At 37.1% G+C, this 72,089-nt stretch overlaps 1 protein-coding gene across 2 annotated transcripts; it reads right to left on the bottom strand.

Annotated features, from left to right (window-relative positions):
- Positions 1-33,286: 33,286 nt before the first annotated feature.
- Positions 33,287-39,398, bottom strand: LOC126589427 (COP9 signalosome complex subunit 2-like). 2 transcript variants are annotated; one of them, XM_050254717.1, is made up of 12 exons: positions 39,240-39,398; positions 39,017-39,109; positions 38,837-38,915; positions 36,870-37,110; positions 36,713-36,787; positions 36,485-36,619; positions 35,330-35,517; positions 34,642-34,710; positions 34,470-34,560; positions 34,213-34,347; positions 33,909-34,021; positions 33,287-33,793 (listed from the first exon to the last, which is right to left on the bottom strand). In XM_050254717.1, the coding sequence occupies exons 1-12, from the start codon at positions 39,247-39,249 to the stop codon at positions 33,703-33,705; spliced, it is 1,320 nt and encodes a 439-aa protein (XP_050110674.1). In that variant the 5' UTR covers positions 39,250-39,398; the 3' UTR covers positions 33,287-33,702. The 2 variants fall into 2 exon arrangements, with proteins under 2 accessions (XP_050110674.1, XP_050110675.1); XM_050254718.1 differs by lacking the exons at positions 38,837-38,915; positions 39,017-39,109; positions 39,240-39,398 and adding an exon at positions 37,672-37,871.
- Positions 39,399-72,089: the final 32,691 nt, after the last annotated feature.

Here is a 72,089-nt window from a genome sequence, read left to right as displayed (position 1 = left end):
GAAAGATTGAAGAAAGCAACAGACCAACACCTTTACCTCGTGCCTGCCCACCGTGCAGAAGAAACAAGCAGAGAAGAATGCAGACTGCACAATCAAATCATCCCAGCAGAAGGAGTCTGATTTGAAACCAAGGAACTCTCATATTTCTCGCTCAGAATTCCAAACCAGTTCGAGATCAAAGCTATGGAAAGTCAACAAGATCATCTATCTCCAAAACCAGATTTGCGTTCTTAAACTCTACTCTGTCTGGTTTTTACTTTGCCATATTTGTCATGTTTATTCGTTAATTGTTTGTTTGCTTGTTTTTGTGTGAGTTTATGCTTAAAACATTGAGGACAATGTTTGATTTAAGTGTGGGGGGGGTAACCAAGTTGTTTTGCATGAAATTCGTAGGAGTTTATCACCCATTACTTCTAGTGTTGTTCCTTGTTGTTTTAAGTGTTTTTAAGCTATTTTGGAGTATTTTATGTGTTTTGACATAAAAATCCGAAAATCTCATAAAAATTTGAAAAATTGTTTTGAAAAAAACCAAAAAGAGTTGTTTTTGTATGTGTCTTAGGGTACCTTCCAACACAATGATGAGGATTTGGTTTTTAATTACATGACTGTTAAAGAGAGTTATAAACATGGATGAACATTTGATTTACTCTTTGGTGTATGCTTGGTTGTGGTTATAATTTATGAATTCACATGCAGTCATACAGGAAAAATCAGTTTTGTAACATGCTTGAAAGAAGGAACTCAAATGTACGCTACAACCTTGTGAGACTTGAGCCTAAACGTTTATTTGGAGAGTTAATAAACTGTGCATCATTGTTTTCTAAAGTCGTTGCATGATCTCATTATTTTTTGCTTGGTTGCTACTTAGAAGGCGTTTCATCATTTAGTTCCAAATGCTAGAACTCATGCCTATTTCATTCAAAGCATGTTATTGATTTGCATAACACATATTCAAGATGAAGTTGTTTAGTGAGCCGAGAGCCAAAAAGCCTATCCCATTCATTATATGTTTAAGTTTAACCCCGTTGAGCCTTGTTTAGCCTACGTTCTTTGTTAACCCACACTATCCTCACCTAGCCTAGATTAGGACCATCCATACCCTTGTTCTTGAAGCATAGTAAAGCATGACTCAAATTGAATTCCTTTTGATTAATGTATTGCAGAAAACAAGTGTGGGGGAAGTGATTCTTGTGTGTGTGTGTGTGTGCCAAAGTCCTTAATAAGACACGAGTCGAAAAAAAAAGTTGTGAAAATGTATGAAAAAGAGTTCTAAAGTGTTGTTTGTTGAAGAAAGGGTCCAAAACATTGAATTCGGCCCTAAGTATTGCTCAAATCTTCCCTTTGTGTTAAAAGTTGATTTCTGCATTCGAAAGTGAATTCTAAGTTTCGATTTCATTACTTTGCTTGCTATTGCCTTAGGAACGTTTGTTATCCCTATCTTTCGTTTGTTAACCATTACCCCAAGCCTCGTTACAACCCTTGACTTCTATCTTGAGTGTTATGTGTTTCAATTTGTGGAGTTTGAATTTGGTAGAAGCATATGGTGTCACTGGTTCTCGCATCTAATTAGTAGCATTCCATTCATGAGATCATATCTAAACATGCTTAATAACTCCAGAAATTGCTTTCTTTGTAACACATATATGTGAGTGTTCGTTTTCATGTTTACATCAATCTTCTCACATATAACTAGTGTAGGGTGTGTAGTCAGAAAGTGTGTGAAAATAGAGAGTATCTTGTAAGGAATTGAGCAAATTCTCTAAGGCATGTTACTACATTCAAAACATCATTTTAATTGGTTAAATGAGAACTAGTAAGTGGTGACTGATAGGAGCATATTTATGCGACTTAGTTGGCTTGTTCTTGTGCATTTATGTCGTGTTTCCTTAGTTATTTTAATGTTTAAAGTCATTTTCGTGTGTTTTCAGATTTTAAGGACAAAGTAGGCAAGAAGATGCATTTTGGAGCATTTTGGAGCAAAACGGAGCTTGGAATGCATGTCACATATTTGGAACCAAGGTTTGGACGAAATTGAAGACTTAAAGAGGCTAAGAATGTGAAGAATTAGTGTACAAAGGATCATGAACTCAGCCACAAAAGGACACACATCCTTGCCATGCAATCCACATAGCATTCCCTTTGGATTCCCATGCATGCTTAATCATCCTTGTCCCCTAAAATATTTCTGATTTCATGCCTCAATACATTCAATTATCACACTCAATTGCTGCATACCTCTTGTTCCCTTCACCCATCAGATTTCACAACCATTCCATGCACCAATTGATGCTCCATCATCCACATTTGGGATCCAATGCCTTGTGCAACACATGTTGCTGCACCTTTAACTAATTTATGAAACATTTCACGTCCCCTTTTCATTTCCATGCAATGAACACAATCATTCATGCTCCCTAGCTGAAATACCACTCCATTTTACCCTCCATACTTTGCATCATTGCTCCATTTTCATCCTTGGACCATTGCACACCACAAATTCACCCTCCTTGCTGTGCATTTCCCCACTGCCTAATCTGATTATCTAGGGTTTTTGGGGCCTATATATACATGTTTACAACCCTTGGCAAAGGGTTGAACTTCCCATATTCATCATTCATGCAGAAAATTCGTCCATACTCACCCTAGGCAGCAAAACACCCCAAAAACACCATTCTAGTGCCCAGAAAACATAACAGCCACTCCACCTTATTCCACCATCTTTGCCGAGTTCTCTACCACCCTTCAACCATCAAACACTCCTCCACACTCACCCTAAACCTTTCCATACTCTTCCCCATCCATTCTACACCATAAAACTACCCAAAACCTGTCCATAACCCAATCTGCCGCAAGCAAGGGAAAGGAGGAATCTTGGATGCACTTGCTGCCAAGTTGGAGCATTCTAGGTGTTTTCTTTCTTTGAATTTTAATGTCTAATTCATGTAATCTTTGTTTTGCTTTAAGTATGATTGGCTAATTTCGTTTTTGGCTAAGGGTGTATTCAAAACCATGATTATATATGTGAAATGAGTTGATTACTTCCAGTTATTGTTACATAAGTCGTGAATACAATTTGCTAAACCATTTGATTTAGAACTTATTCTTGTATGTTGATTGAGAGTGCACGCTTAATTTGCATGCTTGAATTTGATGCTAGGATATAAATTTGTTTCACCTAATCGTTATGAATTTATATTCGTAAGTAGTGAAGGTCGCTAGTCACGATCGTGTTAAGTAGATTCCTGGCGAGTATCATGCTTTTCATAGTTACGAATGCCTTGTCGATGCTTATGATTTCCAAAGAACGTAATGATTCTAACTTGTGTCTTTATCATGCTGTTCATATAAAGAACTTGTTAGGAATAATTTGTTTGTGATGCATATTCATCCAATTCAATGATCCTAGGGAAATCTGAAGGTTAATTTAAGCGGACCTAATTAACTTGGAGTGTTGAGGTTCATAACTTATTGAATTGATAACTGGAAATTGATTTACGTTGCATATATTTCATGTGTGGAGAAGAACCCCTTAGCCATTCCATCATCCATTGATTCTTCATAACTTTGTATTACAATCTGCCATTTAAGTTTATTTTCGTCCAAATCAAATCCCCAATTATTTTGAATTCCTAGATTAATTGGAAAGTGTGTTGGTTTATGTTTTTAAGTGTTTTGGTACAAGTTAAAACCCAAATTCGTCCAATTTGATGCTTTGTGTTCAAAACTGCCCAGAAAGTGGTTTTTAGGCAGTTTTGAGTGTTTGGTTGCTGTTTTGATTCTTTTGGTTCGTTTTAGTGTTTTAGAGTTTAGTTTTGCATTTTTTGAGTCTAATCTAGTGCTTTAAACTTTGTTTTTACATTTCTAAGTCAGTTTTCAAGTGTTTAGCAATCCCTCCTAATCCCCGGTCTAGAACGATCCCTATTTACATACTTTGCTACAATTGATAAAAAGAGGGTTCAATTTTGTGTGTTAACTTATTTTTCACATCAGTGACTGTGATTAAGTATGTGCTCAAGTGTGAAGATAACTAAAATATGTGGGAATAATGATTTTTAACATGTCATGTGCATTGGAAATCCCTGAGGCAAATGTTGGAAGGATTAGAATGTGTTTTGTTTACTTTGTTTTGTTTGTTTGTTTCGTTTTGTGGGGGAATTTGATAGGAGCATATTTATGCGACTTAGTTAACATGTTTTCTTGCATTTACTTACTTAGTTATTGCTTATAAGAGTGTTTTAAGCTATTTTCGTGTGTTTGTAGGTCCTAATAACAAAGTTGGAAAGAAAGTGCATTTTGGTGCAATTTGGAGCAATTTTGGGCCAAAATGGATTGCATGCATATGGAGCAAGTGGGATGGACGTTTTTGGTGTTTTAAAAAGGGTTTCTACACATGCAAAAATCTGAATAATGAAGTTGAAGTGTGGAAGTGTGCAGATACATACACTTAAGGAACTAAACACGTGTAGTACGCTCATAAGACGTTAAGAATGAGTTCTCAAAAGATCATAGGCTTATTTGGTGTCAAAAGTACATTATTTGGAGTGTATTTGCGCTATTTTAAGCATTCGTGGTATAAAACAAGCATTCGTTGGATACGCTGTGGAACTTAAGCAAATAAACACATATAATATGTTAATAAGTCTTTTAGAATGAGTTATCAAAAGGTGAAATGCTTATTTGGTATCAAAAGTACACTATTTGGAGTGTATTTGCGCTGTTTTAAACATCCGTGGGATAAAACGAGCGTGCGTTGGATACGCTTTGGAACTTAAGCAAATAAACACATATAATACGTTAATAAGACATTAAGAATGAGATCTCAAAAGGTCAAATGCTTATTTGGTATGAAAAGTACACTATTTGGAGTGTATTTGCACTGTTTTCAGCATTCGTGGTATATAACGAACGTGCGTTGGATACGCTTTGGAACTTATGAAAATAAACACATATAATACGCTAATGAGACGTTATGAATGAGTTCTCATAGGATGAAATGCTTAGTTGGTGTCAAAAGTACACTGTTTGGAGTGTACTTACACTGTTTTCAACATTCATTGGATTAAACGATCGTGCGTTGGATACGCCTTGGAACTTAAGCAAATAAACACATATAGTACATTAATAAGATGTTAAGAATGAGTTATCAAAAGGTCAAATGCTTATTTGGTCTCAAATGTACACAATTTTGAGTGTATTTGCACTGTTTTAAACATTCGACGGATAAAAGGAGCGTGCGTTGGATACGCTTTGGAACTTAACCAAATAAACACATATCATACGTTAATAAGACGTTAAGAGTGAGATCTAAAAAGGTGAAATGCTTATTTGATATCAAAAGTACACTATTTGGAGTGTATTTGCACTGTTTTAAGCATTCGTGGGATAAAACGAGCGTGCGTTGGATACGCTTCGTAACTTAAGCAAATAAACACATATAATACGTCAATGAGACGTTGAGAATGAGATCTTAAAAGGTTAAATGCTTATTTGGTGTCTAAAGTACGCTATTTGGAGTGTGTTTGCACTGTTTTAAGCATTCGTGGGATACGCTGTGGAACTTAAGCAAATAAACACATATAATACGTTAACAAGGCGTTAAGAATGAGTTATCAAAACGTCAAATTCTTATTTGGTGTTGAAAGTACACTATTTGAAGTGTATTTGCACTGTTTTAAGCATTCGTGGTATAAAACGAGTGTACGTTTTACAGGCTTTGGAACTTAAGCAACTAAACACGTATAGTACGCTCATAAGACGTTAAGAATGAGTTCTCAAGACATCAAATGCTTATTTGGTGTCAAAAGTACATTATTTGGAGTATATTTGCGCTGTTTTAAGCATTCGAGGTATAAAACAAGCGTGCGTTGGATACACTTTGGAACTTAAGCAAATAAACACATATAATACGTTAGTAAGACGTTAAGAATGAGTTATCAAAAGGTCAAATGCTTATTTGGTATCAAAAGTACACTATTTGGATTGTATTTGCACTGTTTTAAACATTCGTGGGATAAAACGAGCGTGCGTTGGATACGCTTTGGAACTTAAGCAAATAAACACATATAATACGTTAATAAGACATTAAGAATGAGATCTGAAAAGGTCAAATGCTTATTTGTTATCAAAAGTACACTATTTGGAGTGTATTTGCACTATTTTAAGCATTCGTGGGATAAAACGGGTGTGCGTTGGATACGCTTTAGAACATAAGGAAATAAACACATATAATACACTAATAAGACGTTATGAATGAGTTCTCATAAGATGAAATGCTTAGTTGGTGTCAAAAGTACACTGTTTGGAGTGTACTTACACTGTTTTCAGCATTCATTGGATAAAACGAGCGTGCGTTGGATACACTTTGGAAAATAAACCCGTATAATACATTAATAAGATGTGAAGAATGAGTTATCAAAAGGTCAACTGCTTATTTGGTATCAAAAGTACACTATTCGGAGTGTATTTGCACTGTTTTAAACATTCGTGGGATAAAACGAGCGTGCGTTGGATACGTTTTGGAACTTACGCAAATAAACACATATAATACGTTAATAAGACATTAAGAGTGATATCTCAAAAGGTCAAATGCTTATTTGATATCAAAAGTTTTGGAAATATGCTCTGAAAGTCAATCTTTAGAAGAAATCTTTCAGGACAAATGAATGGATGTATGGATGAATCTTATACATCAAAGGCAAAAACACGAATTAAGACTATCTCAATGAACGATATATGTCCTAAATAGTGTATCCATGGACAATAGATTGATTGAAGAAGTAATCTAATGATGTTAGATTACAGAGACCTTCTTCACATAACCAAATGTCCAAAAGGTTCCTAGTCATTGGATTGTCGGAGGGATACTGACAATGCGTAGACCGGTACATACTGTGTCTGCTTCAAATGGAAGGATGGAAAGTCTCATCCCATTCGTGTTGTGACACTAAGACAAGTATGTAGGTGCTCATTAGGGGAATGAGTTCACTGAACACAATCGAACGAGAGTACTTGCATGGAGGTCTACTCATATGTCAAGCAAGTAACTCTAATGGTTGGAATAATGTAAGTAGTCCTTAGACCTGAGGCATCGTCGTTGTCTTGTGGCTAAGTATTTAATCTTTGATTATGTCAAAGTCTCCCCATTCGAGGGTGTCCACGGCATGATTGGGGTTAAGCCACTTAGTCATGAAGGCAAGTATATGCGCAACAAGGAATCTCTAATCCTCAATAAGAGAGGAAGAATGCTCTAAGATATGATTCGGGAATCTTCGGCCGAAGTATCGAGCGTATTAAAAGGAATGCGTTCCTATACGACTCAAATGAATCATATAAGAAGGAATAATCACATTAGGGGTTTGACATAATACATCCATACCCTAATGATGTGATTGAGAGTATTGTATTAGAGAATGATCGAATTACATTGTAATTCTAACTGAATAGGTTCTCTGAATAAACTTCTACATTAGCTTGGGTAGCTATGACATATGGTTAGATGTCAATCATAGCTTGTGAGTTCTTCTAGATGATTAAATGTAGTCATCAAAGAAGAATGGTGAATTGAAATGAAGTTTCAATTCACTAAGTGATTGAATTAATTGGATTAGTGCCAATCACCTCACTGCCTTGCTAATTAGAACCTAAAAGATTGTTCACCAATACACTATTGTAGTGAGTAATTAATGGATGATGGAAACAATTAATTGGATTAATTATGTGTTGTGATTAATTTAGAAAAGTCTAAAGAAATCATAAAAGCGATAAAGATCGTTTTGGGCTTAAAGAAACGTTCGGGTTTAATTGGGTCCATTGGGCCCAAACCCATTGGGCTTTTATTCAAGCATTGGATGACTTGAAATAAATGAAAGCCCAAAGCCCAAACAACACAAAGAGGGCCGGCCATATTAGGTGTTTAGGAGAGAAGAATAGTCAAGTTGTTGACTAGGTTTCTTTTGTCTATAAAAGGAACTTTATAGCAAATGTTTCATAGGGGTTTTTTGTGTGTTTAGAACCAAAAAGAGGCTAAAGAAAACTCTCTCAAATACTCACAAGGGCCGGCCACCTTAAGGGAAAAAGAGCTAACAATCTTTCACCCTTTTGGTTATTCCTTCATCCTTCTCATTACACTAGTGGGTGAGGATCTTTAGAGGTTTCCTACTTTGGAAACTTGAAGAGAACCTAGGAGCACTCATTCTTTCAAAGTGGAGGAGGCAAGGAGGGAAGCTAGGCTCAAGGATTTCAAGGAGCAAAGAGCTTGGAGGTGGTCCATCCTTGGTCTAAAATCAAGATCAAGAGGTATAGATCTATTCCTTGACTTTGTTCTTGATTCTTTAAAATGTTTTGATGCATTATATATAAACCTATGAACCTTGAAGGGGATTTGCATGACTATAGCTTTGATTTTATTTGATAACATGCTTCCGTTGCTCATGTATATAAATTGTTGAATTGTATATGCATGCTAGTCATCTAGAAATCCCACATGAAACTCATAAATTTCCCTTCAATTGGTATCAGAGCCAAAGGTTTATGTATAATGTGTCCTTTTGGATTTTATGCATATGGGTATTAATGTTATGTATGACATATTACTTTTCCATTCAAATTATGTTTATCTTTTGTTTTTTCAATAGTTGAAAAATGTTAGTCAAAAGTTGAGAAAGATATGTATGCAAAATGTTTTGTATGCATGAATGAAAAATGAGTTTAGAACTAGTATGACATATTATTTCTTCATCTAAAAGTATGTTTATCTTTTGTTTTTCCAATGGTTGAAAAATATAAATCAAGAGTTGAAAAAGATATGCATGTAAAAGTTGTTTTGTATGCATGAATGAAGAATAAGTCATGAACAAAATTTGGGGTTTTGTTACTTGGGGTTGGCATGGTTTTGGCTTAGTGTTTGTGTTTTTATTTTGAATCACACACACACTTTAAAGCTAGAAAGTAGAAATCTTGTCACTTTTGTTTTTGGGTTTGAAAAATCACCAAGAACATATAAATCTTGAAAATGTGTTCATGGTTTTGTTCTTGGTGTTCATGGTTTGGATTTGATGAAAATGGTTTTCATGCATTGTTTTGTGGTTTTGGATGATGTACATACCATCCATAGCCATCTCAAAAATTTATTAAATCCTAATCTTTATTAGGTGAAATTCCATCATTTTGTTTCATTAAAGTCCTTAAAGCATAGACAAGTGACAAATAAAATTTGTTTTTCTACTTTGAAATGATTTAAAGCAAAATGAGTGGGATTTTTCTATTTCCCCTCACTTATGGCCGGCCTACCTATTGGAATACCCACTTGTGGGGTATTTTGTAATTTAGAAAAAGACATTTTATACTTTTGAGTATTTATGGTTTGACCCCTAACTTTTTCTTATTTGCATTTAGGCCCCTACTAACTAGAAAGTAAAAATATTTGATTTTAATTTTGTTAGTTGTTTAAACTCATAATTATATTATGCCCATATGCACTAAATCTAAATGTTTATGTTGCATTCCATTTAATTATTTAAATGTGTTTAAATAGTTGTGAAATGGATGACTTTGGACTTATGCCTTAAACGATAATTGAGCTATGAGATAAGGCGCTAAAATCAAATTGTTTGAACCTTGGGAATGTGTTTTAATTACTGTTTAATTGGACCTTGTCACGTTTGAAGTTAATCTATCTCTCTCCTTTTAGTATATGTAATTTATAGGAATTTGTACAAATCGGTTTGTAATTCTTATTACTTCTTAATCTCTATTCATTAGTTGATTCCCTCTAGTGCTAGACTAGAGTTTCTTTAACTATTGGTAAGGAGACATAACTAAAAGAAGGGTTTTTTGACATGAGATTAAAGTTTAAATGGGTCCAACGCCCTAATTGGCAATGAATGATTGTCTTTCATTTCTAATGGCTCAATGAAAATAGTTTTAATTGGATTAATAAGCACGTAATTAAATTGACACAACCTCCCCGAGTTTTTATTCAACAATGTTGGCTCGTTGTTGCAATAACCTAATAAGTCCATAGTCATCCAAGAGCCTAAGATAAACTATAAAGTCCAATTACAAAGGAATGCAAAAACCATAGTAGTAGTAGTTACTTCCAATATTTGAAAAATTCGTTTTTGATATTGATTTGTTTTTCTCAAAACAAATAGTGGGAGTATCATACGCTACTAAACTATAATGAATACAATTAGTAGTTATATATATCTCCAATATTTTGAAAAATGTTTTGATATTGATTTGTTTTATGAAAACGAATAGTGGGGATATTATATGCTACTAATTTCATTAACTTTGGACTAGTAGTTGTAATAGGACATTATTTATTTGATTGTGATTAAATAAATGAAATTGATGAGACCTTAAAATCCCTCAAACCACTCAATATTAAGTTGAAAACGTAAGAGTGCTTTGAACACTTTTTCGTGGCCTTCCACCATGGTAGGCTCCAAGCGTTTATGACTTGTACACCGCCTTCACCCTATAATGGGGAAGTGACAAAGTGCATGCTTATATTCAGGAGGAGTTTATTTAAAACATTTGATGAGGTGAAGATAGGCAACGAGTGTGGCCAATATCGTATAATCGTGAGGTCATGCTTGAACCCCTATCTAAACCAGCATGGTGGGAAATAACTTAACTACGAGAAATGGTGCCAATATCGTATAATCGTGAGGCATTGTTCTCTAGAGGCCAAAAAGATGGGTAATCACAAGAGGTTGTTGTGAATGGGTAAGTATACCCTCTCATTATTATTTTTGCTAGCCAACATCGTATAATCGTGAGGTGGGCTTGGTAATAGTGAGCCTCCCATAACCCGCTAGGAGCTTTCTTTGAAATCTCCCGGATTCCATCATGGGGGATATGGAATTTGCCAAAAATGGTGGGTGGTGTCATTCGGTTTAAAGACCCGAATCGTTTGACTTAATCAACAATCAATCTAATTATTTTATTGTTTATGTATATAGATATGGTTGGAAGCGCACTCGCGAAAATACTCGACAAACATTGCCTAGAGGGGCACAATTTCCCATCATGGTATCGTAATATCAAGATTCTCCTAACATTGGAGAAGATTGTTTACGTGCTAGACAAAGTCCCATCTCACATACCTCTTGGCCCTGAGGCTACTGAGGATGAACGTGCTAAGTATGACAAGTATGTTGAGGATGACACACAAGCCAAATGCTATCTGTTGGCTTCCATGAATGAGGAGCTACAGAGACAGCATGAGGGCATGGACAGTGCATATTCCATAATACTCCATCTTACGGAATTATATGGTGAAGGGACGCGCAACCGTCGCTTTAGCACTGTCAGTGAACTTGTGAAGACCAAGATGGTCAAAGGGGCTCCAGTGCATCAACATGTACTGAAGATGATAGGACTCATTGAACAATTGGAGAACCTAGGTACTCCACTTGACGGGGAATTGGCCCAGGACTTTATATTGGCTTCTCTTTCTGATTCATTTGCGCAGTTCGTAATGAACTACAATATGAATAAGATGGATAGTTCTCTCTCTGAGTTGCTAAATATGTTAGTAACTGCCGAGAAGACTATGAAGAAAGAGAACGTTGTAGGGACTGCTGCAGTAGCCTACAACAAGCCATCCTCTTCCAAGGCTATGCCGCAAGGCAAAGGCAAAGGGAAGGAGAAGAAGTCACCCACTCATAAGCCGAAAGGAGGAGTGAAGAAAAAGAAGGCAATGGAGCCCAAGGGGACTTGCCACCACTGTGGAAAGGAGGGGCATTGGAAGAGGAATTGCAGGTTATACCTTGCAACTCTTAAGGACAAACCACAAGGTATGGTTTATGTTCTTATCTTCAATTCTAACTGTTAGATCTTCTAAATATTTATATTTGATATAAAGAGCTAATCACTTGTATAATTGTATATAGGTGGAGGAGCCAAGTAGAAGAGGAACAAGCAAGGAATAATGTGGAGAAGGGTTCGGCCACTATGTTTTTGCTTACTACTTAGGAAGTTTGTTAGGCATTTAAAGATTGTCTTTAAACTTTCTTATTTTGTTAAGAACTTAATGTGGCTTCATATGATGGAAGACCACTATTTGTGCCTAAATGTATGAAGGTATTTATATTAGACTCTAAATGTATAGAGCTAATATTTTTGTGTTAAACATTATGAATGTTTGAATTATCATATTAATGTAATGTGAAGAATGCCTTTTTAATATACTATTTCCTTAAAGTAGTGTTATGAATTGAAAATTGTCTTGTTGTATCCTAGATGAGATACAAGAGTTATATCACAAGTAATAAGAAAAACGTTTCTTATATGGTTATCACTTAAATCACAATGATCAAGATCACTCTTGATTCAATTAGTAGTTTTGAACAACATATTGGGCATTCTTTAAAATTGTTTTAAAATGTCAATTGTGTTAGTGATGAAACCAAGAAAGAAGTGTCTAAATCTATAAAATGTTTAAAGACTTTAGTCACTTAATAACAAGACATTAACTTAGTGAAGATTGAAACAAATAAGCTTGAAATGTTTTAAAGCTATTACCCAATGTCTTCCTCCAATAAACTCCACGTTTATACATTTTGAATGTATGAAGTGATTTCTCATTAAAGTCATGAGAAATAGTGGGAGGTGTGAAAATGGATATAAACTTGAATGTGATTGGTTTATAGTTGTCTAAATGAATAATAGTACTTGACTATTATTAAGAGTTTGTAATTTTAATTGTTAAAAGAACTCAAGCTCTTCAAACATTAAAATGCTATGTTGTGAGACATTTAAAGAATAGTCTTTGAATGTTGGTTTCGTCAACCTAACGTAAAATGGTTATATGTTGGGTGTTATCCATCATTCTCTTTTATGAGAACAAGCTAATAACAAAGCATATGGACAAGTTGATGAAACAAAAAGGGAATAAGTTTCAAAATGAGTCACAACATATGGTTTAACAACAAGACAATCCAAATTCAACATCTCATGTAACGATATTGCTCAATGTAGTTTTGATAAAGAATTATATCAACCACCTAGAAGGAATGGTTGAGTTTCTATATTCTTGGTAGGAGCTATGTTTCCACTAAAGACTTGGATAATTCTTATATGACTACATTAAAGGTCTTAGTATGACTAAAATTTGAAGTATGGTGTATGACACCATATAATTTAAATGAATAGACTTAATGAAACAAGTCACACATTTTGGAATTACTTGAGAAGGAATTCTTTTGTGTATGATTCATTTAAGTTAATGGGAGCAATATGCATTCAAATCAAGAAATTATAATTGTTAATTTTGAAGGAATGCTAAGTTACAAACAAGGCCAGTGGGAGTGATGTCATAATTTGAGCAACAAAGATATGAATAAAGTCTATTTGATAGACTTACTTAAACATAGATGTTACTCGAAAAATGACAAAATATGACACGGTCAATTTTGAAGTATAGACTTGAAATTGGACTTATTGATATAGCAAGGCTATTTCAATAATGTTATATGGAATTAAATCTCAGATGTTGGAGATTTAAGAAAGCATTTTACTATATGATAGAAAATCACTTTCATAACCCTTATAATGAATGTGTCATAAAATCACAAAAGGGACACATGTATTGACTTGTGAAGTAGATATCCAAAGATGAAGAAACCACACGGGTTGTCACTTTAAGATATTACTATATCCCAGGATCAGAACCAAAGCAACTGATAGAGTATTATTGCCTTTAAGAAAGAAACATCAGAGTGGGACTCTGGAAGCGTGCATTCACTTAGGTTGATTAACCAAAGTGAAAGATAAGCCATTTTAACAAATGGAACTTCATAATGGATGAAGTACTAATCATATGAATGAATTGTTAGTATTGTACTACAATGGTCTCAAGATTGGAGCAAAGTTTGTATAAAGTATACAAACGAAATATATGTCGATATATAGTTTTAGAAACTGCTTCAAAAGGTGTTTTGAATGAAGAGGTTCTTATAGAACCAATGATTGAATCCAAACCATAAGGTCGTTAGTAGGATACTACGACGTAATGGGGCGATAGCTCAAGCCGTGGAATCAAGGTCTCATCAAAATATTCGAACACGATGAAGAGACATCATCAAATGTTTTTGGAAACATTTGATAAGTAAATCCCTTTTAAATAATAAAAGGAATTAATACATAACCAAGTTAACCTACGACCATAAGCTCTCTCAGCTAAGATGTATAAGATACACTAGTGATTGACTTTAGTGCAAGTGGGAGATTGTTGGAAATATGCCCTGAAAGTCAATCTTTAGAAGAAATCTTTCAGGACAAATGAATGGATGTATGGATGAATCTTATACATCAAAGGCAAAAACACGAATTAAGACTATCTCAATGAACGATATATGTCCTAAATAGTGTATCCATGGACAATAGATTGATTGAAGAAGTAATCTAATGATGTTAGATTACAGAGACCTTCTTCACATAACCAAATGTCCAAAAGGTTCCTAGTCATTGGATTGTCGGAGGGATACTGACAATGCGTAGACCGGTACATACTGTGTCTGCTTCAAATGGAAGGATGGAAAGTCTCATCCCATTCGTGTTGTGACACTAAGACAAGTATGTAGGTGCTCATTAGGGGAATGAGTTCACTGAACACAATCGAACGAGAGTACTTGCATGGAGGTCTACTCATATGTCAAGCAAGTAACTCTAATGGTTGGAATAATGTAAGTAGTCCTTAGACCTGAGGCATCGTCGTTGTCTTGTGGCTAAGTATTTAATCTTTGATTATGTCAAAGTCTCCCCATTCGAGGGTGTCCACGGCATGATTGGGGTTAAGCCACTTAGTCATGAAGGCAAGTATATGCGCAACAAGGAATCTCTAATCCTCAATAGGAGAGGAAGAATGCTCTAAGATATGATTCGGGAATCTTCGGCCGAAGTATCGAGCGTATTAAAAGGAATGCGTTCCTATACGACTCAAATGAATCATATAAGAAGGAATAATCACATTAGGGGTTTGACATAATACATCCATACCCTAATGATGTGATTGAGAGTATTGTATTAGAGAAGGATCGAATTACATTGTAATTCTAACTGAATAGGTTCTCTGAATAAACTTCTACATTAGCTTGGGTAGCTATGACATATGGTTAGATGTCAATCATAGCTTGTGAGTTCTTCTAGATGATTAAATGTAGTCATCAAAGAAGAATGGTGAATTGAAATGAAGTTTCAATTCACTAAGTGATTGAATTAATTGGATTAGTGCCAATCACCTCACTGCCTTGCTAATTAGAACCTAAAAGATTGTTCACCAATACACTATTGTAGTGAGTAATTAATGGATGATGGAAACAATTAATTGGATTAATTATGTGTTGTGATTAATTTAGAAAAGTCTAAAGAAATCATAAAAGCGATAAAGATCGTTTTGGGCTTAAAGAAACGTTCGGGTTTAATTGGGTCCATTGGGCCCAAACCCATTGGGCTTTTATTCAAGCATTGGATGACTTGAAATAAATGAAAGCCCAAAGCCCAAACAACACAAAGAGGGCCGGCCATATTAGGTGTTTAGGAGAGAAGAATAGTCAAGTTGTTGACTAGGTTTCTTTTGTCTATAAAAGGAACTTTATAGCAAATGTTTCATAGGGGTTTTTTGTGTGTTTAGAACCAAAAAGAGGCTAAAGAAAACTCTCTCAAATACTCACAAGGGCCGGCCACCTTAAGGGAAAAAGAGCTAACAATCTTTCACCCTTTTGGTTATTCCTTCATCCTTCTCATTACACTAGTGGGTGAGGATCTTTAGAGGTTTCCTACTTTGGAAACTTGAAGAGAACCTAGGAGCACTCATTCTTTCAAAGTGGAGGAGGCAAGGAGGGAAGCTAGGCTCAAGGATTTCAAGGAGCAAAGAGCTTGGAGGTGGTCCATCCTTGGTCTAAAATCAAGATCAAGAGGTATAGATCTATTCCTTGACTTTGTTCTTGATTCTTTAAAATGTTTTGATGCATTATATATAAACCTATGAACCTTGAAGGGGATTTGCATGACTATAGCTTTGATTTTATTTGATAACATGCTTCCGTTGCTCATGTATATAAATTGTTGAATTGTATATGCATGCTAGTCATCTAGAAATCCCACATGAAACTCATAAATTTCCCTTCAATTGGTATCAGAGCCAAAGGTTTATGTATAATGTGTCCTTTTGGATTTTATGCATATGGGTATTAATGTTATGTATGACATATTACTTTTCCATTCAAATTATGTTTATCTTTTGTTTTTTCAATAGTTGAAAAATGTTAGTCAAAAGTTGAGAAAGATATGTATGCAAAATGTTTTGTATGCATGAATGAAAAATGAGTTTAGAACTAGTATGACATATTATTTCTTCATCTAAAAGTATGTTTATCTTTTGTTTTTCCAATGGTTGAAAAATATAAATCAAGAGTTGAAAAAGATATGCATGTAAAAGTTGTTTTGTATGCATGAATGAAGAATAAGTCATGAACAAAATTTGGGGTTTTGTTACTTGGGGTTGGCATGGTTTTGGCTTAGTGTTTGTGTTTTTATTTTGAATCACACACACACTTTAAAGCTAGAAAGTAGAAATCTTGTCACTTTTGTTTTTGGGTTTGAAAAATCACCAAGAACATATAAATCTTGAAAATGTGTTCATGGTTTTGTTCTTGGTGTTCATGGTTTGGATTTGATGAAAATGGTTTTCATGCATTGTTTTGTGGTTTTGGATGATGTACATACCATCCATAGCCATCTCAAAAATTTATTAAATCCTAATCTTTATTAGGTGAAATTCCATCATTTTGTTTCATTAAAGTCCTTAAAGCATAGACAAGTGACAAATAAAATTTGTTTTTCTACTTTGAAATGATTTAAAGCAAAATGAGTGGGATTTTTCTATTTCCCCTCACTTATGGCCGGCCTACCTATTGGAATACCCACTTGTGGGGTATTTTGTAATTTAGAAAAAGACATTTTATACTTTTGAGTATTTATGGTTTGACCCCTAACTTTTTCTTATTTGCATTTAGGCCCCTACTAACTAGAAAGTAAAAATATTTGATTTTAATTTTGTTAGTTGTTTAAACTCATAATTATATTATGCCCATATGCACTAAATCTAAATGTTTATGTTGCATTCCATTTAATTATTTAAATGTGTTTAAATAGTTGTGAAATGGATGACTTTGGACTTATGCCTTAAACGATAATTGAGCTATGAGATAAGGCGCTAAAATCAAATTGTTTGAACCTTGGGAATGTGTTTTAATTACTGTTTAATTGGACCTTGTCACGTTTGAAGTTAATCTATCTCTCTCCTTTTAGTATATGTAATTTATAGGAATTTGTACAAATCGGTTTGTAATTCTTATTACTTCTTAATCTCTATTCATTAGTTGATTCCCTCTAGTGCTAGACTAGAGTTTCTTTAACTATTGGTAAGGAGACATAACTAAAAGAAGGGTTTTTTGACATGAGATTAAAGTTTAAATGGGTCCAACGCCCTAATTGGCAATGAATGATTGTCTTTCATTTCTAATGGCTCAATGAAAATAGTTTTAATTGGATTAATAAGCACGTAATTAAATTGACACAACCTCCCCGAGTTTTTATTCAACAATGTTGGCTCGTTGTTGCAATAACCTAATAAGTCCATAGTCATCCAAGAGCCTAAGATAAACTATAAAGTCCAATTACAAAGGAATGCAAAAACCATAGTAGTAGTAGTTACTTCCAATATTTGAAAAATTCGTTTTTGATATTGATTTGTTTTTCTCAAAACAAATAGTGGGAGTATCATACGCTACTAAACTATAATGAATACAATTAGTAGTTATATATATCTCCAATATTTTGAAAAATGTTTTGATATTGATTTGTTTTATGAAAACGAATAGTGGGGATATTATATGCTACTAATTTCATTAACTTTGGACTAGTAGTTGTAATAGGACATTATTTATTTGATTGTGATTAAATAAATGAAATTGATGAGACCTTAAAATCCCTCAAACCACTCAATATTAAGTTGAAAACGTAAGAGTGCTTTGAACACTTTTTCGTGGCCTTCCACCATGGTAGGCTCCAAGCGTTTATGACTTGTACACCGCCTTCACCCTATAATGGGGAAGTGACAAAGTGCATGCTTATATTCAGGAGGAGTTTATTTAAAACATTTGATGAGGTGAAGATAGGCAACGAGTGTGGCCAATATCGTATAATCGTGAGGTCATGCTTGAACCCCTATCTAAACCAGCATGGTGGGAAATAACTTAACTACGAGAAATGGTGCCAATATCGTATAATCGTGAGGCATTGTTCTCTAGAGGCCAAAAAGATGGGTAATCACAAGAGGTTGTTGTGAATGGGTAAGTATACCCTCTCATTATTATTTTTGCTAGCCAACATCGTATAATCGTGAGGTGGGCTTGGTAATAGTGAGCCTCCCATAACCCGCTAGGAGCTTTCTTTGAAATCTCCCGGATTCCATCATGGGGGATATGGAATTTGCCAAAAATGGTGGGTGGTGTCATTCGGTTTAAAGACCCGAATCGTTTGACTTAATCAACAATCAATCTAATTATTTTATTGTTTATGTATATAGATATGGTTGGAAGCGCACTCGCGAAAATACTCGACAAACATTGCCTAGAGGGGCACAATTTCCCATCATGGTATCGTAATATCAAGATTCTCCTAACATTGGAGAAGATTGTTTACGTGCTAGACAAAGTCCCATCTCACATACCTCTTGGCCCTGAGGCTACTGAGGATGAACGTGCTAAGTATGACAAGTATGTTGAGGATGACACACAAGCCAAATGCTATCTGTTGGCTTCCATGAATGAGGAGCTACAGAGACAGCATGAGGGCATGGACAGTGCATATTCCATAATACTCCATCTTACGGAATTATATGGTGAAGGGACGCGCAACCGTCGCTTTAGCACTGTCAGTGAACTTGTGAAGACCAAGATGGTCAAAGGGGCTCCAGTGCATCAACATGTACTAAAGATGATAGGACTCATTGAACAATTGGAGAACCTAGGTACTCCACTTGACGGGGAATTGGCCCAGGACTTTATATTGGCTTCTCTTTCTGATTCATTTGCGCAGTTCGTAATGAACTACAATATGAATAAGATGGATAGTTCTCTCTCTGAGTTGCTAAATATGTTAGTAACTGCCGAGAAGACTATGAAGAAAGAGAACGTTGTAGGGACTGCTGCAGTAGCCTACAACAAGCCATCCTCTTCCAAGGCTATGCCGCAAGGCAAAGGCAAAGGGAAGGAGAAGAAGTCACCCACTCATAAGCCGAAAGGAGGAGTGAAGAAAAAGAAGGCAATGGAGCCCAAGGGGACTTGCCACCACTGTGGAAAGGAGGGGCATTGGAAGAGGAATTGCAGGTTATACCTTGCAACTCTTAAGGACAAACCACAAGGTATGGTTTATGTTCTTATCTTCAATTCTAACTGTTAGATCTTCTAAATATTTATATTTGATATAAAGAGCTAATCACTTGTATAATTGTATATAGGTGGAGGAGCCAAGTAGAAGAGGAACAAGCAAGGAATAATGTGGAGAAGGGTTCGGCCACTATGTTTTTGCTTACTACTTAGGAAGTTTGTTAGGCATTTAAAGATTGTCTTTAAACTTTCTTATTTTGTTAAGAACTTAATGTGGCTTCATATGATGGAAGACCACTATTTGTGCCTAAATGTATGAAGGTATTTATATTAGACTCTAAATGTATAGAGCTAATATTTTTGTGTTAAACATTATGAATGTTTGAATTATCATATTAATGTAATGTGAAGAATGCCTTTTTAATATACTATTTCCTTAAAGTAGTGTTATGAATTGAAAATTGTCTTGTTGTATCCTAGATGAGATACAAGAGTTATATCACAAGTAATAAGAAAAACGTTTCTTATATGGTTATCACTTAAATCACAATGATCAAGATCACTCTTGATTCAATTAGTAGTTTTGAACAACATATTGGGCATTCTTTAAAATTGTTTTAAAATGTCAATTGTGTTAGTGATGAAACCAAGAAAGAAGTGTCTAAATCTATAAAATGTTTAAAGACTTTAGTCACTTAATAACAAGACATTAACTTAGTGAAGATTGAAACAAATAAGCTTGAAATGTTTTAAAGCTATTACCCAATGTCTTCCTCCAATAAACTCCACGTTTATACATTTTGAATGTATGAAGTGATTTCTCATTAAAGTCATGAGAAATAGTGGGAGGTGTGAAAATGGATATAAACTTGAATGTGATTGGTTTATAGTTGTCTAAATGAATAATAGTACTTGACTATTATTAAGAGTTTGTAATTTTAATTGTTAAAAGAACTCAAGCTCTTCAAACATTAAAATGCTATGTTGTGAGACATTTAAAGAATAGTCTTTGAATGTTGGTTTCGTCAACCTAACGTAAAATGGTTATATGTTGGGTGTTATCCATCATTCTCTTTTATGAGAACAAGCTAATAACAAAGCATATGGACAAGTTGATGAAACAAAAAGGGAATAAGTTTCAAAATGAGTCACAACATATGGTTTAACAACAAGACAATCCAAATTCAACATCTCATGTAACGATATTGCTCAATGTAGTTTTGATAAAGAATTATATCAACCACCTAGAAGGAATGGTTGAGTTTCTATATTCTTGGTAGGAGCTATGTTTCCACTAAAGACTTGGATAATTCTTATATGACTACATTAAAGGTCTTAGTATGACTAAAATTTGAAGTATGGTGTATGACACCATATAATTTAAATGAATAGACTTAATGAAACAAGTCACACATTTTGGAATTACTTGAGAAGGAATTCTTTTGTGTATGATTCATTTAAGTTAATGGGAGCAATATGCATTCAAATCAAGAAATTATAATTGTTAATTTTGAAGGAATGCTAAGTTACAAACAAGGCCAGTGGGAGTGATGTCATAATTTGAGCAACAAAGATATGAATAAAGTCTATTTGATAGACTTACTTAAACATAGATGTTACTCGAAAAATGACAAAATATGACACGGTCAATTTTGAAGTATAGACTTGAAATTGGACTTATTGATATAGCAAGGCTATTTCAATAATGTTATATGGAATTAAATCTCAGATGTTGGAGATTTAAGAAAGCATTTTACTATATGATAGAAAATCACTTTCATAACCCTTATAATGAATGTGTCATAAAATCACAAAAGGGACACATGTATTGACTTGTGAAGTAGATATCCAAAGATGAAGAAACCACACGGGTTGTCACTTTAAGATATTACTATATCCCAGGATCAGAACCAAAGCAACTGATAGAGTATTATTGCCTTTAAGAAAGAAACATCAGAGTGGGACTCTGGAAGCGTGCATTCACTTAGGTTGATTAACCAAAGTGAAAGATAAGCCATTTTAACAAATGGAACTTCATAATGGATGAAGTACTAATCATATGAATGAATTGTTAGTATTGTACTACAATGGTCTCAAGATTGGAGCAAAGTTTGTATAAAGTATACAAACGAAATATATGTCGATATATAGTTTTAGAAACTGCTTCAAAAGGTGTTTTGAATGAAGAGGTTCTTATAGAACCAATGATTGAATCCAAACCATAAGGTCGTTAGTAGGATACTACGACGTAATGGGGCGATAGCTCAAGCCGTGGAATCAAGGTCTCATCAAAATATTCGAACACGATGAAGAGACATCATCAAATGTTTTTGGAAACATTTGATAAGTAAATCCCTTTTAAATAATAAAAGGAATTAATACATAACCAAGTTAACCTACGACCATAAGCTCTCTCAGCTAAGATGTATAAGATACACTAGTGATTGACTTTAGTGCAAGTGGGAGATTGTTGGAAATATGCCCTGAAAGTCAATCTTTAGAAGAAATCTTTCAGGACAAATGAATGGATGTATGGATGAATCTTATACATCAAAGGCAAAAACACGAATTAAGACTATCTCAATGAACGATATATGTCCTAAATAGTGTATCCATGGACAATAGATTGATTGAAGAAGTAATCTAATGATGTTAGATTACAGAGACCTTCTTCACATAACCAAATGTCCAAAAGGTTCCTAGTCATTGGATTGTCGGAGGGATACTGACAATGCGTAGACCGGTACATACTGTGTCTGCTTCAAATGGAAGGATGGAAAGTCTCATCCCATTCGTGTTGTGACACTAAGACAAGTATGTAGGTGCTCATTAGGGGAATGAGTTCACTGAACACAATCGAACGAGAGTACTTGCATGGAGGTCTACTCATATGTCAAGCAAGTAACTCTAATGGTTGGAATAATGTAAGTAGTCCTTAGACCTGAGGCATCGTCGTTGTCTTGTGGCTAAGTATTTAATCTTTGATTATGTCAAAGTCTCCCCATTCGAGGGTGTCCACGGCATGATTGGGGTTAAGCCACTTAGTCATGAAGGCAAGTATATGCGCAACAAGGAATCTCTAATCCTCAATAGGAGAGGAAGAATGCTCTAAGATATGATTCGGGAATCTTCGGCCGAAGTATCGAGCGTATTAAAAGGAATGCGTTCCTATACGACTCAAATGAATCATATAAGAAGGAATAATCACATTAGGGGTTTGACATAATACATCCATACCCTAATGATGTGATTGAGAGTATTGTATTAGAGAAGGATCGAATTACATTGTAATTCTAACTGAATAGGTTCTCTGAATAAACTTCTACATTAGCTTGGGTAGCTATGACATATGGTTAGATGTCAATCATAGCTTGTGAGTTCTTCTAGATGATTAAATGTAGTCATCAAAGAAGAATGGTGAATTGAAATGAAGTTTCAATTCACTAAGTGATTGAATTAATTGGATTAGTGCCAATCACCTCACTGCCTTGCTAATTAGAACCTAAAAGATTGTTCACCAATACACTATTGTAGTGAGTAATTAATGGATGATGGAAACAATTAATTGGATTAATTATGTGTTGTGATTAATTTAGAAAAGTCTAAAGAAATCATAAAAGCGATAAAGATCGTTTTGGGCTTAAAGAAACGTTCGGGTTTAATTGGGTCCATTGGGCCCAAACCCATTGGGCTTTTATTCAAGCATTGGATGACTTGAAATAAATGAAAGCCCAAAGCCCAAACAACACAAAGAGGGCCGGCCATATTAGGTGTTTAGGAGAGAAGAATAGTCAAGTTGTTGACTAGGTTTCTTTTGTCTATAAAAGGAACTTTATAGCAAATGTTTCATAGGGGTTTTTTGTGTGTTTAGAACCAAAAAGAGGCTAAAGAAAACTCTCTCAAATACTCACAAGGGCCGGCCACCTTAAGGGAAAAAGAGCTAACAATCTTTCACCCTTTTGGTTATTCCTTCATCCTTCTCATTACACTAGTGGGTGAGGATCTTTAGAGGTTTCCTACTTTGGAAACTTGAAGAGAACCTAGGAGCACTCATTCTTTCAAAGTGGAGGAGGCAAGGAGGGAAGCTAGGCTCAAGGATTTCAAGGAGCAAAGAGATTGGAGGTGGTCCATCCTTGGTCTAAAATCAAGATCAAGAGGTATAGATCTATTCCTTGACTTTGTTCTTGATTCTTTAAAATGTTTTGATGCATTATATATAAACCTATGAACCTTGAAGGGGATTTGCATGACTATAGCTTTGATTTTATTTGATAACATGCTTCCGTTGCTCATGTATATAAATTGTTGAATTGTATATGCATGCTAGTCATCTAGAAATCCCACATGAAACTCATAAATTTCCCTTCAAAAAGTACACTATTTGGAGTGTATTTGCACTGTTTTAAGCATTCGTGGGATAAAACGAGCGTGCGTTGGATACGCTTTGTAACTTAAGCAAATAAACACATATAATACGTTAATAAGACATTAAGAGTAAGCATGAAGAGGGCATTTTTAGAGAAGTTTTTCCCCACCTCGAGAGTCATTCTCTTGAGGAAAAAGATTAATGGCATTCAACAAAGCCAAGGAGAGTCCTTTCCAGCATACTATGAGCGTTTTAAGGCTCTTGTCGCCTCATGTCCTCAACATCAATTGAAAGAAGAACTTCTACTTCATTACTTTTACGAAGGACTTCTTCCAATTGAGCGACAAATGCTAGATGTTTCAGCGGGATGAGCATTGGTTGACAAAACGCCAATGGCTGCAAAGACCCTAATTGCCAACCGAGCGTTAAATACACAACAATACGAAGGACTTGGACAAAGAGACCCCCCACGGTAGCAAGTCAATGAGGTAAGTTCTATGTCCGACATTCAATCACAATTAACTAACCTCACTTCTATTATATCTCAGATGGCCGAAGGGATGAAGATACAAGGACCAAGTGTTTGTGGCCTGTGTTCTATGCAAGGACATCTTAATGACCAATGCCCTCAATTGATTGAGAATGGAGGTTGGGAAACCCTCAATGTCGTGGGTTTTCAAGGCCACAATCAGCAACATAATGACCCCTACTCCAACACTTACAATCCGGGGTGGAGAGATCACCCAAATTTCAAGTGGAGAGAACCACAACAACCTGCCCAACAAGAGGGATTTCGACCACAACCCTCTGGGATGTATCAAAGGCCATATGCACCCACTCAAGTCCAACTGCAATCTGCCCAAACCAATTCAAGTACATCCATGGATAATGATCAAATTGTTCAATTACTAACTTCTTTGGTGCAGGGGCAGCAAAATCAAAACAAAACAATGCTCAATCAAGCTAAGGAAGTGGATGAGTTGAAGAAACAAATGGGCCAAATGGCGGAGTTCATGGGGCAATTCAAAGAGCAAGGCAAACTGCCTAGCACAACCGTTGTGAATCCAAGGGGGGGATTTGAATCCGTAAAGGCCATTACGTTGAGAAGTGGAAAAGAAGTTGGAACGGACCCCCAACCATCAAGATCTGCCCAAACGGAGGACGAAAAGCTGCAACAAGAGGAGGATGTCCAACACACACCCACGGCAAGGAAGGAAACAACCTTGTCGTGCACTCCTACACTTCCCAAACCATCCAATTCGACCAAGGTAAGTCCTAATTCGAATTTGTCTAGTTCTATTCCACTAAATGGGCCCTTTCCTAGCAGGTTTATGCAAACCAAGAAAGAAGAGGATGAAAAAGACATTCTGGAGACGTTTAGGAAGATGCACGTCAATATTCCGCTCCTTGATGCTATAAAGCAAATCCCGAAGTATGCTAAGTTTTTAAAGAAACTTTGTACAACAAGGAAACAGATTCGGGAGAAAGAGGTGGTACATGTGAGTGAGAATGTCTTTGCCATGTTGCAAAGAAAGCTACCACCTAAATGCAAAGATCCCGGTAGTTTCACTATCCCTTGTATTATTGGAAATACGAGGTTTGAACATGCTATGCTAGATTTAGGTGCATCAATTAATGCCATGCCATATTCTGTTTATGCATCTATGAATCTAGGAGAGCTTAAAAATGATGGAGTTATTATCCAATTAGCTGATCGTTCTAATGCATATCTGAAAGGAGTTTTGGAGGATGTTTTGGTGCAAGTAGACCATTTGATTTTTCCTGCAGATTTTTATGTGCTTGAAATGGAGGATTTAGCCCACTCTCCATCCTTGCCACTTTTACTTGGACGACCTTTCATGAAAACAGCTCAAACCAAGATTGATGTGGCCAAAGGAGCAGTCACTATGGCGTTTGGTGGTGATAAGATTAATTTTAATGTTTCTGACTATGTGGAGAAGCCTAATCGTGTGTTAAGTTAAAAAGAGGGTTTAATTTGTGTGTTAAGTTAATTTTCGCACCAACAATATGGTAATAAGATGTTATGAATGAGTTCTCATAAGATGAAATGCTTATTTGGTGTCAAAAGTACACTATTTGGAGTGTATTTGCATTGTTTTAAGCATTCATTGGATAAAACGAGCATGCGTTGGATACGCTTTGGAACTTAAGCATAACACATATAATACGCTAATAAGACGTTAAGAATGAGTTCTCAAAAAATCAAATGCTTATTTGGTGTCAAAAGTACACTATTTGGAGTGTGTTTGCACTGTTTGAAACATTCGTGAGATAAAACGAGTATGCGTTGGATACGGAACTTAAGCAAATAAACACATCTAATACGTTAATAAGACATTAAGAATGAGATCTCAAAAGGTCAAATGCTTATTTGGTGTTAAAAGTACACTATTTGGAGTGTATTTGCACTGTTTTAATCATTCGTGGTATAAAATGAACGTGCGTTGGTTACGCTTTGGAACTGATGTGAAAATTAACTTGACACACAAATTAAACCCTATTGTTGACAATTGTAGTAAAGATGTAAGTATGGATCGTTCTAGACCGGGGATTAACTAGGGATGCTAATCAACACAAATAAGACTCAAAAACACTAAACTAGACTCTATAAACTTAAAACAGACTTAAATGACTTAAAACAGCACAAAACAAGCAAACTGACTCCAAACTAACACTAAGGATGACTTTGGACGAATTCTAAACTAACAAGACTCAAAACACTAAATTGGATAGATTTAAACACTTTTCTAACTAATCTAAGACACTTAATTAAAAGGGGGATTGATTTTGACGAAATTTAACTAAACTAAACAGATTGCAAACTAAAGCAAACTAGGTACGAAATCAGGTGAATTGAATGGTGAAATAGGCTAGTTAGAGGATCCTTCTCCACACATGACATATGCAAACAAACCAATTTCCAGTTATTATTCCTTTAAACCATGAATGACAACACCCCAAGTTAACCGTGATAGCACAAATTAACCATCAGATTTTCCTTATTTCATTGAATTGGACGGAATACGCATAACATCCAAATTATCCTTCTCAAGTCCCCTAACTATGAAAAGCATGATAGAAAACATATCAAAGGTCATTAAGTTCTTTGAAAACCATAAGCATTGACAAGGCATTCGTAACTATGAAAAGCATGATACTCCTGCCAAGGATTTACTTAACACAATCATGACTAGTGACTTCCACTACTTGTGGATATAAGTTCATAACGATTAGGTGAAGCTCCCTTATACTCTACCATCAAGTTCATGCATGCAAACTAAGTATGCATCCTCAATCAACATACATAAACAAATTTTAATAAATCAGATAAGCAAATCACATTCAAGACTCAAGAAACAATAACTGGATGTAATCAATTCATATAAAGCATATAATCATGGCTTCGAATTCACCTCTAACTAAAAAGAAATTAGTTCCACACGTCTTTAGAAACTGAAATAAACATCAAAACCAACATTGAAACAAATTTAAAGATAGAAAGAACCAGGAACGTCCCAGTAACTCCAATGGCAGATTCGAACCCTCCTTGGATTGCAAGCCACGGCACAAAGCTCCTTCTTCCTTCCTTGCTGCGTTAATTGATGAATTTCTGAGAAATTGGCGTGAATTGTGGTGTAGAATGAATATGGGGGTGGTCGTTTGAATTGTGGCAGAAAATATGTATTTATAGGCTAGGGTTTTGCGCAAAGTAGTGGAGGAAAAGGATTACACAATCTTAGGGAAAAATGACTAGGAAATTCGGCCAAAGCTTCTAGAATGGATTATCTGGCAGATTTCTAGAAGAAAAGCAATAAAAGGTGCTGCACCAATCTAGGGCAGGTGATAAGGCTTCTAGAAAAGGGTATTTAGGTGATTTAATGTGTAATTGATCCCACCTTGCAGCTGGAATTAAGGTATGATAAGATTAGGATAGGATAAGATAAGATAAGGTTTGTTTTGATAAGATAAGGTTGGATAATGTTCCTTCTTTTGAGCTGATTCCTTATCTTCTTTGTCTTGGATTTATTTCTTCAACTCTTTAGCACATTCCTTGACATCTTTGGTCTTCAAATTCGTCCATCCAACTTGCTCCATATCAAGGAAGAAAATATCGATAATATCGGCGAAATATCGCCGATATTATCGTTTTTTTGGAAGCCCGAAATTTTTTTAACTATCCAAATGATTTTCGTCAAAATATCGCGATATTATCGATAATATCGATAATATCGCGATATTTTCGATATTATCGCGACATAATATTAAAATATACTTAAATATGTTGAGATAACTCAACACATACTTCACTTGATCATAGCCCAAAGGCCGAACAAGCTTGGATCTTCTCAGCAGGGGGGATGTGGGACTCGCCCAATGGGAGAGAAAATCAGAATTTTCGGTCGAAAATTTACACCCACTTTAAACAGCCATAACTTTGTCAAAACTCAACGAAATCAAGCAAGACAAAAACGAAAGTTGTAGCCCTCGAAGAGACGAAGAGAATGGTACCTCACACGACGTCTGAATCGTTGTGGTTTGGCCGGAAAATTCCTCGAAAGTCACTGAGGTCGCCGGAAACTGGGTAAGATTCAAATGAGTATAACGTTTTCAATACTCAACGAAATTGAGTGAAACAAAAAGGAAAGTTGTACTACTCGACGAGACGAAGAGATTGATACCTTGAACGCCTGCCAACTCACCGTGTTTTGGCCGGAAATTGTCTCGAAAGCCACTGAGGTCGCCGGAAACTGGGTAAGATTCAAATGAGTATAACTTTTTCAATAAGCAACGAAATTGAGTGAAACAAAAAGGAAAGTTGTATCCCTCGAAGAGACGAAGAGAATGGTACCTCACACGACATCTGACTCGTTGTGGTTTGGCCGGACATTGCCTCTAAAGCCACTGAGGTCGCCGGAAACTGGGTAAGATTCAAATGAGTATAACTTTTTCAATACTCAACGAAATTGAGTGAAACAAAAAGGAAAGTTGTACTACTCGACGAGACGAAGAGATTGATACCTTGCACGCGGGCCAAAATTCAATTGACACACTCCTGGCTTCCAAAATTCAATTCTTTTAGTTTATATAAACTTGAAAAAACATAATCGGCATCCAAATTAAAGTTTAGTCTTATTCAATGTATTGATTTTCAATCGTTAATTGATATACTATAATTTGGAACTTCAACGCCTAGACGCATGCTTATGTGTAAGAAATTTAAAGTGTCAAATTCGGCACATTATTCTTCATCATTTTATTCACTTCCCTTTTTTTTTTTTTTTAATATCCTAAATAAAACCTCCAAATATTGTACTAATTAATTATATATAAATGATTATGGTGTGTTTAAACTTCTTTCATTAATTACTACATATTTTCTACACTCACAATGTTTGCCAGCTCGCTATATAATCAACTTAAATCAGTTAAATCCATCATGCAATGCATTTCCTTCCAATTTTTTGTGATAAACTAATAGATAATTGACTAAATAAACATCCTACAAAGTTTCATTAAAAATTTCCAAGTTTTTCTTACAATTTCCGTGGTTTCCATGTAATTTTTATCGATATCGATATTATCCCGATATTTCCGTGTTTTCGGACTACCGATATTTCCGATATTACCGATATTTTCTTCCTTGCTCCATATGTAAGTTATCCATTCCAGCCCAAAACTGCTCCAAAATGCACTTTCTTGCCAACTTTGTCATTTGGACCTACAAACACACGAAAATAGCTTCAAACACTATAATAAGTAGAAACTAGCTATGAAAATGCAAGAAAACAAGCTAACTAAGTCGCATAAATATGCTCCTATCATTGGGAGGTGAACATCACGTGAAGGATTGTGCCCTGGCCACATGCGGGAGCATTAGCACCGGGATGCAGGATAATGAGCTCTAAATGCATCTCATCACAATCATATACACTGCAATCTCTATCATCAACATTTACTCACCTAGAACTTACCTGAGCGTTCGCAACGTCAAATACTAACATACATAACTACTACTGCATATTCTAAAATATAAAACAATTGACATGGCATTTAAAATGCAAAATCATTTAAATCAATTTTCTGGGAAAAACGTAAAGCATATATACATATATTGAAAACGAAAAGCCCACTCACCTGGATTATGTGCTACTCCCTAGCACACACATCAAGGCGCCATGAACAATCAGCGCCTAGAACAGTTATCAAATCATGTCTCAAAAATTTTATCGACAGAATATGTAACTTACATAAAACACATCCCTACATAATTCGATCCAGAACATCCGCATCACGGATTTCTGATCCCTTACTTCCAAAGATCCACATTATGCTTATAGAACAACATCCTAAAGTTTCATTACAATTCAACAGTTGGATCTCTGCCAATTACAAATTCAAGTGGCGGTTAACGTTTTATTTTATCAACTTACAAATCCAATTCAGGAAGATCCGTAAGTCAGATTCTCGATCCGTAAGTTTCTATGGTCCTCAAATATTACATACTATAACATATTAAAGTCTGGTGACAATCCAACGGTCGGATTGTCGATTCATATTTTTACCAAGTAACGTATCTTAATCAAACTAGGTTCACAATAATCAAATCACAACATACGGATATCAAATATAAGATCAAGATATCGATTTAATGTAAAATAGCATCGGTGATCCACTGGCCACGCACCGCCGGCGGTGGCGGTTGCCTGCCCCAACTCGCCGGAAAATCAACTATTTCTAAAAATTACCAAATTTTACAAGGATGAAGATCTCAATGAGTGGAGCAACTTTCATACCTGTGACTAAGGCCAATTTGGCCTGGAAAAGCCCCAATTTAGCTCAAACCGTATGGAACCCTAAACTTGGGTGTGTTCGATTCGACCTCCAAACTCACTCCAACGCCTTAAACATTGCTAGGGCTTTGTTCCTGGGGTTGATGGGAGCCTAGTGGTGGTGGTAATTTGCTGGGTTAACTTCATAATCGTTGGATTTCGCCATGGCACCCACGGAACCCACGGGTTTCGTTCTACTCGAATTCAAGCTTAAACCTAATAAAATTTGGTTGGAAATGGAAGAGGGGAAGATAAGGATTAGTTTTTAGGTGGTGGTGAGGGTTAGATCGCCGGAAAACCAACGGAAAAGTGTTGAGAAGGCAACGGTGTGGATGGTGCCCGACGGGTTACACGGGCCCACCCGTGTCTCCCTCCCCCTTTCTTCTCTCCTTTCCCCTCCTTTCTTCTGTTTCTGATTGGTCACCTCATTCCCTTCTTGGCCTATCCGTTCCCCCATCTCTCATTTTCTCTCCTCAACTCTCTATCCTGGCCACCCACGTGGCAAGTTTCCTACTGCTCCAAAATTGCTGGAGCCTTCTAGATGAAGGCCAATTTACAATAATACCCCTAACTTTAAACGTTAATAACTCTCTTGTTATAACTCAAAATTACGTTTCGTTTGCGCCCACGCATTCGTAGTGACAAGTACTACCCAAATACGTCAAGAAAATAGATCTTACGTGACACGACAAGACGGTTAGTAAAAATCAACGTATTTGCCTAAAAATGGCATTTTCGTAAATTCACTTATTAAAGTTATAAAAAATCATAATTTTTAGGGATGCCCTGTTACATTTAGAGTAGGTGCAAATTCTCTCAATTTATGTCCTACCATTCGATCAAATCAAATGTATTCAAGTAGGGTTTTTTGGAACGTATTACTAAGCCAAACCTATAGTCCTAGTTGTTTCATGCCATAAATAAACTTGAACACTCAAGAAATTCGTCAGACAGGCGGATTCGCATCTCTCACAACTAACAGAGTCCTTTATCACACATCCTATTTCTTTCCTTCTTTATCACAACTTTTAACATTTGATTTTGATCTAATCCTTACCGTCTCCCAATTCTCTATGAAACAATGGAAAGTCATCCTATTACATTCTTGACTCACTTGTTACGGCCTACGAAAGGACCAGACCATATTGTCCCATCCTTTCCTGTGATGGTACTTCCACCGATGCTCAAACCACCATATTCATCTATATAAATTTATAATGTATTGTACAGTGGAGCAATCATGGTGAACCAGCATTCAAAAAATCTTCAATAAAAAAAAATTATCCTCATTCCTAAGCCATATTAAACCAAGCCCCATTCTTATTAAATTTTCATGTGCAAGTCCAGCATCATTCCACCACTCAATTTATGTTAGGTTAAGAAAAAAGAATACTTGCATTCTAACTTGTCTCCAAATGAAATTGAAAAAAATAGGGACTCCTTTTTAAATATTGGGGATCATTTAGACCATCTCCAATCCTTAGCTTAAAACCTAAAATTTTTAGCCCAGAAAATTTAGGTTTTAACCTAGAAACAGTTTTTCTGCTCCCACCCTTATGGCCTAAATTTTTTTAGTCCGAAATTATTAAAGAATAAATTTAGACTAATTTTTTCTTTTAAGTAAAATTTAAAAAAAAAATTATGTACACTATCCTAATTTTATTTTATAAACATTTTAACCTAAAAATATTTAGATTCCAATAAATATTGAAAAATCACTAAATTTGGGTGAATTCTGAGTTAAATAATTTTTTTAATTATTTTAGCCGTTTGTTAAATTTGGATCGTTAGATTTTTTTTTTTACCGTTAGATTTGATTATATTCGATCTCAGCCGTTGGATTCAATAAATCCTAGAGGACATGCCCACGTGGGTGGGGTCCCGCTGGTGGTGCTCACATCATTTTCTGGGCTGAATCCTGGGCTGTTTCTGGCTTTGTTTTAGGTTATAGGTTTTAGGTCCAATTTTCCACTTGGGTTGGAATGGATTGGGGGGGAATGGAGGGGGAAAAATAGGTTTTAGCACTTGGGTTGGAGTTGGTCTTAGAAAGGAAGTCCTTTTCTCAATTATTATAGGCAAAGCCCCAAAAATACGAGTGCAACTTCTAGAGATGACATGTCCCTATAAAAACTGTAATTTTTAGTCTTTATGTACCTTGCTAAAAAAACCGATCATTGTTTAACAACCACACATTGTCTAACCAATTCTCTCTCGATATGTTCCTCAAAATATCCAATTCATGCGGATTCTTCCCCCAACTAAAGAAGAGATCTTGGCGGAATTGCCACATAAGGACCACTACTACAAATAGTACTACACCCTTGATCGTGAAATATCGATTGCTTGTTGAACCCTGTAAATGTGAATAGCGTGAAAGTAGGATACTCCCAATTCAGGAGTCCAAGAGTTTTATAAAACGTTCTTGATGGAAAAAAATGTGAATAAAAGATCCCACTGAATTGAATTTGGTTCATGAATCTAAGAAATAATGAGAATTCTGGATCTCTCTCAATCTCTCTCAATTCGAAAATCCAGGATTTGAATTGACGTCCTTTCATTGAGTCCTCCAAAATTGCATTAATTTATCCTAATTTATCCTAAAGATTTCATTTCAATTGGAATTTTGTTCAAAAATGGTTGAAGTAGTTGAATAGGAGGACCACTATGACTATAGCCCTTGGTAAATTTACCAAAGAAGAAAATGATTTATTTGATATTATGGATGACCGGTTACGAAGGGACAGCTTCGTTTTTGTGGTATTTCTGAATACAAGCCAAAAGTATTGTAACCCATAAGCCTAAAGCTGCAAACATGTACTTAAAAATGAAGCCACTACCGATTTCAAAGTGACGCAATAGCACCCATTAAACAACCCTCCTAAATTGAACGTCGAAAAATGGCTCTACTTGCTCCAAATACTTGAGAATATACTGCTCAATAAATCAGCAGCTTATGCATGAAGTTATCACGCTCAAAAATCAAGTCTATTCACAGCTCATCCAGCATTTTGTCCTCCGAAAGGGGTGTTGGAGCTCAACTCAGAACATAAGGCACAATACAGATCATAAACGATATAAGCCATTCTCAATATACTCGGTTACTGATAGTTTGGTAAAGAGACCTTAGCTGAGTGTTCCATTTATCTACGGCAGCATACTTCTTCATTCCCTTTGACCTACACAATGTTCACAAATGAATCAGTGGTAATTGATAAGAGAAAGCATTAACATCTACCATGATCCATTATGCATGGATTAAGAATTAAAAAGTACCGAGTCAAGGAAACAGACCTGTCACCACGCTCTAAGAGCCGGTTCACCTGATCAATATGTCCATCAATTCGGTTATCCAATATAAGTGAAACCAAAAGTTGCTCCACATCTTTCTCCGGAACATTAAGTTCCTGAACATCAACAAACTTTAGTAAGTTTACAGGTGATATGAGGAAGTTAATAATGGTAGCAGCAGTGGCCGTATTGGAAAAATGCATAAATTAAAGTTTAAAATAAAACCCATCAAGTATTTGTGAATAGTTAAACAAGCACAACAAGGCAATAGAAAACACATACGGCAAGACAGAACCCTATGGATCACCTTTGATATGAAGGGAATCCGAATTCTCGTGTATGGCTTGATAAGTTTGAGCAGCACTTGTGTCCTAACATTCTTCAACAGATCTTCAATATAGTTTCGGATGAATGGATCATCCATAATTGTCCTCCTGTTACTCTGAGAAAGTACAAATACCAACTCAACTAAGTGAAGAAAGAGACGAAGGAAAAATGAAAGAAACCCAAACACTTAGGAAAGGTTAACTATTCACGTAACATCAGGTTAGTGAAGAATAACACCTTAAGAATTTTCTCAAACTCCAGTATCTCATTTCGTTGATATGCTGCAATCAGATTTGTCATTGCCAAGATCTCAGGATCGTTTTTATACCTGTGGAAGAGAAATCATAAGAACAAAGGCAAATGCAAAAACTTGAAAATAAATATAAAAAAAAATGTTTTTATAGCTTACGGCTTTGCTTCTTGACCATCAAATGGATTAACTTCTGACTCCATCAGCATATTAGCCAGAACTAAATACCTGTCAAGCAATGCACATTGAATATGGAAAAATTAGTAAAAAATGTGTAATACTCCCACAAACTAAATCTACCGTATAACCCAGTCCAGATCAAGTCATGGATGGCTGCAGTATCTCAACCTAAGGAATATTTCACATCATATATCACTAAAATTTTATATTTACATCTGTACTAAGGCACCTGTCTGAGACACATCAAACATGCTACATGTTGGATAATAAATTTAAACTTTAAAAACAGTTATTTGTCGACAATGTCAAACATACCCTTGGCATAAAGATTCATCATCTTAAATCCCAATTATGGTACTTATTATCCAAATAGTAATATAGATGGTGCATTTTACATAAAATTTGACTTCTGATGCATGCTTGAGCTGCCAGATATTTCATGAACTAGACTCCATCATTATTACCTTACAATCTAAGTTTCATACGCCTCATAGATTATAGTACATAAGAATTAATAGCCTGACCTCTAGTTTTTAAAGCTATCAACACTCTATACACACACATACATGAGGGAGAGAGAGACACACAGACAAAATGGGCACCTATTAACAAGTCTAAATGAATGAGAAAAATAGAAAGAAAACAGATGTGCCGCTGGAGAGAATACTTCAAGCATTGTATACGCCTCTGGTTCCCAGCTTCATCATAGTTCTTAAAGGCTTCAAAAAAATCTGTGGCTGCATCTGCCCACTGACGCTCAGCCATATGCATCTTACCCCCACACTCACGAATTATTCCCATGATCCTAGGATGAGGTATTGCTGACTTGATTGCAAGAGCTTTTTGGTATAATTGCTGCATCCAATCTAGAGTCAGATGTTGCCAAATCACAACGGAAAACAGGAACATAGAAAATAATAAAAAGTAAATTGCTGGATGAATTATTCCCTACAAAGACAATGGTAAGGTGGCGTTGTTAGCCTTTTACAAAATGTGGCACACAAGCTACAAAAATCCAATATATTCTCCCATCAAAATTCATTCAAAGGTGAGGTGTTCTTCCCTTATACTTTAAATGGGCTACATTCCCCTTAAGCAAAATGTATATGTTGTTACACCATCATGAGAAACTTTTATAATCATACTTGTTGATAATACTGACTAACGGTCATGAGAGATACAAACAAAATCTTTCAAAAGTGTGCATGTAAACGTTTGACTATATAAAATTTTGTTTTATATATGCAAGTGGTGCTTGGCTAGGACACTTTTGAACATTGGTGAATTTGGAAGAAACGGATATATGAAGGTTTATACATGCAATTCTTTTAGGTTTAGGGTTGGGTAAGGGCCGCTTGGGTATATTGCGGGGGAGAGGAGTCAATTGAGTCCCATACATTACCAATCCAATCACTCTACTCCTCATAAACAATCAAAGAAATTGACCTCTAGAAGTTGACAATTCGCGTAAACCTCTAGAGGTCAAACCAAATGATGAATCATATATACACATGCTAACACAGTAATACCAATTCCCCCACTTGTGCTATTGTAATAAATATAAAAGTGAAACAACACCTGAAAACCAAAACTGATCAACTCAAGCTTAAGTAAATAATGAAATTTATTTTTTCGTTATTATTTGTCCTCCATCAGTGATGAGTATCGCCAATGCTGGTATTAGTAATTCAATTAACCTTTATATCTTTGTTCTTTAATTCATCCAAGTCCTACATCACAGACTAACAAAAAATGCATATGACATAGAGTTAGAGCGAAATACAGAGTTTAAATATGCATGTCATCCATAGAAGATTATTACCTTAAGCTTTTTGTTATTTTTAGTCTCAGTGTACATTTGAATCTCAATAGCGTAAACCTCTAGGAGTTGACTTCCTTTCTTTTGGTCATCAGTACCATCTTCCTTTTGACAGGATTTATGGAGTTCCTTCAAAATCTAATAGTTCAACATAGGTTACTCTCAGCCTTTCGAGATCACAATCAGAGCACAATATGATGATAAACAGTGTCATCCAAACAAACAGATTACCTTACTCATTCGCCCATATTCACCCATATCAAACCAAATTTTGCAAAGCTTAAGATTTGTCTTAAACCAAAGTCTCTGCACCAAGACATCAGAATATTGTATTCACATACCATATTGGAAAGAAAAAACTTATGATAAAACAAGGTTATATTCTGACCTCATTCTTTGCCTCTTCAAGGGCCTTTAGAGTGGTCTGATAGAACTCTTGCAGGAGACCAAAGTTCTGACTAGCTGAACCAGAAACAAAATCCATAATGTTGTTTATACATTTTTCACTGTAATTCCTTGTTACTGCTGATTTGATGTATGTCAACATCACCCTGTATGCATCCATCATTTCTTTATACCTCCCCAGACGATAATAGAGCTTCACGGTTTGCTTCAAGGCTTTAAATCCCCTGCAACATATTAATTTTATGATTACCACTACAATTATTATTAACTACAAGAAGAAGAACAAGAAACTTTTAATATCAAAAGCTACGTACAAAAACATTAAACACGCATTCACACAAAAATTACAATAAAACAAAAACACTCTAACGCCTGATAGCAAAAAAGTCAATAAACAAACAACTTAACTACACTGCCATGACATCTACAAAACAGATGCAGAAACAAAAAATTCCTCCATGCAGAAGCGGATGCCCACAACGCTATCTTCCACACAAACCCGCTTGAAATACTAAGAACTTCCCCTTTTAAATTCCAAAAATTAACCAACACATTGTTTACTGCATAAAGTTAACTGGCATACTGCTAATACTAAACTACGCAAAAAAACTCAAGGAAGCCAATCTATTGCAAAAAGAACTACCATAAGATTTGAATGTAAACCACCCTGAACAATCAAAATTTCAACTCATAAAACATGTTCTGGAAGGAACAGACGAACCCTCTTCCACCTTTCTAACAGTGAAATAAACTCTTCCACCTTCAAACTGTAGATTACCACTGACCTTCAAATTATAAGGCAAAGTTGGCTTGACGAGCATAGATGTAAGAAGTGGGGGCAATAAAACCAAAAATATTCTTGGTGATTTCTAGAAGGTGAATGTAACCTAGGAATCAGCATCTGCAGGGAGCTTCCCCCAGCCAACTAGCCTCCAGAATCTCACCCTCTGCCTATTACTCACCACAAACTTCCACCAACTTAAACAAATAAACGAAAAAATTACCACTGAATTTAGTAGGAAAGCCGACAAAGTACACAAGTGATTAGGGTACAAAATTTAACCCCCTGGTAACAAATTAAATTATAAAGGATAGGATTTCAAGAGTAAAGGAAAATGAAAGACATGAGCATAAAGCTTATAATGCACATATTCACCATAAACAAGACATCTTTTTATATGGCTAGTGTACATTCACAAAATAAGGAGCATGAACGGATATAGGTGCAAATTGATGGATGCAGGGAGCTCTAAACCACCAGGTCAACTCTTAACTCAAATTCAACTGTTATTGTTTTAAGACTTCATGAACCCGCAAAAGCAACCAGAAATAAAATACATCATAGGGAATTCCAATGTCAAACTGCCAGAACCAATAACAAAATGATATTGAGTTGAATATTGTTTAATTTCATCAAATTTGTTTTACCACACTTTATCCAGTTTAGTATTAAGGTGCCACAATAACCACTGATATGGAGTCGAACATGATTCATCATGTTATTCTATATTGCCCCAATTCCCTCCCAGATCATACGTTGTGAGCTGAATTGAAATTGCATAGTTTTGTAAGACAAAGCTTTCTCCCATGGGCAGAAAAGTAGCTACCTAAACGATAGAACTAAATTCATTAAGTTGCCATCGGTTCCAGCATCATACTTCATTCACAATTAAATGGAGAAGGTATTGTGATAGAAAACGAGAAGGGAACACAAAAAAAAAATTAAAAAAATTAAGACAACCAGAGGATTGATACGAACGATAGAGAGCTCATTTTCTCCTTCTCACCTAAACACTCAAGATTATGCCGATTTCTCACGGAATCCCAACTCATTTCCTCTAAAAAAAAAACCATAAAACGAAAAGTGCGAATAGCAACGAAGAATTTAAAATCCTAGGGCTGCCAAAACTCATTAACATTTTAGAGCACAAAGTTATTTCGGTTAATCACCACTCGGCCTTCTCAGGCTCCATGCTTACAACTTCATCGAATCCCGAAAGTGCTCCTTCTGGATCTGTCTCAACCAAACCTGAATTTTTTTTTAACAAAAAAAAGTGAGGAAAATAAAACCAAAACCCATTCAGTACAAAAAGAGAAAAGGCTGGGAACATAACTGAAAGCTAATCGTACCTTTAGAGTTGTAATATTGGTTCTCAATGTCGACGTCCTGTTCCTCAGGTTCCTCATCCGAGTACTCGAATCCGTAATCCTCCATATCAGCATCTGCATACAAACACACAAACAACACGCAATGCTATTATTATACATAGAGAATGCGGCATTCACTCACATCCTTCAATACTCTTTAGAAACCCTAATCACAAGAAAGACTTTCGTGAGGAGAGAGAGATACCGGAGCCCATGACTGAACAGAACCGAGATGGAATCTGGGTTTTCAAAGCGTTCAGGATTCGGCAGCTACTGAAATCAGAGCAGAGAGAGACCGAAGAGAAAGAGGGTTCGGATTCCTCATATTATACCATCCCCGATCCTGGGCTAAAACCCAAATTACCCCCCAACACTCTCCAACCATGTTAAAATTTTAGGCTAAATACCAAATGTTATTTCTAGGTCAAATAGCCAGCTTTCCCCCCGGCTAAATGCCAAATGTTTATCGAAATTTAAATATTTTTAGATTAAAATGTTTATAAAATTAATTTACAATAATCTATATATTTAATTTTTTTTTTAAATTAATTTAAGAAAAAAATTAGCCTAAGTTCATTCTTTAATAATTCCGGACTAAAATTTTAGGCTAGAAGGGTTGAAGCAGAAAAAATGTTTCTAGGCTAAAAATTGGAGATGATCGTAGGGCATTCCGATCAATAGGTGATTGTAATTTTGTACCCATATAGAATTATACACAACTTTTAAATTTTATAATAAATAACAACCAAACTTTTAAATTTTATAATAAATAACAACCAAAACTTGATATAAGATTTCGTTTGGCAGTTCGGACGGTACTGATTATTTTAGTCGAATAAGATAAATAGTCATCGGATAGTACTGGTTAGATATGAAACTAATGATCGTATTATTTATATTGTGTTTGATACTGAACTTGATATAAATAAAAAATAAATAAATAAAGTGAAAAAAGCTAATTTATACCTATTGTATTTTTATCATATATATATGTACCCTTTTTTCTTTACAATTTATGATGAGAGCCAAACGAAAAAACCCCTAATTTCCTTCAAATCTTATCTGTAATTATCTAGAAACCCACTTGCTTTTGATCAAGATCGATGGTCGCCACCATAACCACCTTCAATTTCCTTCAAAATACCAACTCAAAACCTCCAAATTTTGGGGGAGCAACCTCCAATTACAGACTCGGTGTTGGCGCACTCAACAAGCAGAAAATTGTTTTACACTTGAGTCACTGCAGATATGAGGTGAGTTTTTGGAATTCAACCTCCTCAAAACCACCGCCACCATCATGACAAAAACCTAGATAACATATCTCCGATTTTAGTTCGATCTGCCACCATGGATGTCTGAATAGGGACGCCATGGCCTAGGTTTAATTTGCCACCTCTGTTTTCTTTTTGTATGTGCTTGATGTTGATTGGACGTGGAAAGGGAGAAAGAGAGAGAAGGAATACTTGGATGACGATTTCGTGATGAGCAGAAGCAAAGAGGTTGGAGAAAGCGGGCGTGATTTGTGACCCAACTAATTATACGAAGGTTTTGGAGAGTATAAAAATTAGTGGGTGTGAGGGGTGCTAAATGGTGGGATCGGTTTAGCGTATTCGGTGCTTAATTAGTACAAATGAGCACCAAACAACTACTACCGTATTATTAAGGTAAACTGCCATTTGACCCCTTGAACTATTAATGCGAAAATTAACTTAACACACAAATTTAACCCTCTTTTGACAATTGTAGTATAAGTATAAGTAGGGATCGTTTTAGGCCGAGGATTAGGAAGGATTGCTAATTGACTCTAAACTGACTCAAAAACATAAAAACAAAGTTAAAAGGGTTTGAATAGACTCAAGGGACTCAAAACAGGTTTAAAAGACTTAAAACAACTTAAAAACACTCAAAACTGCCTAAAAACACTTGTTGGGCAATTTCTGACTCTAAACTTTGAACGAAAATTGCGTTTTGGCTTCACCTAAAACAATCAAAAACACAAACAAAACAGATTTGAAACACTTTGAAACAAGAAACTAAAAAGGGGGGTTTTGATTTGGATGAAGTTGAAACAAACAAACAAGTATAAAAAACTAGACAGATTGTAAAACGAATTTGAGAAATAAGATGATGGATGAGATAGCTAAAGGCTTTTTCTCCACACATGACATGTATGCAAACAACTCGATTTCCAGTTACTACTTCATTGAATTATGAACGACAATGCCCCAAATTAACTGTGACATCACTAGTTAACCCTCAGATTTTCCTTGTTTTATTTGATTGGATGACATCATTCGACAACCCAAAACATTCTTCAAAAGTTCCCTACATGACATCATAATAGAGATACAATCAAAGATCATTATGTTTAATGAAAATCATAAGCATTGACAAAACACTTGCAACTATGACATCATGTCACTCATGCTATTTTAGCATCGGATTTATGCATGCCAATTAAGTGTCGACCCTTAATCAACAAATACAAATAAGTTATCAATCAAATAGTTAAGCCAATTGCATTCACGATTCAAGAGTTCATAACTGGAATTTATCAAATCATATTACACACATAATCATGGCTTTGAAATCACCCCTAGCTAAGAGGGGTTTAGCCACTCATGTTCACAACAAAACGAAAGAAAATGAATTTAAACATTGGAAACAAAAGAAAGAAAACACCTAAACGCTCCAACGATCCAAGTTGAACAGCAAGCACGTCCAAGCACTTTCCTTCCCTTCCTTTGCTACGGCACAAGGTGTTGGTGAGTGTTTGAAGGTTTGTTTGTATGGAGGAATGGATGTGAAGATCAATGGATGTGTTTGGATGAAACTTGTATTGAAATGGGGATGAATGATCAAGCAAAAACTGAACTCTATGGCTGCCACACACACTTCCTTTTATAGAGGAAGTGCACGGCAAGGGTGAAAATGAAGTAATGATGCAAAGCATGGGGGGTAAAATGGAGTGGTGTTGCAGTAATGAGTGCATGGAGTGGTGGTGAAATGATTCAAAGGTGAAAGTGAAGTGATGATGTAAAGCATGGGGGGTAAAATGGAGTGGTGTTGTAGCTCTAAATGCAAGTAGGGAACATGAATGATTGTGCACATGGTATAGAAATGAAAGGAAGGTGGAATGGTGAAGAAATGAGTCAAAGGTACATCAAGAGTCATGATGCACGGCATGGGATTCCAAAGGTGGTGGATGGTGCATCAATGAGTGCATGTAGTGGAGGTAAAAGTTGTATGAAATTTGATGGGGACAAGGAATGTGCAGCAATTGAATGCAATGATTCAATGTCTTGGTGCATGAAATCAGAAATAATGAAAGAAATAAGGGTGGTGCACGGCATGGAGGGATAATGAGTGTAATGGTGCATGAAATGAGTGCAAGAAATCTGGTGCATGAAGGGGACAAGGGTGATTATGCATGGCATGGGTGGAAAGGTGAGTAAGTGGTGCATTGATAGGAGCATATTTATGCAACTTAGTTAGCTTGTTTCTTGCCATTTACTTAGTTTAATTCTAGTTATTTTAGTACTTGAAGCTATTTTCATGTGTTTGTAGGTTCAATTAACAAAGTTGGCAAGAAAGTGCTATTTAGAGCATTTTGGAGCATTTTTGGGCCAAGATTGGATAGTGCAAGCATGGAGACATGAGGATGGACGTTTTTGAAGCTTAGAAGGCTAGAAATCAGCATGTGTGTGTGCATGTGTGTTGACCTACAACTACAAACATCATAGCTGCCATGTGATGACAGAAAATGTGTTGATTGCTAGTTAAAATGATGAAGATGAACACGACACATGGAAGAAACATGGACAACACACACACATGCAAAGAGGAACACGACATGGGCAGAAAAGGTGTTGATTGGTAGCTGAAATGATGAAGGGCTGATAGGAGCATATTTATGCTACTTAGTTAGCTTGTTTTCTTGCATTTAATTAGCTAAAACTATGTTAATTATAGTGTTTAAAGTTATTTTCGTGCAATTTCAGGTTTTAGTGTCAAAGTATGCAAAAAGAAGCAATTTGGAGCATTCTAGAGCATTTTTGGGCCAAGATTGGATAGTGCAAGCATGGAGGCATGAAGATGGACGAATTTGAAAGGCTTGAATTCAGTTAGAGAGCTGCAAGGAGGGCTAAAAATCTGATTTCTAGAAGGCTACATTAATCCCACATGTTTTTAGACTTTGTTCTTCTAGAAGCCAGCCATTTAAGACCCACATGTTTCACACATGGTGCCTAATTTCTACCTAATTTCTGGTACAAAACCTCTTGTTTTCAACTAAGTTCTAAACCCTTCCTAGCCCTATAAATAAGGCAGCTGCAAGCATCACAAAGGCATTCAGAAATTTCACAAACCCTTCACATCACTCATTCATCATCAAAATTCGTCCATTCTATTCCAGCCGCATCCATTGATCCCAAAACACCATTCTTCAACCTAGAGACACAATCAGCCATTCCACCACTTCCCAATCATCAAACACTCATCCACACCCATCCTACATCCCTTGCCGTGTCTCTAAACATCCCACAAACCGTTCTACATCATCAAAACGTCCCAGAATTCATCCCCATCCAATCTGCCGCAAGCAAGAGGAAGGAGACAGATGCGCAAAATTGTTTGGCTCTTCATTCTGAGTTGTTGAACGATTTTAGGTGTATTCTCTCTTATATTTCAATGTCTAATTCATGTAATCTTTGTTTTGCTCTGAGTATGATTGGCTAAATTCGTTTTTGGCTAAGGGTGTATTCGAAACCATGGATATATATGTGAAATAAGTTGATTACTCCAGTTATCGTTGCATAAGTCATGAATACAATCTGTTTAACTATGTGATTTAGAACTTATTCTTGTATGTTGATTGAGAGTGCACACTTAATTTGCATGCTTGAATCTGGTGCTAGGATATGAATTTGTTTCACCTAATCGTTATGAGTTTATATCCACAAGTAGTGAAGGTCACTAGTCATGATCGTGTTGAGTAGATTCCTGGCGAAAGTATCATGCTTTTCATAGTTACAATTGCCTTGTCGATGCTTATGATTTCTAATGAATGTAATGATTCTAACTTGTATCTTTATCATGCTGTTCATATAGAGAACTTGTTAGGAATAATTTGGTTGCAATGCATATTCATTCAATTCAATGATCTTAGGGAAATCTGAAGGTTAATTTAAGCGGACCTAATTAACTTGGAGTGTCGAGGTTCATAATTTGTCGAATTGATAACTGGAAGTTGATTTAAGTTGCATATATTTCATGTGTGGAGAAGAATCCCTTAGCCATTCCATTATCCATTGGTTTACATCAATTTGCTTTACAATCTGTTTTCTTTACAATCTGTCCATTTAATTGAATTTCGTCCAAACACAAATCCCCCCATATTTTGTTAAGTCTTAGGCTTAGAATCTGTCTTATCTTGTGTTTGAAGCATTTTGAGTCATAAGAAAGTCCAATTTCGCCCAAATCTGCCTAGTTTAGTTTCTGTTTGTTTTTAGTCTAAATTCGTCCAAACCAAAACCCCTCTTTTACTTTCTTGTCTTAGAGTGTTTTAAATCTGTTTAGTTTGTATTTTTAAGTGTTTTGAGTCAAGCCCAAACCTAATTTTCGTCCAAAGTTGAGTTTAGTGTCAAAACTGCCCAGTTTGTGTTTTTAGGCAGTTTTGAGAGTTTTTAGCTTGTTTTGAGTCTTGTGAATCTGTTTTGAGTCCCTTGAGTCTTTTCAAACGTTTTTAAGTTTATTTTTGTGTTTCTAAGTCAGTTTAGAGGTTTTAGCACCCCTAGTTAATCCCCGGTTAGAACGATCCCTACTTACTTCATTACTACAATTGTCACAAATAGGGTTTAATTTGTGTGTCAAGTAAAATTCTCACACCAAATTTTGGCGCCGTTGCCGGGGATTAGCAACTTTGCTAATCCCTTGGATTGTTATTTTCGTTTTTCTTATTAGATCAGATTCTTATGTTATTTTGTTTCTTGTTTTAGGTACTTGTTTATGACTCGGAGTTCTAATCCGGTTCAAGAACATATTTTAGACTTTGACGACGATTTTGAGCGTGAGTTGAGACGAAAGAGGAAGAACCCGGAACCTTGTGAATCAAGTGCAAGTTCCGAGTCCGTTTCTGAAGTTGAAGAGGAAGTGGAAGACATGGCAGCGGACAACCGAACGATCAAGGAGCTTTCCGCTTCGGGATTGGATAATGCCGCACCTCTATGTATCCAGTACCCTAGGGCGGCTCAGGACAAAACTGCCGAGTTCGAATTAAAGTCAAGCTTGTTACATCACATTCCGAAGTACCATGGGCTGTCCATGGAAGATCCAAACAAGCACTTGAAGGAGTTTGAAGTCGTTTGCTCAAGCATGACTCCTGTAAACGTGGATGGGAGTATATTGAAGATGAAGGCTTTCCCCTTTTCTCTTATGGAAAAGGCGAAGGATTGGTTATATGAATTAGCTCCCGGAACGGTCACATCTTGGGAGAGCATGAAACGGGCTTTCTTAGAGAAGTTTTTTCCAACCTCTCGAGTCATTCTCCTACGGAAAAGGATAAGTGGAATTCAACAAGAAGAAGGTGAGTCTTTTCCTACATATTATGAACGTTTTAAATCTCTTGTTGCTTCTTGTCCACAGCATCAAATGAAAGAGGAGCTTCTTCTGCAATACTTCTACGAGGGACTTCTACCAATCGAACGACAAATGCTAGATGCCTCGGCGGGAGGAGCATTGGTAGACAAGACCCCCACGGCAGCAAAGACTTTGATTGCCAATCGAGCGTTGAACGCTCAACAATACGAAGGTGTTGGACAAAGAGGCACCACACGGCAACACCAAGTGAATGAGGTAAGTGCCATAACCGAACTTCAAAATCAAATGGCTAACCTTACTACTTTGCTTTCTCAGGTTGTGGAAGGGCCAAAAGTTCAAAATGTAAGTGCGTGTGGCGTATGTTCCATGCAAGGACACCCTACGGACAAGTGCCCACAACTGATTGAGAACGGAGGGTGGGAGACCTTAAATGCCGTGGGTTTTGGGCAGCAATACCAACAAAGGAATGATCCCTTTTCTAACACCTACAATCCCGGTTGGCGTGATCATCCAAATTTCAAATGGCGAGAATCCCAACAAGGCCAACAACAAAGCACATTTAGGCAACAACCCCCGGGTTTCTATCAAAAGCCATTTGCACCAACTCAACCCCAAGCACAAACCACCCAAAAATCAGGTTCGTCTATTGATAATGATCAAATTTTTAATTTACTAACTTCTATGGCGCAGGGAATGCAAAATAGGGACAAAAAGGTGGACGAGTTGGAGAAACAAGTAGGACAAATTGCCGAGTTCATGGGGCAGTTTCGAGAGCAAGGCAGGTTGCCTAGCTCAACCATTGCAAATCCGAAAGGCGGCTTTGAATCCGCCAAGGCAATCATGTTAAGAAGTGGGAGACAAGTAGGAACATCCCCACCACCAGCCAAATCAGCCCCAAACAAGGTGGAGGAAGTGATAATTGAAGAGGAGGAACAAGGGTTGGCCACGGCAAGGAAAGATGTTCATTTGCCGCAAGTCCCCATGGCTCCTAAGCCATCCAATCTGACAAATAAAGGTACAATTGTGTCCAATTCCATTCCTACTAATGATTTTCCTTTGAATGTTCCCTTTCCTAGTAGGTTCAAGCAAACAAAGAAAGAAGAAGCTGAAAAGGACATTCTAGAGACGTTCCGGAAAGTGCAAGTCAATATACCTCTCCTTGACGCAATCAAGCAAGTACCTAGGTACGCCAAGTTTTTGAAGGAACTATGTACAACAAGAAAGAGAATTTCAAACAAAGAGGTTGTCCAGGTAAGTGAGAATGTTTCCGCTGTTTTGCAAAGAAAATTACCTCCTAAATGCAAAGATCCGGGAAGTTTTACAATTCCATGTGTTATAGGCAATACTAAATTTGAACATGCTATGTTAGATCTAGGAGCTTCAATTAATGTCATGCCATACTCAATATATGCATCCATGAACTTAGGAGAGCTTAAAAACGATGGTGTTATAATTCAATTAGCCGATCGTTCTAATGCATATCCGAAAGGAGTTTTGGAGGATGTGTTGGTGCAGGTGGATAACTTGATATTTCCAGCGGATTTCTACGTTTTAGAGATGGAGGACTCACCAAATGTCACCCCATTGCCGATTCTACTTGGGAGGCCTTTCATGAAAACAGCACGCACCAAGATCGATGTGTTCAAAGGGACGTTGACAATGGAATTTGATGGGGAGATTATTAACTTTAACATTTCTGAAGCTATGAAATTTCCTAAGGATGATCATTCTTGTTTCTCTATTGATATATTGGATGAATTGGCGCAGGATTATCTTGATATGTTGGAGGACGATCCACTCGAAACGACAATTGCACAAGGATTTGGCACAGAACCCAACATGGCCGTACCAAAGGATGAACATGCCGAGATTGTGGCTGCCTTGGAATCATTGCCAAAACATCATGGTAAGCTTTCTAACCCAATTCCAATTCCTGTTTCCACTAATACGTTGTTACCTTCTGTGATTCAGGCCCCCGTTCTTGAACTTAAACCGTTGCCGGACCATTTAAAGTATGCATTCTTGGGAGAGGAAGAGACGTTGCCCATCATTGTCTCTTCATCACTCACGGCATTAGAGGAAGAAAAGTTGATTCGGGTGTTGAAAGAGCACAAAACAGCCATCGGATGGACATTGGCCGATATTAAGGGAATTAGCCCTACAACATGCATGCATCGCATATTTCTAGAGGAGGGGGCTAAACCAACTCGAGAGGCTCAACGCCGGCTCAACCCTCCGATGATGGAAGTCGTGAAAAAGGAGATTATAAAGCTTCTCGACTGTGGAGTGATCTATCCAATCTCGGATAGCCGTTGGGTCTCACCGGTTCAAGTTGTCCCAAAGAAGTCCGGAGTCACTGTGGTGAAGAATGCCGAGGATGAGCTTGTGCCAACCCGTATTCAAACAGGTTGGAGAGTCTGCATTGACTATAGGAAGCTCAACAACACCACAAGGAAGGACCACTTTCCACTACCATTCATCGATCAAATGCTAGAAAGGTTAGCCGGTCATTCTTTTTATTGTTTTCTTGACGGTTATTCGGGATATAATCAAATTGTCATAGCTCCGGAAGACCAAGAAAAGACCACCTTCACGTGCCCATTTGGTACTTTTGCTTACCGCCGCATGCCATTCGGTTTATGCAATGCACCGGCCACATTCCAAAGATGCATGGTAAGTATCTTTTCCGATTTTATTGAGAAGATTATTGAGGTATTCATGGATGATTTTAGTGTCTTTGGCGATTCGTTTGATGGCTGCTTGGAAAATCTCACATTAATCTTAAAACGATGCATGGAAACTAACCTTGTTTTAAATTGGGAAAAGTGTCACTTTATGGTAAAACAAGGCATAGTTTTAGGGCATATTGTTTCTGCAAGGGGAATTGAGGTTGATAAATCGAAAATAGATCTTGTACGCTACTTACCCTCTCCGACTTCGGTTAGAGAGATTCGTTCGTTTTTGGGACATGCAGGATTTTATAGGCGATTCATCAAGGACTTTTCAAAGATTTCCACACCCCTATGCCGACTTCTCCAAAAGGATGTGACCTTCAACTTCAACGAGGAATGTGAAAAGGCGTTCAAACACCTCAAAGAGATGCTAACTTCGGCCCCCATCATTCGGCCACCAGATTGGAGCATGCCCTTCGAGCTTATGTGCGATGCATCCGATTATGCTCTAGGCGCTGTTTTGGGACAAAGGAAGGACAAACAGCCACACGTCATATATTATGCCTCTCGGACCTTGAACGATGCTCAATTGAACTACTCCACAACGGAAAAAGAACTCCTTGCCGTTGTTTTTGCTTTAGATAAGTTTCGTTCTTATTTACTTGGTACTAAAGTAATAATTTACACTGATCATGCAGCATTGAAGTACTTACTCACGAAGAAGGAGGCTAAACCAAGACTTATTCGATGGATGCTTCTTCTCCAAGAGTTCGATATCGAAATCCGAGACAAGAAAGGAAGTGAGAACGTTGTGGCTGATCACTTGAGCCGTTTGGTGCATGAAGAAGATGTCATACCTATTCCAGAGACATTCCCGGATGAGCAATTGATGTCCCTAAAGGTTAGTGCACCTTGGTATGCCGATATTGTTAATTTTTTGGTGTCAAAACGTATTCCAAGTGAGTTCACTAGGCACCAACGTGATAAACTTAGGCATGATGCACGGTTTTTTGTGTGGGATGATCCGTACTTATGGAAATTTTGCCCCGATCAGATTATACGTCGTTGTGTGCATGATTCTGAATGTCATTCAATTTTGAGTTTTTGTCACACATATGCATGTGGAGGGCACTTTGGCACACAACGCACAGCCCTCAAGGTGTTACAATGTGGATTCTATTGGCCTAGTATTTTTAAAGATGCCAAAACTTTTTGCTTAACGTGTGATAAATGCCAACGAATGGGTGGTATTAGTGCAAGGGACCAAATGCCGCAGGTTTCTATCCTAAATGTTGAAATTTTTGATGTTTGGGGTATTGATTTTATGGGTCCCTTCCCTTCATCGTACGGTCTCATGTATATTTTGCTTGCGGTTGATTATGTGTCGAAATGGGTGGAAGCCAAGGCCACCCGGACTAATGATTCTAAAGTGGTTGCAGATTTTATTAGAACTAACATTTTTGCAAGGTTTGGAATGCCACGAGTGATCATTAGTGATGGAGGGTCACATTTTTGCAATCGGACCATTGAAGCGTTATTGAGGAAATACAGTGTCACCCATAAGGTTTCTACACCTTACCATCCTCAAACGAATGGCCAAGCCGAGGTTTCCAACCGAGAGATCAAGCAAATACTTGAGAAGACAGTTGGGCCAACAAGGAAGGATTGGAGCTTACGGTTAGATGATGCACTTTGGGCGTATCGTACGGCGTACAAAACCCCTATTGGAATGTCCCCTTTCCGACTTGTCTATGGCAAGGCGTGCCATCTTCCCGTTGAATTGGAGCACAAAGCACTTTGGGCCATCAAAAAGTTTAACATGAACCTCGATGAAGCGGGAAGTCAAAGGAGATTGCAATTGAATGAGCTTGATGAGATACGGCACGAGGCATACGATAATGCAAGCATTTACAAGCAAAAGACCAAAGCCTTCCATGACAACATGATCCGTGGGAAATCATTCTCAATTGGGCAGAAAGTGCTATTGTTCAATTCCCGTTTACGTTTGTTTCCCGGTAAGTTACGTTCTAAGTGGATTGGACCGTTTGTTATTACTAATGTTTTTGTTCATGGTTCAGTCCAAATCCAAAGCTTGAAAACGGGACAAGAATTCAAGGTGAACGGGCATCGTTTGAAGCCCTATTATGACACCTTTGTGGAGCATGTTGTGGATGACATACCCTTGGATGCCGTGGGCCCTAGTAAGGAGTGAATGAGGTCTTCGTCCGGCTTTACGACGTTAAAGAAAGCGCTACTTGGGAGGCAACCCATGCAATTCAACAAAGGAAGACCAAGGAATTACTCCAATTCCAGATTTGCGTTCCTAAACTCTTTTCTTTGTTGTTTATTTCGTTTCTGCCATGATTAGTGTGTTAACTTGCTGTTTGTGTGTTTCTTTGTGTTTTGTGTGATTTTATGCTTGAAACATTGAGGACAATGTTTGATTTAAGTGTGGGGGGGTAACTAAGTGTTTTAGATACAAATTCGTGGGATTTTATCACCCTTTACTTATAGACTTGTTCCTTGCTGTTTTTAAGTGTTTTTAAGCTGTTTTGGTATGTTTTAGGGTGTTTTGAAGTAAAAATCCGAAAATCACATAAAAAATTTGAAAAATTTGTTTTAAAAACCCAAAAAGAGTTGTTTTTGTGTGTTTGTTTGTGTCTTAGGGTACTTTCCAACACAATGATGAGGATTTGGTTTTTAATTGCATGACTGTTAAAGAGAGTGATTAACATGGATGAAAGTTTGATTTACTCTTTGTTTATGCTTGGTTGTAGTTATAACTTATGAATTCACATGCAATCATAAAGGAAAAATCAGTTTTTGTAACATGCTTGAAGGAAGGAACTCGAATTAACGCTACAACCTTGTGAGACTTGAGCCTAAACGTTTATTTGGAGAGTTAAAATCTGTGCATTCTTTGTTTTCTAAGTCGTTGCATGATCTCATTATTCCTTGCTTGGTTGCTACTTAGAAGGCGTTTCATCATTTAGTTCCAAATGCTAGAACTCATGCCCATTTCATTCAAAGCATGTCATTGAATTGCATAACACATATTCAAGATAAAGTTGTGTAGTGACCACCACCATAGCCAAAAAGCCGTAAATCCCCTCTGTTATTATGTTTTGTAGGTTTTTAAACCCGTTGAGCCTTGTTTAGCCTATTCTTTGTTAACCCATGTTTTCCTCACCTAGCCTAGGTTAGGACTATCCATACCCTTGTTCTTAAAGCATAGTAAAGCATGATTCAAATTGAATTCCTTTTGATTTATGTTGGCAGAAAACAAGTGTGGGGGGAAGTATTTCTTTTGTGATTTTGTGTGCCATAGGCACGTGTGGAAAGAAAAGAAAAAAAAAATGAAAAAAAAGTTGAAAAGATGTGAAAAAGAGTTCCAAAGTATTGTTTGTTGAAGTAAGGGTCCAAAACAATGAATTCGGCCCTAAGGAGTTGTCTAAATCTTTCCCCTGTGTTTTAAAGTTAATTTATGCAATCTAAGTGAATTCTAAGTCTCAATTTCACTACTTTGCTTACTAATGCTTGAAGAACGTTTGTTTTCCCTATCCTTTATTTGTTAACCAATACCCCAAGCCCCGTTACAACCCTTAACTTCTATCTTGAGTGTTGTGTATTTCATTATGTGGAGTTTGAAATTGGTATGAGCATATGGTGTCACTGGTTCTCGCATCTAAGTAGTAGCATTCTATTCATGAGATCATATATATACACATGTTAATAAATTCCAGAAATTGCTCTCTTTGCTAATACATATGTGAGTACTAATCTACATGTTTACATCAATCTTCTCACATATACTTAGTGTAGGGTGTGTAGTCAGAAAATCGGAGTGAAAATAAGAGTGTATCTTGTAAGGAATTGAGCGAATTCTCTAAGGCATGTTACTACATTCAAAACATCGTTGTAATTGGTTAATTGTGAACTAGTAAGTGGTGACTATGATTAAGTATGTGCTCATGTGTAAAGATGACTAAAATTTATGGGGATAACAATTTTTAACATGTCATGTGCATTGAAAATCCCTAAGACAATTGTTGGAAGGTTTAGGTTGTGTTTTAGTTGTTTTGTTTTGTTTTATTTCTTTGTTTTGCTCGAGGACTAGCAAAAGCTAAGTGTGGGGGAATTTGATAGGAGCATATTTATGCTACTTAGTTAGCTTGTTTTCTTGCATTTAATTAGCTAAAACTATGTTAATTATAGTGTTTAAAGTTATTTTCGTGCAATTTCAGGTTTTAGTGTCAAAGTATGCAAAAAGAAGCAATTTGGAGCATTCTAGAGCATTTTTGGGCCAAGATTGGATAGTGCAAGCATGGAGGCATGAAGATGGACGAATTTGAAAGGCTTGAATTCAGTTAGAGAGCTGCAAGGAGGGCTAAAAATCTGATTTCTAGAAGGCTACATTAATCCCACATGTTTTTAGACTTTGTTCTTCTAGAAGCCAGCCATTTAAGACCCACATGTTTCACACATGGTGCCTAATTTCTACCTAATTTCTGGTACAAAACCTCTTGTTTTCAACTAAGTTCTAAACCCTTCCTAGCCCTATAAATAAGGCAGCTGCAAGCATCACAAAGGCATTCAGAAATTTCACAAACCCTTCACATCACTCATTCATCATCAAAATTCGTCCATTCTATTCCAGCCGCATCCATTGATCCCAAAACACCATTCTTCAACCTAGAGACACAATCAGCCATTCCACCACTTCCCAATCATCAAACACTCATCCACACCCATCCTACATCCCTTGCCGTGTCTCTAAACATCCCACAAACCGTTCTACATCATCAAAACGTCCCAGAATTCATCCCCATCCAATCTGCCGCAAGCAAGAGGAAGGAGACAGATGCGCAAAATTGTTTGGCTCTTCATTCTGAGTTGTTGAACGATTTTAGGTGTATTCTCTCTTATATTTCAATGTCTAATTCATGTAATCTTTGTTTTGCTCTGAGTATGATTGGCTAAATTCGTTTTTGGCTAAGGGTGTATTCGAAACCATGGATATATATGTGAAATAAGTTGATTACTCCAGTTATCGTTGCATAAGTCATGAATACAATCTGTTTAACTATGTGATTTAGAACTTATTCTTGTATGTTGATTGAGAGTGCACACTTAATTTGCATGCTTGAATCTGGTGCTAGGATATGAATTTGTTTCACCTAATCGTTATGAGTTTATATCCACAAGTAGTGAAGGTCACTAGTCATGATCGTGTTGAGTAGATTCCTGGCGAAAGTATCATGCTTTTCATAGTTACAATTGCCTTGTCGATGCTTATGATTTCTAATGAATGTAATGATTCTAACTTGTATCTTTATCATGCTGTTCATATAGAGAACTTGTTAGGAATAATTTGGTTGCAATGCATATTCATTCAATTCAATGATCTTAGGGAAATCTGAAGGTTAATTTAAGCGGACCTAATTAACTTGGAGTGTCGAGGTTCATAATTTGTCGAATTGATAACTGGAAGTTGATTTAAGTTGCATATATTTCATGTGTGGAGAAGAATCCCTTAGCCATTCCATTATCCATTGGTTTACATCAATTTGCTTTACAATCTGTTTTCTTTACAATCTGTCCATTTAATTGAATTTCGTCCAAACACAAATCCCCCCATATTTTGTTAAGTCTTAGGCTTAGAATCTGTCTTATCTTGTGTTTGAAGCATTTTGAGTCATAAGAAAGTCCAATTTCGCCCAAATCTGCCTAGTTTAGTTTCTGTTTGTTTTTAGTCTAAATTCGTCCAAACCAAAACCCCTCTTTTACTTTCTTGTCTTAGAGTGTTTTAAATCTGTTTAGTTTGTATTTTTAAGTGTTTTGAGTCAAGCCCAAACCTAATTTTCGTCCAAAGTTGAGTTTAGTGTCAAAACTGCCCAGTTTGTGTTTTTAGGCAGTTTTGAGAGTTTTTAGCTTGTTTTGAGTCTTGTGAATCTGTTTTGAGTCCCTTGAGTCTTTTCAAACGTTTTTAAGTTTATTTTTGTGTTTCTAAGTCAGTTTAGAGGTTTTAGCACCCCTAGTTAATCCCCGGTTAGAACGATCCCTACTTACTTCATTACTACAATTGTCACAAATAGGGTTTAATTTGTGTGTCAAGTAAAATTCTCACACCAAGGGCATGTGTGTGTAAGTGTAACAGCTGGTACATGTGGAAATAAAGAGAGAAAACAGCAAGAAAGGCACGACATAGGCAGCAGAAAATAAAGAATCAATGAGTGGAAATCATGAGTACATGGACAGCACACACATGGGAAATAAAGGCACGGCATGGGCAGAAAATGGGTTGATTTGTGGCTGAAATGATGAAGAGCATGTGTGTGTGTGAGTGTAACAGCTTGTACATGTGGAAATTATGATTAGATGACAGCAAACACACATGCAAAGAGGAAAGAAAGGCACGGACAGCTTGGAGGGCATAAAATGGGTGGATTGGTGGCTGAAATGATGGAGAACATGTGTGTGCAAATGTAAAGGGAAAGATGGACAGCCACATTCAGCCATTATTCCTTCCCCTTGCCGTGACCTACACCTATTCATCCACCCACTACACCCATTACATCCACTCATTACAACTCCATACACTCCTCTCCTTAGCCTATAAATACATTCACCCTTCACCATAACTAGGGAGATCTATCCGTGAGCACCTTACATTCATCCATATATTCCCACATCCCACAAACACATACAATTCCATTCCCTTGCCGTGGCATCCATCCAACCTAAATATATACATAACCTTTCCATATATCCATACATATCCTTAGATACTTGTGCTGCAACAAGGTGGTGAAAACGAAGGTCCTTGGCGTTTCAAGCTTGAAACTTTGGAGCGTTTTAGGTGTACTTCGTTCTTGCTTTCAATATCTACTTTGTTATTTTCTGATTTTGTTGCAATTATGAGTAACTAAACCCCCCTTAGCTAAGGGGGAATTCGAAACCATGTTCATGCTTGCAATATGATTTGATTACTTTCAGTTGTGATTCATAAGTTGTGAATTCAATTTACTTATCCATTTGAATTAAAACTGATTTATGTGTGTTGGTTGAGAGTGCACGCTTAATTTCATTCATAAATCTGATGCTAGGATATAAGGGAGTTTCACCTAATCATTATGAACCTGTATTCACAAGTAGTGAAGGTAGCTCGTCACAACCGTGTTAAGTAAATTCTTGGCATAAGTTTCATGCAATTCATAGTTACAAGTGTTTCGTCAATGCTTATGATTTTCATAGAACTTAACGATTCTTGCTTATATCTCTATTATGCAATTCATGTAGGGAACTTGTGGGGAATGCTTTGGGTTGTTGTATGCAATCATCTAATTCAATGAAATTAGGAAAATCTGAGGGTTAATTAGTGCATTTCACAGTTAATCTGGGGCGTTGAGAATTCGTAGTTTATTGAAAAGCAACTGGAAATCGTTTTTCTTGCAAGTGTGTCATGTGTGAAGAAGAACCTCCTAGCTAGCCTTCCATCCATTCAATTTACTCAAACTCGTGCAGATTTCATTCGTTCTTTAATTTAATTGTTTTGTTTTCAAATTCGTCAAAACCAAAACCCCCTTTACCTTGTTAAGTCATATTAGTTAGAAACTGATTTAGTTCATGTTTTTAAGTGTTTCGAACCAAGTTAAAACCAAAATTCGTCCAAAAGTGTGTTTAGAGTCCAAATCTGCCCAGTTTGTGTTTTTAGGTAGATTTGAGTGTTTTTAGCTTGTTTTGAATTCTTTGAGTCTAGTTTAGTGTTTTTAACTTTGTTTATATGTTTTTAAGTCAATTTAGAGTTTATTAGCAAGCCCTCCTAATCCCCGATCCAGAACGATCCCTACTTACATTCTTTACTACAATTGATACAAAAGGGTTTAATTTGTGTGTTAAGTTAATTCGCATCAAATTTTTGGCGCCGTTGCCGGGGATTAGCAACTTTGCTAAGCCCTTGTTATTTCCTTTTGTTTATTTTCGTGTGTTTTTATGTTAGTTACTGACCTTGTTTGTTTTCTTGTTTTAGGTACTAGTTTATGACTCGGAGTTCTCATCCGGTTCGTGAGCATATCTTGGACTTTGATGACGGTTTTGAGAGGACTTTGAGAAGGAATAAGAATCAGCAAGATCATAACCCACTTATTCCTGAACCTGAGTTTGAAGAACATCCACTTGAAGAAGAAGAGAAGCCCATGGCACAAGTTGTAGAGGAAAATCCCAACATGGCAGCGGACAATCGAACAATCAAGGAGCTTTCCGCTTCGGTATTGGACAATGCCGCTCCCCTATGCATCCAATACCCCATGGCTGCCCTAGGGAAGACGGACGAGTTCGAATTGAAATCAAGTTTGTTGCATCACATTCCTAAGTTCCACGGGATGTCCATGGAAGATCCTAATAAACACTTGAAGGAGTTTGAGTTTGTTTGCTCGAGCATGACCCCTGTGAATGTTGATGGGAGCATTCTGAAAATGAAGGCTTTTCCCTTTTCTCTCTTAGAAAAGGCTAAAGATTGGTTGTATGAGCTAGCCCCCGGAACTGTCACATCATGGGAAAGTATGAAACAGGCATTTTTGGAGAAGTTTTTCCCAACTTCTCGAGTCATTCTACTACGCAAAAGGATTATTGGCATTCAGCAAAACCAAGGTGAATCCTTTCCCATTTACTATGAGCGTTTTAAAACCCTTGTTGCTTCATGTCCACAGCACCAGATGAAGGAAGAGCTTCTTCTTCAATATTTCTACGAAGGGCTTCTACCAATTGAACGCCAAATGCTAGATGCCTCAGCGGGAGAAGCTTTGGTGGACAAAACACCCATGGCTGCCAAGACCTTAATTGATAACCAAGCATTGAATGCTCAACAATATGAAATTGTTGGTCAAAGGGACACCCCACGGCAGCAAGTGAATGAGGTAAGTTCCACATCCGACATTCAATCGCAATTAGCTAATCTTACTTCCATTGTGTCTTAGATGGCCAAAGGAATGAGGATGAAAGAACCAAGTGTATGTGGTGTGTGTTCTATCCAAGGACATGCCTCTTAAAAGTGTCCTCAATTGATTGAAAATAGGGGGATGGGTGATAGGAGCATATTTATGCGCCTTAGTTAGCTAGTTCTTATGCATTTTCTTTATGTTTTCTAAGTTAAAATAGACTTTTAAGTTACTTTCATGTGTTTTCAGGTTTTAAGGGCATATTACATGAAAAGATGCAATTTGGAGCCTTTTGGAGCAAAATGGAGCTTGGAATGGATGTCACATATTTGGAGCCAAGGGTTTGGATGAAAATGAAGATTTGAAGATGATGATTCCTACTTGAGCAAGGATTCCTAGTTGAAGTAGGAAAGAGCCAAATTGAAGATGAAATCTTAGTCCAAGAAGGAGTCCTAATCAATCAAGGATTCCTAATTGAAGATGGATTCCTAGACGAATGAAGTTTCCTACTCAAATAAGGTTTCCTACTTGAAGTAGGAAAGTTAAATCCAAATGGCATCAAGTTTCAGCAACAAAGAAGTTTTCCAAGTCCAAGAAGGAAAAGGAATCCAAGATGATGAAGGATTGACAAAGACAAACTTTCCTAATCCTAATGTACAAAGATTTCAGCTCCAAAGAGGAGTCCTAAACACTTTAGGACACCTTATCCCTTCACAATCAGCCTTCTCCCTCAGTGCCGCACCTATTCCCTTCTAGAAATCTGATTTCCTTGCCTTGCAAGGCTTTCTAGAAGCCTTATCCACCCTATCCCTTACCTGCCGCACCTAGGAGGCCTTTTCCCATTCAAAATCTGATTGTTTTAAGCCTTTTCCTGATGGGTTTTAATTATACAAGTCCATATTTGATTCCCCTAGGGTTTTAAGTGCCTATATATACTCATATTAACCCTTTGGCTAAATTCACCACCTCCCATATACATCATTCACGCCAGAAATCTGTCCCACATCTCTGCCTCAGCTTCCCACCACCATTCACCATAATTCCTACCTAAAAACAACCCTAGCCGCACCACCCATCAACCCTAAACCCTTCCATACCATTCCCCATCCATTCTACACCATAAATCCACCCAAAAACCTGTCCACAAGCTTCATGCCGCAGCAAGGAGGAAGGGAGATCCATTGATGCACCTGCTGTCCAAGTTGGAGCATTTTAGGTGTTTTCTTTCCTTTGATTTTAATGTCTAATTTTATGTATCTTTGCTTTGCAAGTATGAGGAACTAAACCCCCCTTGGCTAGGGGGGGATTCAAAACCATGTTTATGCTTGCTATATGATTTGATTACTTCTAATTGCGTTTCATAAGTTGTGAATTCAATTTACTTATCTATGTGAATTAAAACTGATTTGTGTATGTTGGTTAAGAGGGCCCGCTTAGTTTGCATGCATGAATTTGATGCTAGGATATAAGGGAATTTTAATGAATTGTTATGAACTTATATTCACAAGTAGTAAAGGTTGTTGATCACAATCGCGTTAAGTAAATTATTGGCATAAGTATCATGCGCTTTCATAGTTACGAGTGCCTCGTCAATGCTTATGATTTTCATAGAACTTAATGATCCTTGCTTGAATCTCTATTATGCGCTTTCATGTAGGGAACTTGTGGGGAATGCTTTGGGTTGTCGTATGCAATTCATCTAATTCAATAACTTAAGGAAAATCTGAGGGTTAATTTAAGCGGACCTAATTAACTTAGGGCGTTGAGAATTCATGGTTTATTGAGAAGCAATTGGAAATCGTTTTGTATGCAAGTGTGACATGTGTGGAGAAGAACCCCTTAGCTAGCTTCCCATCCATCCATTTAAACCAAATTCGTTTTAAAATCTGTTCAAGTTACAAAGTTTCTGTTTTGTTTTTAAATTCGTCTAAAATCAATCCCCCTTTATTTTGAAGTGTCATATTAGTTAGAAATCAATTTAAGTTGTGTTTTTAAGAGTCTTGAGTCAAGTTATACCTTAATTTCGTCCAAATTAGTTTAGGTGCTCAAAACTGCCCAGATTGTGATTTTAAGACAGTTTTGAGTGTTTCTGGGCTGTTTTGAGTCTTTTGGTTTGTTTTGGTGTTTTAAAGTTTAGTTTTGCATTCTTTGAGTCTAGTTTAGTGTTTTAAACTTTGTTTTTACGTTTTGAGTCAGTTTCAAGTGATTTAGCAATCCCTACTTACATACTTTGCTACAATTGACAAAAAGAGGGTTTAATTTGAGTGCTAGTTAATATCATATCAATGGGAAAACGCCAATGCAATTGGATTTCAAGGCCAAAACCAGCCAAGGAATGATCCATATTCTAATACGTACAATCCAGGTTGGAGATATCATCCAAATTTCAAGTGGAGGGAGCCCCAACAACCCCAACAACAAGGAGGCTTTAGGCAGCAACCCCCAGGCTTCTACACCAAGCCATACGCACCCACACAAGCCCCACAACAATCTGCCTAAAAAACTTCAGGTACTTCTTTGGATAACGACACACTTATTAAGTTACTCACCAAATTGTCTCAGGGGCAAGAAAATCAAACCCAAGCAATGCAAAACACGAACATTAGGGTGGATCAATTAGAAAAGCAAATTGGGTAGATTGCAGAGTTTGTTGGGCAGTTTAGAAAACAAGGAAAGCTTCCCAGTTCAACAATTGTGAATCCAAAAGGAGGCTTTGAAACTACCAAGGCAATTACGCTAAAGAGTGGAAAAGAAGTAGGAACTGATCCACAACAATCTAAATCCGCCCCCAAGGAGGACGAGAAGTTGCAATTCGAGGAGGATGAACAAAATCAACCCACGGAAAGGGTACCTTTTGATAGGAGCATATTTATGCGACTTAGTTGGCTTGTTCTTAAGCATTTATGTTGTTTTTCTTTAGTTATTTTAGTGTTTAAAGTCATTTTCGTGCAATTTCAGGTTTAGAGACGAAGTATGCAAAGAAGTGCAAAATGGAGCATTTTAGAGCAAAATTGAGCTAGAATATAGTGTATGCTAATGGAGCACAAGGAATGGACGAGTTTGAAGGTCAAAGGAGCTTAAGAAATGAAGAAATGAAATTGAAGAACAAAGAATTCAGATTTGGAAACCAAAGTTTCTAAAGTTGGAAGTTTCTATTCTTGGAGGTTTCCATTTTCGAGAGTTTCTATTCTTGGTTTTGGGCTTTTAGATGACCTAAACCCTAATTCCTTGTGGACCCTAACCCTAGCCGCACCTAGGCCTCTAGAATATCTGATTTCCTTGCCTTGCAAGGCATTCTAGAAGGCCCATCTCTAAACCCTAACCCTAGCCGCACCTTAGGCCTTATTCCCACTAAAAATCTGATTGTTTTAACCTAATTTCTGGTGGATTTGGGCTTCTAGAAACCCTAATCTGATTACCCTAGGGTTTTGGATGCCTATATATACTCATTATAACCCCTAGATCAGATATCACCTCTCATACATAACCATTCACGCCAGAAATTAAACCTTGATTTCTGCCGCACCTTCCCATCACCATATTCCATATTTTCTGCCCAAAATCATCCCTAGCCTCACCACCCATCAACCCTAAACCTTTCCATACCATTCCCCATCCATTCTACACCACAAATAACCCCAAAACCTGTTCTAAACTTTTCTGCCGTAGCAAGGAGGAAGGAGAATTCTTGGATGCGCTTGCTGCCAAGTTGGAGCGTTCTAGGTGTTTTCTTTCTTTGGATTTTAATTTCTAAATTTATGTATCTTTGCTTTGCGAGTATGAGGAACTAAACCCCCCCTTGGCTAGGGGGGGATTCGAAACCATGTTTATGCTTGCTATATGATTTGATTACTTCTAATTGCGTTTCATAAGTTGTGAATTCAATTTACTTATCTACAAGAATTAAAACTGATTTGTGTATGTTGGTTGAGGGTCGACACTTAATTTGCATGCATGAATTTGATGCTAGGATATAAGGAAATTTCACCTAATCGTTATGGACTTATATTCACAAGTAGTAAAGGTTGATGATCTCAATCGCGTTAAGTAAATTCTTGGCATAAGTTTCATGCAATCATAGTAACAAGTGCTTCGTCAATGCTTATGGTTTTCATAGAACTTAATGATTCTTGCTTGTATCTCTATTATGCAATCATGTAGGGGACTTGTGGGGAATTCTTTGGGTTGTCGTATGCAATCATCCAATTCAATAACGTTAGGAAAATCTGAAGGTTAATTTAAGCGGACCTAATTAACTTGGGGCGTTGAGAATTCATGGGTTATTGAAAAGCAATTGGAAGTTGTTTTGAATGCAAGTATAACATGTGTGGAGATGAACCCCTTAGCTAGCTTTCCATCCATTCATTTAAACCAAATTCGTTTTAAAATCTGTTTTGATTTACAAGTTTATATTTTGTTTTCAATTTCGTAAAAACCAAATCCCCCTTTGTTTTCAAGTGTCAAATTAGTTAGAAAGTGTGTTAGTTTGTGTTTTTAAGTGTTTTGAGTCAAGTTAAAACCTATTTTCGTCAAAATCTTGTTTAGAGTTCAAAACTGCCCAGAAAGTGGTTTTATGGCAGTTTTGAGTGTTTTTGTGTTATTTTGAGTCTTTTGGTTTGTTTTGGTGTTTTAAGTTATAGTTTTACATTCTTTGAGTCTAGTTTAGTGTTTTAAACTTTGTCTTTACGTTTTTGAGTCAGTTTTCAAGTGATTTAGCAATCCCTCCTAATCCCCGGCCTAGAACGATCCCTACTTACATACTTACTACAATTGATAAAAAGAGGGTTAATTTGAGTGCTAGTTAATATCATATCAAATTTTGGCTCCGTTGCCGGGGATTAGCAACTTTGCTAATCCCTTGGATTGTTATTTTCGTTTTTCTTATTAGATCAGATTCTTATGTTATTTTGTTTCTTGTTTTAGGTACTTGTTTATGACTCGGAGTTCTAATCCGGTTCACGAACATATTTTAGACTTTGACAACGATTTTGAGCGTGAGTTGAGACGAAAGAGGAAGAACCCGGAACCTAGTGAATCAAGTGCAAGTTCCGAGTCCGTTTCTGAATTTGAAGAGGAAGTGGAAGACATGGCAGTGGACAACCGAACGATCAAGGAGCTTTCCGCTTCGGGATTGGATAATGCCGCACCTCTATGTATCCAATACCCTAGGGCGGCTCCGGACAAAACTGCCGAGTTCGAATTGAAGTCAAGCTTGTTACATCACATTCCGAAGTACCATGGGCTGTCCATGGAAGATCCGAACAAGCACTTGAAGGAGTTTGAAGTCGTTTGCTCAAGCATGACTCCGGTGAACGTGGATGAGAGCATCTTGAAGATGAAGGCCTTTCCCTTTTCTCTCTTGGAAAAGGCGAAAGATTGGTTGTACGAATTGGCTCCCGGAACTGTCACATCTTGGGAGAGCATGAAACGGGCCTTCTTGGAGAAGTTTTTTCCAACTTCTCGAGTCATCCTCCTACGAAAAAGGATAAGTGGAATTAAACAAGATGAAGGTGAGTCTTTTCCTACGTATTACGAACGTTTTAAATCTCTTGTTGCTTCATGTCCACAGCATCAAATGAAGGAGGAGCTTCTTTTACAATATTTCTACGAGGGACTTCTACCAATCGAACGGAAAATGTTAGATGCCTCAGCGGGAGGAGCATTGGTGGACAAGACCCCTACGGCTGCAAAGATGTTGATTGCTAATCGAGCGTTGAACGCTCAACAATACGAAGGTGTTGGACAAAGAAGCATGCCACAGCAACATCAAGTCAATGAGGTAAGTGCCATAATCGAACTTCAAAATCAAATGGCTAACCTTACTACGTTGCTTTCTCAGGTGGTGGAAGGTTCAAAAGTCAAAACCGTAGCTTCTTGTGGCGTATGTTCTATGCAAAACCACCATACGGACAAGTGCCCCCAATTGATAGAGAATGGAGGGTGGGAGACACTCAATGCTGTGGGATATGGCAACCAATACCAATCACGTGGTGATCCGTTTTCCAATACTTACAATCCCGGTTGGCGTGATCATCCGAATTTCAACTGGCGAGATCCCCAACAAGGCCAACAACAAAGCGGATTTAGGCAACAACCCCAGGGTTTCTATCAAAAGCCGTTGGCACCACCACAAGCCCAAGCACAACCTGCCCAAAGCAATGCAGGTAATTCAAGTGACAATGATAAGATTTTTCAATTACTTACTACCTTGACGCAGGAAGTCCAAAATCAAGCCAAAGAGAGGCAAATCCAAGACAAGAGGGTGGACAACTTGGAGAAGCAAGTGGGACAAATTGCTGAGTTCATGGGGCAATTTCGTGAGCAAGGAAGGCTGCCTAGCTCAACGGTGGTCAATCCGAAAGGTGGATTCGAATCTGCAAAGGCTATCACGCTAAGAAGTGGGAAAGAAGTAGGAATCGAGCCAAAACCATCCAAATCTGGCCCCAAGGAGGACGAGAAGTTGAAAATTGAAGAGGAGGACCAAGCAAAGGCCACGGCAAGGATTGAGCAATCCTTGCCGCAACCACCCAAGCATTCCAATTCGGCCAACACAGGTAAGAAAGGTCCAATTCCATTTAATTCTAATGTTATTCCTCCGGATGTACCCTTTCCTAGCAGATTTTTGCAATCCAAGAACGAAGAGGAGGCAAAAGATGTTCTAGAGACATTTAGGAAAGTTCAAGTCAACATACCCCTTTTGGATGCAATCAAGCAAATCCCGAAGTATGCCAAGTTCTTAAAGAAGCTTTGTACAACAAGGAAACGTTTTCGGGAGAAAGAAGTGGTACATGTAAGTGAGAATGTCTCCGCCATGTTGCAACGCAAACTACCCCCCAAATGCAAAGATCCGGGTAGTTTTACAATTCCTTGTGTCATTGGTAACACTCGCTTTGATTCCGCCCTGTTAGATTTAGGTGCATCTATAAATGTCATGCCATATTCAGTTTATGCATCTATGAATTTAGGCGAGTTGAAAAATGATGGCGTGATTATTCAATTGGCCGATCGATCTAATGCCTATCCAAAGGGAGTTTTGGAAGATGTTTTGGTGCAGGTAGACCACTTGATTTTCCCAGCAGATTTCTACGTGCTCGATATGGAGGATACATGCCACTCTCCACCACCACCACTGTTGCTTGGCCGACCTTTCATGAAAACGGCTCAAACCAAGATTGACGTGGCCAAAGGAGAAGTCACTATGGCATTTGGTGGTGACATGATTTGTTTTAAAGTTTCTGGATTTATTGAGACTCCTAACGTTGTTCGTTCTTGTTGTGCCATTAATGTAATTGCAAATATAGGGCAGGAATGTTTAACACTCATCAAGACGAAAGTACCTCGAACCACCATCGAGGAAGGAATTGGAGTGAACAACAAGAGGAGCACGGCCCCACCCTTGAAATCACCAAATAAGGTACCTAATCGAAGACAACGTGGTGGGAGAGTTTGTGTTGATTCGGAGAACCAAAACACGCCAATAAGAAAGGATCATTATCCCATCCCATTCAAGGACCCAAAGAATGAAGTATTTCGTAGGACAAGTTGTGGAAAAACCCCTCCATGCCGTGGGGTTCCATAAACCTTCAATGGAGCATCGTCCGGTTGCAAGACGTTAAAGAAAGCGCTACTTGGGAGGCAACCCATGCATTCAACAAAGGAAGACCGAGAAAGCACTCCAATTCCAGATTTGCGTTCCTAAACCCTTCTCTTTGTTGCTATTTCGTTTCTGCCATATTAGGTTGTTTAGATGTTGTTTGGTTTGTTTGTTTGTTATTTGTGTGCATCTATGCTTGAAACATTGAGGACAATGTTTGATTTAAGTGTGGGGGGGTGAACACCTTTGCCGTAGGCCCCCATTGTTTCTAAGCTATCCAATCTGTCCACCATAGGTAAGAAATGTCCAATTCCAATTAATTCTAACGTTATTCCTCCAAATGTACCCTTTCCTAGTAGATTTATGCAAGCCAAAAACGAAGAGGAGGAAGAAGATGTTCTGGAGACGTTTAGAAAGGTACATGTCAATATCCCACTCCTTGATGCTATAAAGTAAATCCCGAAGTATGCCAAGTTTTTTAAGAAGCTTTGTACAACAAGGAAACTTTTTCGAGAGAAAGAAGTGGTACATGTGAACGAGAATGTCTCTGCAATGTTGCAAAGGAATCTGCCACCTAAATGCAAAGACCCCGGTAGTTTTACCATTCCTTGCGTAATTGGTAATACAAGGTTTAAGCATGCTATGCTAGATTTAGGTGCATCAATTAATGTCATGCCATATTCTGTTTATGCATCCATGAATCTAGGAGCACTTAAACATGATAGTGTTATTATCCAATTAGCCGATCGATCTAATGCATATCCAAAAGGTGTATTGGAAGATGTTTTGGTGCAGGTGGACCATTTGATTTTTCCTGCAGATGTCTATGTGCTTGACATGGAGGATTCCGCCCACTCTCCACCATCACCACTCTTACTTGGACGACCTTTCATGAAAACAGCTCAAACCAAGATTGACGTGGCCAAAGGATCAGTAACTATGGCATTTGGTGGTGATATGATTAGCTTTAATATTTATGAATTTGTTGAGAATACTAATGATGTTTGTTCTTATTGTGCTATTGATGTAATTGAAAATATAGGGCAGAAACGTTCAACGCTAATAAAAAAGAAAGTACCTCGAGCCATGATCCGAAAATCCCATAAAAATTTGAAAAATTGTTTTTAAAAACCCAAAAAGAGTTGTTTTTGTGTGTTTGTTTGTGTCTTAGGGTACCTTCCAACACAATGATGAGGATTCGGTTTGTAATTGCATGACGGTTAAAGAGAGTTATAAACATGGATAAAAGTTTGATTTACTCTTTGGTTTATGTTTGGTTGTGGTTATAACTTATGAATTCACATGTAATCATAAAGAAAAAAATCCGTTTTTGTAACATGCTTGAAGGAAGTAACTCAACTTAACGCTACAACCTTGTGAGACTTGAGCCTAAACGTTTATTTGGAGAGTTAAAATATGTGCATTCTTTGTTTTCTAAAGTCGTTGCATGATCTCATTATTCTTTGCTTGGTTGCTACTTAGAAGGCGTTTCATCACTTAGAACCAAACACTAGAACTCATGCCCATTTCATTCAAAACATGTCATTGATTTGCATAACACATATTCAAGATTAAGTTGTGTAGTGTCCACCATAGCCCAAAAGCCGTATATCCCTATTCCATTATGTTTTGTAGGTGTTAACCCCGTTGAGCCTCGTTTAGCCTATTTTTCTTGTTAACCACATTTAGCCTTACCTAGCCTAGATTAGGACCATCCACACCCTTGTTCTTAAAACGTAGTAAAGCATGACGCAAGATGAATTCCTTTTGATCAATGTGTGCGGGAAACAAGTGTGGGGGAAGGATTAGTGATATAGGGATGTGCCAAAGTCTTGAATGAGGCACGGCAAAGAAGAGAAAAAATGAGAAAAGAAAGAAAAAAAATTCGTGAAAATAGAAAGAAAAAAAGAAAAGTTGTGAAAAACATGCAAAATAGTTGAAATGCATGTGAAAAAGAGTTCCAAAGTGTTGTTTGTTGAAGAAAGGGTCCAAAGAGTTGCATTCGGCCCTAATTGATTGTTTGAGTCTTCCCTTCTGTTTTGAAATTGATTTCGGCATGCTAAAGTGAATTCTAAGTTTCGATTTCCATACTTTGCTTACTATTGTTTTAAAGAACGTTTGTTTTCCATATCCGTTTTTGTTAGCCAATACCTTAAGCCCCGTTACAACCCTTGACTTTAATCTTGAGTGTTGTGAATGTCAATTTGTGCAGTTTGAAATTGGTATGAGCATATGGTGTCACTGGTTCTCGCATCTAAGTAGTAGCATTCCATTCATGAGATCATATTTATAAACATGTTATTAACTGCGGAAATTGCTTTCTTTGTTATACATATATGTGAGCATTCGTTTTTATTTTTACATCAATCTTCTCACATATAACTAGTGTAGGGTGTGTAGTTAGAAAATCTGAGTGAAAATAGAGTGCATATCTAGTAAGGAATTGAGGGATTCTCTAAGGCATGTTACTACATTCAAAACATTGTTTCAATTGGTTAAATGTGAACTAGTAAGTAGTGACTATGATTAAGTATGGGCTTAAGTGTGAAGATAGCTAAAATCTGTGGGAATGATGATTTTTAACATGTCATGTGCATTGGAAATCCCTGAGGCGATTGTTGGAAGGTTTAGGTTGTGTTTTACTTGTTTTATTTCGTTTTGTTCTTTGTTTCGTTTTGTTTTGCTCGAGGACTAGCAAAAGCTAAGTGTGGGGGAATTTGATAGGAGCATATTTATGCGCCTTAGTTTAGCTTGTTCTTGTACATTTATAGTGTTTTTGCTTATCTAAGTAGTCTTTTAAGCTAGTTTTATGTGTTTTCAGGTTCTAAGGGAAAAATATGAAAAAGGATGCATTTTGGAGCCTTTTGGAGCAAAGTTGAGCTTGGAATGGATGTCATATGCTTGGAGCCAAGAGGATGGACGAAATTGAAGATTTGAAGATGATGTTTCCTACTTGAACAAGGTTTCCTAGTTGAAGTAGGAAAGCGCCTAAGTGAAGATGGAATCCTAGTTGAATTAGGATTCCTAGTCAAAATGGGTTTCGTAGTTGAAATAGGATTCCTTGAAGATGAAGATTCCTACTCAAACAAGGTTTCCTACTTGATGTAGGAAAGTCAAAATCCAAATGGTCTCAAGTGAAGCAACAAAGAAGTTTTCCAAGTCCAAAAAGGAAAAGGAGTCCAAGATGAAGAAGGAATGACAAAGACAAGGTTTCCTAATCCTAATAGGCAAAGTTTCCAAGTGCAATGAGGAATCCTTATCCATTTAGGGCACCTTATCCATTTAGGATACCTCATCCTTGTTCTAGAAACCCTATCCATCCTTGCCGTGAGTTTTCCTTGCATTAGAAGGTTTCTAGAAACCCTATCCATCCTTGCCGTGAGTTTTCCTTGCATTAGAAGGTTTCTAGAAGCCCTAATCTGCCCTATCCTCTAATGCCGCACCCTAGGCCTTCTAGAAAACTGATTTCCTTGCCTTGCAAGGCCATCTAGAAGCCTTATCCCTCTAATCCATTCCTGCCGCACCTAGGAGGACCTTTCCTACCCAAAATCTGATTGTTTTAAGCCCTTTCCTGATGGGATTTAATCCTCCAAGTCCTAATCTGATTTGCTAGGCTTTTAGGACCCTATAAATACATGGTGCCGCACCCATTCATTCACACCACCTCTCATACACATTCATTCATTCCAAAAAGTCAGAAATTCGTCCAAACACCTCTCCACACCTTTGCCACACCATTCCCATCCCCTAAACACTACTACATCCATCCTTAACCATGTATCCATACATCTAAAGTCCCAACCTGTCCCTAAAGTCCTTTGCCGCACCAAGGAGGAGGAGAAGGAAGCTCGGAAGTTCATGCAATTCAAGTTCGCGTCGCTGGAATTTCTAGGTGTTTCTTTTCCTTTGATTTCAATGTTTAAATTCAATTATCTTTGTTTTGTGCGTATGAGGAACTAAACCCCCCCTTGGCTAGGGGGGATTCGAAATACATGTTTATGCTTGCGTTATGATTTGATTACTTCTAATTGCGTTTCATAAGTTGTGAATTCAATTTACTTATCTATGTGGATTACATTGATTTGTGTGTGTTGGTTGAGAGTGCACGCTTAATTATCATGCATAAATTGAATGCTAGGATATAAGGAAATTTCACCTAATCGTTATGGAATTATATTCACAAGTAGTAAAGGTTGATGATCTCAATCGCGTTAAGTAAATTCTTGGCATAAGTTTCATGCAATCATAGTAACAAGTGCTTCGTCAATGCTTATGGTTTTCATAGAACTTAATGATTCTTGCTTGTATCTCTATTATGCAATCATGTAGGGGACTTGTGGGGAATGTTTTGGGTTGTCGTATGCAATCATCCAATTCAATAACGTTAGGAAAATCTGAGGGTTAATTTAAGCGGACCTAATTAACTTGGGGCATTGAGAATTCATGGTTTATTGAAAAGCAATTGGAAATCGTTTTGTATGCAAGTATAACATGTGTGGAGATGAACCCCTTAGCTAGCCTTCCATTCACCCATTTAAATCAAATTCGTTTTTACAATCTGCTCTAATTTACAAAGTTTGTTTTGTTTTAAATTCGTCCAAAACCAATCCCCCTTTGTTTTAAAGTGTCAAATTAGTTAGTAAGTGTTTTACTTTGTGTTTTTAAGTGTTTTGATTCAAGTTAAAACCCAAATTCGTCTAATTTGGTGCTTAGTGTCCAAAACTGCCCAGATTGTGTTTTTAAGGCAGTTTTGAGTGTTTTGGTGCTGTTTTGAGTCTTTTGGTTTGTTTTGGTGTTTTAAAGTTTAGTTTTGCATTCTTTGAGTCTATTCTAGTGTTTTAAACTTGTTTTTACGTTTTTGAGTCAATTCCAAGTGATTTTGCAATCCCTCCTAATCTCCGGTCTAGAACGATCCCTACTTACATATATTGCTACAATTGATAAAAAGAGGGTTTAATTTGAGTGCTAGTTAATTTTCACATCACCTTTCTCATTCTTTTCTTCCTTGGATTGCATGATCCTGCAAGGAATAAGGACATTTGGTGAAACGGGGTCAGGACGAATTGAATTTGGGCTTACCTTGGTTGTAGTGGACGACATAGAGGGCATATGGGGTACGGCAAAGGTGGTTCTTCCCTTGCCGTGGCCTTGTTATTCTCCTCTTCGTCGAGCAGCAGTTGTTCATCCATGTTTTGGCTTGGTTTGGACGTCTTGGGTTCACCTCCAACCTCCATACCACTTCCCAAAGTGATAGCTTCAGCGATTTCAAAATCTCCCCTTGGATTGACAATGGTTGAGTTGGAGAGTTCACTTTGTTCTTGAATTTGTCCCATGAATTCCGCGATCTCTCCATTTTGATCCTTCAATTCGCTCATCACTTAGTCTTGATTTTTTAATTTTTGCATCCAAGAGGTGAGTAATTGAATAACTTTATCATTATCCAAAGACATACCTGAATTCGATTGGAATTGTTGTGAGGGAGGCTGTGGTGGATGCATCGGCGTTGTATAGAACTCCTCATATGGCTGCCAAAATTCTCCTTGTTGAGCCTCCTTGGCTTGATTTTGTGAGCCCTACGCCAAAGAATTTAATTCATCAAGAATTTGATCATAATCTATTGACGAACCTGAGTTTGGTTGGGCATATTGTATATGAGGTTGTGGTGGCTGCGCAGGGCTTGAATAGAACTCCTTATATGGCTGCCAATATCCTTCGTGTTGAACTTGTTGAGCTTCCCACCATATAGAGTTTGAATGATCACTCCAATCTCTTTGTGGATATTGATTGGCTTGATATGCTTGCCTATAAGACGCACCAAATGTAGGGACACTTTGCATTGTGGTCCTTTCGGCATACTGCAACAACTGAGAAGTAAGATTTGCCAATTGAGCTTGAATGTTAGCAATTGACATGTCTTGCTTCTCTAGTACCTGAAATCAAAGAAAGAAAACTAAATCAAATATCAAAAGTAAATTAAACAAAACATGATAATTAGCAAAACAAAGAAAACAAGAAAACAAACAAAGTAAGAAACTAAAAACAAAAGACACGAAAAAGAAACAAAAAGAAACAACGGAGGATTAGCAAAGTTGCTAATCACCAGCAACGGTGCCAAAATTTGATGCGAAAATTAACTTAACACACAAATTAAACTCTCTTGTTGACAATTGTAGTATGGATAAGTAGGGATCGTTCTGGACCGAGGATTAGGAGGGATTGCTAATCTACTTTAAACTGCCTCAAAAACATAAAAATAAACTTAAAAACACTTAACTAGACTCTAAGGACTCAAAACAAACTTAAAAGACTCAAAACAGCTAAAAACAACTAAATAGACTCAAACTAGACACTAGGAATGACTTTGGACGAAAATTGATTTTTAACTTGACTCAAAACACTTAAAAACACAAACTAAAACAGATTCTAACTAATTTGACACTTTAAAGTAAAGGGGATTGGGTTTTGGACGAATTTCAAGTAAAAACAAGTAATTAAAGACTTAAGACAGATTTTGGACGAATTTGGAATAAATGGATGGGTGATGGGCTAGCTAGAGGGTTCTTCTGTTGGAAATATGCCCTGAAAGTCAATCTTTGGAAGAAATCTTTCAGGACAAATGAATCGATGTATGGATGATTCTTATACATCAAATGGCAAAGATACTAATTAGGACTATCTCAATAAACAATATATGTCCTGAATAGTGAATCCATGGACAATGGATCAATTGAAGAAGTAATCTAATGAAGTTAGACTACAGAGACCTTCTTCACATAACCATTATGTCCAAAAGGTTCCTGGTCGTTGGATTGTCGGAGGGATACTGACAATGCTTAGACCGGTACATACTGTGTCCGCTTCAATTGGAAGGATGGAAAGTCTCATCCCATTCGTGTTGTGACACTAAGACAAGTATGTAGGTGCTCATTAAGGGAATGAGTTCACTGAACACAATCAAAAGAGAGTACTTGCATGGAGGTCTACTCACATGTCAAGCAAGTAACTCTAATGGTTGGAATAATGTAAGTAGTCCTTTGACCTGAGGCATCGTCGTTGTCTTGTGGTTAAGTACTTAATCTTTGATTATGTCAACGTCACTCTATCAGAATGTCAACGGTATAGTTGGGGTTAAGCCACTTAGTCATGAAGGCAAGTGTATGCGCAACAAGGAATCTCTAATCCTCGATAAGAGAGGAAGAATACTCTAAGATATGATTCGGGAATCTTCGGCCGAAGTATCGAGCGTAATAAAGGAA

The sequence above is a fragment of the Malus sylvestris genome, chromosome 11, assembly GCF_916048215.2.
Source record: "Malus sylvestris chromosome 11, drMalSylv7.2, whole genome shotgun sequence".
NCBI lineage: Eukaryota > Viridiplantae > Streptophyta > Magnoliopsida > Rosales > Rosaceae > Malus > Malus sylvestris.
Note: the sequence above shows the minus strand (reverse complement) of the source record. Positions and strands in the feature narration are given on the sequence as shown.

Excerpts from the sequence above, each read along its gene's own strand:
- LOC126589427 (XM_050254717.1), bottom strand. Across the intron at positions 36,620-36,712 it reads AATATGGGCGAATGAGTAAG|ATTTTGAAGGAACTCCATAA; the intron begins GTAATCTGTTTG and ends TTGAACTATTAG. Across the intron at positions 35,518-36,484 it reads AAAATAACAAAAAGCTTAAG|CAATTATACCAAAAAGCTCT; the intron begins GTAATAATCTTC and ends GATTGGATGCAG.